Source organism: Macrobrachium nipponense, chromosome 36 (assembly GCF_015104395.2).
Source record: "Macrobrachium nipponense isolate FS-2020 chromosome 36, ASM1510439v2, whole genome shotgun sequence".
Lineage (NCBI taxonomy): Eukaryota > Metazoa > Arthropoda > Malacostraca > Decapoda > Palaemonidae > Macrobrachium > Macrobrachium nipponense.
In genome coordinates, this window is record NC_087220.1 from 46,028,550 (window position 1) to 46,089,029 (window position 60,480).

At 38.3% G+C, this 60,480-nt stretch overlaps 1 protein-coding gene across 1 annotated transcript; it reads right to left on the reverse strand.

Annotated features, from left to right (window-relative positions):
• Positions 1 to 5,941: 5,941 nt before the first annotated feature.
• LOC135203430 (muscle M-line assembly protein unc-89-like) lies at positions 5,942 to 53,683 on the reverse strand. The gene is made up of 8 exons (XM_064233157.1): positions 53,597 to 53,683; positions 53,134 to 53,274; positions 29,260 to 29,442; positions 26,989 to 27,083; positions 26,663 to 26,783; positions 8,561 to 8,743; positions 6,295 to 6,387; positions 5,942 to 6,091 (listed from the first exon to the last, which is right to left on the reverse strand). The coding sequence occupies exons 1-8, from the start codon at positions 53,681 to 53,683 to the stop codon at positions 5,942 to 5,944; spliced, it is 1,053 nt and encodes a 350-aa protein (XP_064089227.1).
• Positions 53,684 to 60,480: the final 6,797 nt, after the last annotated feature.

The following is a 60,480-nucleotide window of genomic DNA, read 5'->3' on the forward strand; positions in this document are numbered from 1 at the left end:
TTTAGGCTCCACTTTATATTAGATGATACATATATATGCAAATGTGTGCAATTTCATGTAAAATACGACAAAAAATAACCCATGGTTGTAGCTTTTATCAGTTTTGAAATATTTTCATATAAAAAAAAACTGTGCCAAAATTTCAACCTTCGGTCAACTTTCACTCAACAGAACGGTTGAAAATGCAATTTATAAACTAAAACTCCTATATTCTAGTAATATTCAATCATTTTACTTCATTTTGCAACAAATTGGAAGTCTGTAGCACAATATTTCAATTTATGGTGAATTTTTGAAAAAATAAAAACATTATCCTTGCGGCCGCACGGTAACTGGTGAAAAAAATCATGATTTCCTTCGTCTGATTGTTGTAATGTTTGCACCGTTTTATATTAGCAGATACATAAGGATTTATATGAAAATATGCACAATTTCATATAGAATACAACAAAAAAATAACCAAAGGTTGTAGCTTTTATCAGTTTTGGAATATTTTCATATACAGGTGGCCCGCGGTTAACGGCGCAATCACTCAACGGCGAATTGGTTTTACGGCGGTCGTCAAAAATATTCATTAAAAAAATAAGGCATTTAAAAGGTATCTTTACGGCACAAATTTCAGTTAACAGCGCCGCTGGCGTCGTTGTCTAACGAGTTCATACATATGTAGAAATGCCGTTCAGCCCATAAAGGTTACGCAAATTATATTAACAAAATTTTATGGAGAGTTATTACGTAGGTATTAGGGTAAAATATATGCCTCTGACGCTGCTCTATGCCGAAAATATAGTTACATAGGTGCAAATTTAGCTATGGATGTGTCGATTCATGAATGTTCATGCTTTTGTTTAAAATGTGTATGAAAATGTATTACGTGAAAAGGCATTTTTTATTTCTGTACAGAAATATGATACAAAGGCAGCTTTTAAAACTGCCCTTCACGTTATCAAATACGATGTTTTTCATGTTCTTTCTTGTAAGCGCCACCGCCTGCCGCTCTTCCGAAAATATAATTTAAAAAAAGTGCATATTAGCGATCGATGTGATTTTATAAATGATTATGCTTTTATGTTTAAAATGTGTATGAAAATGTATTACGAATAGGGTATTTTTATTTCTGTGCAGAAATATGATAAAAAGGCAGCTTTTGAAACTCCCCTTCAAGTTATCGACTACGATGTTTTTTTCAAGTTCGTTCTTGTATGCCGCCGTCTACCGCTCTCCGAAAATATAAAGTTAAAAAGAGGTGCAAAATTTAGCGATCGATGTGTCGATTTTTCAAATGTTTATGCTTTTATGTTAAAAATGTGTATGAAAATATATTACATAAAGGTATTTTCATTTTTGTACAGAAAATAAAATAAAAATAAGGCAGACTTTGTAACTACGCTCCACGTTGTCAGGGGATGGTTTTTTATGTTCGTTCTTGTCCGCCAGTTCGAAAAAATGCATTGCATTATTTTATTAATTATGCATCTTTTCCATAAATCCTTTAAAAATTTATACATTATTTCACTGTATCCAAGAATATTGTATGTATTCTTATATTATTGTATTCTAAAATACTACGGCAGGCAAACTTAAGCCCGTATTACGCGGAGCGGCCAATGTTGTGGTTTGAAATCAGCTGATGAATACGAGTTTGTTTCACCATAACGCAATTCTGAGCGAATGCTCTTGCTTCTAGTTAGCTCAAACGAATATATATATACTTGACTTATATGAGACAAAGTTATTTTTCCTTATACAGCGTGTTTTTAGGTGGAAATATTTATTGAATATGTCCTCGTTGTGAATGTAAACTATTTTTTTTTTTCGTTAACACGATTACGTTGGCGGCATGTTTACTGCGTAAAAAAATTATTGTGATTCCGTTCGCAATAATCCTTTATATCATCGTAATACGAATTTACGTTCTTATATCGCGTGAAACCAACAGTAAAATGTGTTCTTTGAAGCACAGTAGTTTTGATTAAAATGATTTTATCACAATTTTATCTACAGTTGTGTGTGATGGCAGACGTTTAACTGCAGTTTTATCCTTATTGCCGATGTACGATAATAGTCATTAGCAGCTTGAACAGTTTTCTCAGCTTCAGTTATAACTAGGTTTAAATTTAACGGTATATTTCCCGATTGATCTTTAATCTATATTTACCTCTGATCTATAGCGAATAAAGTTACTACATTATCTCAGTTCTATTCTATACATAACGCCATTTATAACAAATACGGTAATGTTGCACTGTAGTACGATGATCGAAATACAAGCCAAACAGATGTTATCCAGTTCGGTTGTACTTAGAAGGGGGGAGGGGAAAAAAAAAAAAAAAAAAAAAAAAAAACTAGTCTTTTTCTCGTTCGGTTGTTCATGGCTGTACACGTTCATGCAACGAGTATAAACGTTAAAACCATACTTCCATCATTCTCTTTTGCTGTATTGGAACTTATGTAACTAGAAGATGTATAAAGTTAGGCCATTGTAATTTGAATCTCTCATAGAATCGAACTATCGTAAGACTAATGATCGTAACCTGAACACTACAGCTACCTGTACACTGTATAAACTTTATTATATCTTTACATACTCTAGACACCCACATGTACTGTGCAGTAAATTCTTTTGTGGAATATACTGCATAAATATAATTTTAATTATTGCGCCGTTGTGGGAGTACGGCGCCTTTGACTGGTCTAGGGTTTCGAAAGGTGTGCGGCGGCCGTAGGCTTTAAAATCGCTCAGCGTAGAAAATCGCTTGGCGTCGGTGGCCAGGAATGGAACCCCTGCTGCTAACGAGGGCCGCCTGTAAATAACAATAAGTGCCAAATTTTCAACCTTCAGTCAATTTTTGACTCGACCCAAATGGTCAAAATACGATATTGTAAGCTAAAACTCTTTCATTCTAGTAATATTCAATCATTTAACTTTATTTTACAACAAATTGGAAGTCTCTAGCACAATATTTTGATTTATGGTGAATATTTGTAAAAAAAAAAAACTTTTTTCCTTACGCCAGCACGAAAACTCTTCCAAAAAAATCAGAAATTCTTTTGTCGGATTGTCGTAATGTTTTGCACAGTTTTATATTAGCCGTTACATAAAGTTATATACGAAAATGTGCGCAATTACGCGTAAAATACAACAAAAAATAACCCATGGTTGAGCTTTTATCAGTTTTGACATTTTTTCATATAAATAATGATAAGTGCCAAATTTAAACCTTGGGTCATTTCTGACTCGAACGAAATGGTTCGAAAAACGCAATGTAAGCTAAAATTCTATATTCTAGTAATATTCAATCATTTAACTTCATTTTGCAACAAACTGGAAGTCTCTAGCACAATATTTTGATTTATGGTGATATTTGTAAAAAAAAAAAAAAAAAAAAAAAAAAAAAAAAACTTTTTCCTTACGCCAGCACGAAAACTCTTCCGAAAAAATCAGAAATTTTTTCATCCGATTGTCATAATGTTTGCACCAATTTATATTAACTGTTATATAAGTTTTATATAAGAAAATGTGCACAATTTCATGTAGAATACAACAAAAAAATATCTCATGGTTATAGCTTTTATCAGTTTTGAAATATTTTTCATTTAAATAAGTAAATATAAAAAAATTCTACCTTCGGCCACGTTTAACTCGACCGAAATGGTTGAAAACTGCAATTGTAAGCTACAACACTTACAGTCTAGTAATGGTCAATCAATTACCTTCATTTTGCAACAAAAGGTAAGTCTCGCACAATATTTCAATTTATGGTGAATATTTGAAAACAATTTTTTTTTTTTTTTTTTTACATTAGTGCGTTACGAATTCATGCATCATATTGTGATAATATTTGTTAGATACCAAAAACATAGCAATTTAGTGAACAATACATCGACAAAATAATTAACTCATTAGCTTTAACCATTTTGCTCACAGCACGATTTGTATTCAATTATATATGAAATTTTTTTTGCGCTGTCATATATTCCAATATTTATAAATATTTTTTTTTTATTTTTTTTTTTCATTTCTGATGGTTGCATACTAAACTTCAGACAATGACAAAAAAAAGAAGACAAAAATGAACTCTTAATCTTGAAAACTAATCGTACTATGATTTTTATTTTTTTTAAACTTTCCGCTTCGGGGCTCACTCCTGAATGCCGCCGGCATATGGGAGACACTTTCGGAAATACCGGCTCGGCGTTTAAGGGTTAAACCTGGAGTCACACCATCTAGGTTATTGACACCAAAATAATTTTAAATGGAACAAAATAAAATTTTAAATAAATTTTATATAAAAATATCTAAACAAATATAAATTCTCACATAATCTATGTATAATCTAAATTTTGTTGAGGCGGCGCATCTCCCACATAGATACATAACTGATCTATATTAATATCTTTTCTCACAATTGTAGCTAGAACAAAATTACCTTCTCTATCACATCCACAAAATAGGAACCTATGTCTCAAATTCCTAAGTCTGAGACATTCAATCAGCAAATGTCTCACAGTTCCCACAAAATGGAGGATTTTCATGGGACATCTAAAACTCATGAGTGAATCTTGTACATCCAATCCTCAATCTGCACAACATCGTTTCCTATCTACTTGGCAGATAGGTATATGACCAAGGGGAGACTGATGATACAATACTGCGCATTTCTAGATTGGTTAAAATATCCTCCCACTAAGACTGCCAACATTTTTTTTATCGTGGCCTACTACAGAATATAAAGCCCAATATGGTAGTTAGCATCTTGTGGGTTTCTCAGGAGCAGATTGCCAACTTTGCAAGTTGGTATTTTAGAGACTGCTGTCTCTCTCTTCAGGTAAGTAACGAATAAGAAAAGTTCCACAATAGGCAGTATTTAAACCAAGAGAAATCCACAGGTAGCCATTTTAGTACTAGGTCACCTCTGCTGATAATTTCTCTTTAACCTTCTTTAGCATTGCTGGAAGAGAGATTTTATCTATGATATATGAATCCCAGGTGCCCTTTGAGATGTTCATTATTACCTGTCTTTCTTTATTCAATGTTGCGCTGACCTATCATCAGGCTTTGGCACCAACATTTGCTGCCATAAATATATGTCAAAAATTCCAGTTTATTTTGTAAAGATGCAATACTTTGCCAGAGCACTTAGTCACTTTAACGACCCTAATCAGATTTTTTTTCATAAGTTGCAACTTGTATTCTTTGCAATAGTAAAGAAACAAACTCGGTGGTTCGTCTCGCTTAAACACTCCTCAGAGACTGATATTACCAATCCAGAACTACAAATTTATCCACATAAAACATAGAAACAGATTGCAGAACGAATCATCTAGAAGAGAAAAGCAGGTAAGAGAACATACACATGAACACTCTACAAGTCTTATAACAATATCACTGCATTGGTCTTTTCTGGAAAGGATGTACATGTACCCTTTTCATTTCAAATATGACATGAGAAGGTACTTCAGTCTACAAATTGTTAAAAATGACCATGTTGGCAAACCCACTTGATGGACTTGAGAGTATTACAAGAATACAATCACTTCCACCCTAATCACATTATGGGTATGCCTCGAGTACTATACCCAGAACCGTTATCCCCCTGGAATCCATGATCCAGTCCTGCAGAATAGTTCCACCCAAAAACTCAGATCCAAACATTATCGGGCAGTTGATGGTCCCACTATTTAACTTCAGATTTAAACCCATTCCCGGCTATATCTTTTCCTATTTGTCAGGTCAGATAAATTTTACAATAAGTGGAAAATTGCAAAATAATACTCCCAAATAAATACATCAAAATATATATGACACTCTTGGACTCAAACATGGCAACTAATTCTCGGCTTCAAGGGCCCACCCCTAACCCTGTCAAGGTGGTCCCACAACGAGGGGGGATTGAGGATTAGAATCAAGGTAGAGTACTTTTATTTGGAAAAATTCATTTTAATACGTGACCAAGGTTAAGGTTACCTTTTCAGAGTCCTTAAATGCAGATTTATCAGGTTCTCCTTCCTCATGGGATGGAGGATTTGCATCCAGCAAACCCTTACTAACATCAACACGCCTCAGGGATTTTCTTGTTTCTGGGCCACTCTGAAACAAAATAAAATCAGAGATTGTCAATAATACCTACTCATAAAAGTACGTAGTAAGTACAAAAATCTTCAATTAACTCACTTCTTGTAACAAATGTTTGTCACGACATAACATAAATATAGGAAAGTCCCTACTTCCAAGGAAGGACACTGAAGTTATCATAACGAAAACAAAAAAAAATGTGACCAAAAGAAGTTTACCTTATCAGGCTTGTTATTTACAGATTTGTCAGGTTGTCCTTCCTGATGGGGTGGAGAGTTTCCATCATCACTAGGGCTCTTTTCTGGAGCACTCTGAAACAGAATCAAATCAAAGTTAACAATAAAACCCAATCATAAAAGTATGTAGTAAGTCATAAAATCTTTACTTCACTAGCTTCTTGTGACAAATGTCACTCATGGTGTAACTTAAGTTTTTACTTCAAAAAATGACAAAGTTTTATACCAATTTGTATTTTTCATAGCTAACAAACCTGAGGTCTTAACAAAGGATATTTTCCAAGCGGCAGATGGTAACTGGGTTAAAACACTCTCCGACTGTAAAGCAGTCTGTGAGATCTGGCAACGCCTGTGAGAAACAAGGTGAAAGTTATCAGAAACCACACATTCAACCACCTCATGACACAGTCTTTCCTAACCGTCTTGGGGAGTAGATGCTTAGGCTTTCCTCTCCTCCCAAGCCCATTTTTTCTGCCTCTGTTCTGTTTTTTTCAGTGTTGAGAATGTGTATTTGTTGGTATGGCTTCACTCGAGTCTTCAAAGCCTCATCAATGCATGTGTATTCCAGAGGTCCAGTGCTCTAGGTTTTTGCAGTCGTCAACTACAGATCCCTACACAACTTGCAGTACGTGCAGAGCTCATCTTTGTACGTTGATGAATCCCTGCCAGGAATGTCGGGCTCAGCCTAAGTCGTAATGGAGGTCGTTTTGTAAGAAGAGGGAACATCGCAAAGTTTCCACTCTTTCCTCTTGGGAGAAGGTTTTTTCACCTCATCTGTACTTATAATTGCCAAGTTTGTAAAAACTTTAGCTCTAATAAATAAAGCAAAGGTATTTTCTTCATCAGCATTTCATTCTTTATTTTTTATCGTTTTTTTACCTCTTGGTTTCTTATGGAGGGGTGGAATTTTAGAGAAAAATGAAAAGGGGCAAGAAGGAGGTTGAGAATTCATGGAGGGAGAGATGAAGTGAAAAACGTTGGGAACCACTGAGCTGGGCACAGGAGTGAATGGTATAATATTAGGTGGACTGATGATAGGGGACAAGGCTACAGCAGGGGAAGATAGAATGACACGATTATCTACTACACTATAAAGGTAGTACCAGGTTATTGCCACTATTATCAACTACACTATAAAGGTAGTACTCGGGTTATTGCCACGATTACCTATTACACTATAAAGGTAGTACCCAGTTATTGCCAGAGTCGGTTAATGACAATCCGTTTTATGGCAATTGTCTAAAATCTGTGATTTTCAGTGCCATAAACCAGACTTCTGGTTATTGGCAATCATAATAGTTATGGCACTAATACATACTTAACACACACACCATTTAACTGGTTATCAGCACCAAAATCCAGTTATTGGCGCCATAAATCATAAGTGTTTTATTTAATGTCTATTTTCGCTTATCATGAAGCCCATCGGAATGGAAACCCCTGCTGATAACTAGGGACTGCCTGTATTTAAGAGTGGGTTCTAAACTACGAGCTCTAATTCAGACTCTAGAGGAAGCCTTCCTTTTATTAGCTATCTAGTTTTTCTAAGTGAGATTACCATAACTTTCACCAACATTTGTCCCAATCTTTCATACAAACTTGTCCCCTACAATTTGCGCAGATAGTACGAGTCAGAAGTGGCTTTGGTCAACCTGGTTTTACACTCCTCCCTACAATACCTAATGCTGGAGGTACTTTGTCCAACATGACTGTCAAAATGGTATTTATTTAAAAAAAAAAAACTATCTTCTCTAAGATTTAAGGCTACACGAAAACTGAATACTTCACCAACTACTCAAAGGCTGGCCCAAAATCACGATGTAATAAGACAAACACAGATGCTCCAAACATTCCATGTACCATCAAAACCCAGCAGAAAACAAGTGGTCTTTTGCTCTGTTGTTTCTATTGTACTCAAAACAGTCAGCGGGTTAGTCACCCACCCAAAATCAATAGAAGTGATACAGCAATTTTCACATTTAAGCTGCCACACAAGTGGAAAATACAGCTATGAAATTACTTAGTGAGTTACATAAATAAAACTGAATTACATGATAAAAATGTAAAGGAAACTTAGTTTTAATTCCTTGCTTTGCCAGCAAAAAGTAAGTGCAAACATCAGAATTACTTAAGAAGATACAAATCTTATGAAACTGAAACTTTTAATTCTTTGCTATGACAGTAAAATGTAAGTGCAAAAATCAGAATATCATATGTCCTTATGAAACAAACATTTACAGTACAGTACCTTTCCTGCTACTCGAATCCTTTTCCTGGTAGGCGACAAATTAACACACGATATACCAGAGTTCTCATCTGCCTCTCTAACACGCTTATTTACCATAAGGCCCCGCTTTCCCAATATTTTACCCCCAAAGTTGTCATCAGTGATGTTCTGTGCAGGTGCGATGTCTGCTCTTCCACCCGATACCTGACATAAGACAAGCTAATTAATATGTGAAGATGTGGTTTCATGAGAGACAGAGAGAAAAAAAATAGCAAACAAAAGCTATTCCCTTTACAATATGTTAGATTATAAGAATGAAGATGCAACTCAAAAACTATTTTACAAGACAAATTGAATTGTAAAATGTGACCAAAGGTTACCTTCTCAAAGCTTTCAAATAAAAACACTCAACATCAATGATGTTCCAGAACCTTATTGCTCTGTAAGCAACATGAAACAGAATCAAATAAGAGAATCTGTCTTCAAGAAAATACCTCTGACCTAGTTAGACATCATGAGTCTTGACTTATTCACTTAAAGTCAACATTATGAGTCCCTCATTTGAGGGATAGATATCAATGTTATTGAAATTACCAAAAAATAAATCAATAAATAAAATAACAATACTTGGGGAGTAGTTTCTGACATCAGATGTACAATAGGGCCTCGATAACCGCGGGGGATAGGGTCCAGAACCCCCGTGATAAGTAAATACCAGTGTTATCATGGTACCCCCCTTAAAAATCACTTTAAACTGCCTACTTTAATAATTAACCCACCCAAGACCACTATTTCAATGTTTATAACTGCCTACTTTAGTTCAAGCTCCAAATATGTCTTCAACTATCACCTTAAACTAAATTCAAGACATTTTCAAAAGTTATTATTTCCTATCTTCAATTTCCCCTTCATCAGATCAGCAAGCAAAAGCATATTACCTAACAATTCCTTTCTATTTTCATGATTTGGCTGCTGCACCAAACTAAAAGTACATAGTATATATCTATTTTGTGAATGAACATATTTATGATAAAAAAAACATTATTTACTGTAAAGATTACTCCACCCAACTATAATACTAATGTATAAACAGCAAAATACAGCAATAAAAACCTAGTTTTGTCTTTTGTTTACGTTTAGAATCAGCTGATGGACGTTTATTACCGAAAGAATTATTTTGGAAAACAATTTAGTTGCTAAAAGAAACTAATTTATTATGGAATTATTATTATTTTTAAACTTTGTACATAATAGTTTATGATATTATGATACAGTAATTCCTATTTCATGAGAGAGAGAGAGAGAGAGAGAGAGAGAGAGAGAGAGAGAGAGAGAGAGAGAGAGAGAGAGCGCAGCTTGGGATGAGAGTAACTGTTGAATAGCTTGAGAGAGCAGCTTAGGACGAGCGTACGGTTACTAGCTTAGCTCGAGAAAAACATAATGAAATTTGTATTTTAAATACTTTTTATGGTGATAGGAAATGAACGCATAGTGATATTTTCTTGTATACTGTTATAATGATAATCATTGAGTCAACTTTAAAAGTTGTATTGAAGCAGTTCCGTAAATCACAAAGAATAAAAGATTATTTTGTTCTTTTATTTAATATTTCTGAGAGAGAGAGAGAGAGAGAGAGAGAGAGAGAGAGAGAGAGAGAGAGAGAGAGAGAGAGAATTTTGCTATTTACATTCATAGTACTTGAACATTGTAAATGAGTGTATCCTAAAAATGCATTTAGTCATGAAAAGAAGAAGAAAACACAATAATTAGTGAATCTTGCTTTATGATAAAATTCGTGATTTCGCTAATTTTCCGTGATATACGTAGTATTTGGGCTCCACAAAAAAAGTAAGTAAAGTGATTTATGACAGAATTTAGAGGATACTTACATAAAATACATCGGTAGTTTGTAGAACGGTGTAACCACTATTACACTGTGTAAAGATAGTACGTACGAACGAGACTAGGTTTGGTGACGACATGGTGGTCATACGTATTTTTTTCGTGAATGAATATACATTTATGATAAAAAAAAATAGTTACTGTACTGCTTAGAGTACCATACTGTAATATTAATGTAATCACCTCAAAATAATCGTTGCATGCTGTAAACATGTAGTGTGTATTTTTGTCTTTTGAAAAATGCATTCCCCAAGGAATTATTCCTTGAAGAGGCTTTTTATTATGAAGATATGCCAATAATATATAAGATATGCGTCTTATTATGAATATATATGACAATAATATATAAGGTAAAAATGGTTTTACTACGTTTAAGCTTCGTCGCCGATCGCAAACAGCAATACAATAATCAATGACAATTATCGTTTGTATGACTGCAGTGTTCAGAGAAGTTGATTGCGTTATACCAAAACAATAATGAAGTTCGAATTGAAAATTAATGTTTTCCTAAATGTTATTGCTACTGTAATTACACTACTACTATCAACATTTCTAAAAGGTTAAGAATGACAAAGGTGCTGTTAAGTGTAACTCGATGTTTACATTTCTGCTGGCCGCTCAACTACAAGTTGATGTCAATGATGTGGGATTATTCCATGAATAGGCTATATATTATTAAGATATGCCAATAATATATAAGGTGAGAATGGTTTTATTACCTTTACTGTCAGTTAATATCATTATGTGAATCTGTTTATGCATTTGTTGCTGATCCACGACTAAGCGAGGGCCCACTATACTTCAAGATACAAAATAAACTATTCTGTTCAATAAATATAAACAAAATTGCACTTTATGATTTAATTTAGGCAAACTATCAAATAAGAGGCAAATGATTCTTTCCAAATTTCCAATTACCCTTTCATTCAATCTGAGATTGCCATTATAATAGGACTGACGCCTGTTAACTGACTTACATTAACTATTATGGCTATATAGTTGACTGTATTTGCTTTCTTCAGATTCGCACTCTCGTGGATTTTTTGGGGGGAACTAATCTGAAAAATTATTTGAGGGGGGACTAGCTCACTCGCACACTGTTCTGTGAATAAACATTCACTAACTAGTGTGTTTTGATGTTGTTTTCATGACTAAATACATTCTTATGATACAGAAATGTAACTTTCAAATATTAAAACTGATTAATATTGTATTAAACTTTAATAAAATTAAATATCAAATAATAAAAAATAATAATTCTCTCCCTCCCTCTTTCTCTCTTACTGATATGCATATTTTTGTATGGTAGAAAAGTGATTTATTAATTTTCAAACAATATCAATGTACCCTTTACAATTATTTGCAAATTAATTGGCAAATTTTGCGTGGGGATGGTAGGTGTGAATTTTATGCAAAATAAAGATACCAGAGGTCTAATTACTGTTCATTTGTTATATTGTAAATTTCAAGGGATTTTTTTTTTAGAAAAAGTCTGGGTGCAAATATCAGCCTTCTAACTGTCAAGGTTTTGTATAGATAAATTGATTGATTGTGTCTATTAACCCTAAAACGCCTATTAAGACTTATTAACCATCGAATAAAATTGTCTGTTAGGTGCTTAATTGACATATGATACGTAGACAAAATCATTTTTTTTTATTGCGGAAAAAAAAGTTATAGGCTTACTGGGCAAAACTTTTGAATCACATTTTGAGGGATTCTGGGAGTTCACGGTTCAGCTTGTTGTTTTGTTTAAAAGCGTTACCCAGGCGCAAATTTCTTTCTTCTTCCACCAAAAAGCATCAGCGACACATCTCAGAAATCATTTCGTCACTTTAACATAATTTAGGCTCCACTTTATATTAGATGATACATAGAGTTTTATATATGCAAATGTGTGCAATTTCAGGTAAAATACAACAAAAAATAACCCATGGTTGTAGCTTTTATCAGTTTTGAAATATTTTCATATAAAAACAATATGTGCAAAAATTTCAACCTTCGGTCAACTTTCAATGCAATTGTAAGCTAAAACTCCTATATTCTAGTAATATTCAATCATTTTACTTCATTTTGCAACAAATTGGAAGTCTGTAGCACAATATTTCAATTTATGGTGAATTTTTGAAAAAATAAAAACATTATCCTTGCGGCCGCACGGTAACTGGCGAAAAAAATCATGATTTCCTTCGTCTGATTGTTGTAATGTTTGCACCGTTTTATATTAGCAGATACATAAGGATTTATATGAAAATATGTGCAATTTCATATAGAATACAACAAAAAAAATAACCAAAGGTTGTAGCTTTTATCAGTTTTGAAATATTTTCATATACAGGCGGCCCGCGGTTAACGGCGCAATCACTCAACGGCGAATTGGTTTTACGGCGGTCGTCAAAAATATTCATTAAAAAAATAAGGCATTTAAAAGGTATCTTTACGGCACAAATTTCAGTTAACAGCGCCGCTAGCGCCGTTGTCTAACGAGTTCATACATATGTAGAAATGCCGTTCAGACCATAAAGGTTACGCAAATTATATTAACAAAATTTTATGGAGAGTTATTACGTAGGTATTAGGGTAAAATATATGCCTCTGACGCTGTTCTATGCCGAAAATATCGAGTTACATAAGTGCAAATTTAGCTATGGATGTGTCGATTCATAAATGTTCATGCTTTTGTTTAAATGTGTATGAAAATGTATTACCTGAAAGGCATTTTTATTTCTGTACAGAAATATGATACAAAGGCAGCTTTTAAAACTGCCCTTCACGTTATCAAATACGATGTTTTTTCATGTTCTTTCTTGTGAGCCACCGCCTGCCGCTCTTCCGAAAATATAATTAAAAAAAGTGCAAATTAGCGATCGATGTGTCTATTTTATAAATGTTTATGCTTTTATGTTTTAAAATGTGTATGAAAATGTATTACGAATAGGGTATTTTTATTTCTGTGCAGCAATATGATAAAAAGGCAGCTTTTGAAACTCCCCTTCAAGTTATCGACTACGATGTTTTTTTCAAGTTCGTTCTTGTATGCCGCCGTCTACCGCTCTTCCGAAAATATCAAGTTAAAAAGAGTGCAAATTTAGCGATCGATGTGTCGATTTTTCAAATGTTTATGCTTTTATGTTTAAAATGTGTATGAAAATATATTACGTAAAGGTATTTTCATTTTTGTACAGAAATAAAATAAAAATAAAGGCAGACTTTGTAACTACGCTCCACGTTGTCAGGGATGGTTTTTTATGTTCGTTCTTGTCCGCCAGTTCCGAAAAATGCATTGCATTATTTTATTAACCCTCTTACGCCGATTGGACGTATTAAACGTTCGAGTCAAAATGTCTCCCGTATGCCGATTGGACGTTATCATACGTCGGCTCAAAAAAGTTTTTTTAAAAATTCGCGGAAAATACTTATAGGCCTACCAGCCGAAAACTTTTGTATCACGCGCCTTGGGGGATGCTGGGAGTTCACGGATCAGGCGTTGTTTTGTTTACAATCGCTACGCAGGCGCGCAAGCGCGAATTTCTTTCTTATCGCACTAAAAAGTATCAGTGACACATCTCGGAAATTATTTCGTCACTTTGACATAATTATTGCACCATTTTTAAATTATCCTTTACATGAAGTATTATATATGAAAATGTGCGCAATTTCATGCACAATACAACTAAATATACTCATGATTGTAGCTTTTATCAGTTTTGAAATATTTTCATATAAATAACGATAAGTGCAAAAAATTTCAACCTTCGGTCAACTTTGACTCTACAGAAATGGTCGAGAAACGCAATTGTAAGCTAAAACTCTTACATTTATAGTAATATTCAATCATTTGCCTCATTTTGCAACAAATTGGACGTCTCTAGCACTATTCGATTTATGGTGAATTTATGAAAAAACTTTTTCCTTACGTTCGTGCGATAACTCTTCCGATAAATTTTTTCGTGCGATTGTCCTAATGTTGCACCCTTTTAAATTTGCTGTTACATAAAGTTTTATATATGGAAATGTGCGCAATTTCATGCACAATACAACAACAACCATGGTTGTAGCTTTTATCAGTTTTGAAATATTTTCATATAAATAACGTTAAGTGCAAAAATTTCAACTTTCGGTCAACTTGACTCTACCGAAATGGTCGAAAAACGCATTGTAAAGCTAAAACTCTTATATTCTAGTAATATTCAATCATTTACCTTCATTTTGCAACGACTTGGAAGTCTCTAGCACAATATTTCGATTTATGGTGAATTTATGAAAAAAAAAAAACATTACGTTCGCGCGGTAACTTCCGAAAAAATCAGAATTTTTTTTGTGCGATTGTCGAAATGTTTGCACCATTTAAAATTAGCTGTTACATAAAGTTTTATATATGAAAATGTGCGTAATTTCATGTAGAATACATTTAAAAATGATTGAAGGTTGTAGCTTTTCTCTTTTTTCGAAATATTTGCATATAAATCACGATAAATAGAAAAAAACACGTTCTTCGGTCAAATTTGACTCTACCGAAATAGTTGAAAAACGCAATTGTAAGCATAAAACTCTTACGGCCTAGTAATATTCTGTCATTTTTCTTCATTTTGAAACAAATTTGAAGTCTCTAAAACAATATTGTGATTTATGGTGAAATTTTGAAAAAATATATTTACCTTCACTCCGCGCGCCGATTCGCGGCCGCAAGTCTCCGAAATACGTACATGGCATTATCCTAATATTTGCTCCTTTTTCATATTAGCCTTTTTATAGAGTTTCATATATCAAAATGTGCGCAAATTCATGAAAAATACAATAGAAAATAATTGAAGGTTGTAGCTTTTTCATCTTCGAAATATGTCCATATAAAAAAATATATATATTAAAAATTTCGACATTTCGGTCAAATTTAACTCGTCCGAAATGGTCGAAATCTGCAATTCTAATCTAAAACTCTTACAGTATCGTAATATTCAATCATTTGTCTTAATTTTGAAACAAATTGGAAGTCTCTAGAACATTATTTAGAATTACGGTGAATTTTTGAAAATAACATTTTTTACGTCCGCTCGTTACGAATTCGTACATCATTTTGTGATAATATTTTTTCCGGTGTTGCTTTTATTGTTTTACAATGTATATATATCAAAATGATCGCAATTTAGTGTACAATACAACGCAAAAAAAAGTAACTGGTTAGCTTTGACCGTTTTCTGCACAGCGTGATTTGAATACAATTATGTATGAATTTTTTTTTGTTTTTTTTTTCGCTACCATATATCGCATTATTTACATATGATAATGATATTATTTTTCATTTCTGATGGTTGCATTCTAAACTTCAGGCAATGACAAAAAAAAGGAGCCAAAAATGAACTCTTAATCTTCAAAAGTACGCGCGCTGTAATTTTTTGAAAAAATTATTTTTTCCACTTCCGCGCTCACTCCAAACCACCGGCCCGCATACGGGAGACGTTTTGATTTTTAGGGCTCCGGCGTAAGAGGGTTAATTAGGCATCTTTTCCATAAATCCTTTAAAAATTTATACATTATTTCACTGTATCCAAGAATATTGTATGTATTCTTATATTATTGTATTCTAAAATACTAAGGCAGGCAAACTTAAGCCCGTATTACGCAGAGCGCCCAATGTTGTGGTTTGAAATCAGCTGATGAATACGAGTTTGTTTCACCATAACGCAATTCTGAGCGAATGCTCTTGCTTCTAGTTAGCATAAACGAATATATATATACTTGACTTATATGAGACAAAGTTATTTTTCCTTATACAGCGTGTTTTTAGGTGGAAATATTTATGAATATGTCGTTGTTGAATGTAAACTACTTTTTTTTTTCGTTAACAGATTACGTTGGCGGCATGTTTACTGCGTAAAAAATTATGTGATTCCGTTCGCAATAATCCTTTATATCATCGTAATACGAATTTACGTTATTTGTCTTATATCGGCGTGAAACCAACAGTAAAATGTGTTCTTTCAAGCACAGTAGTTTTGATTAAAATGATTTAATCACAATTTTATCTACAGTTGTGTGTGATGGCAGACGTTTACTGCAGTTTTATCCTTATTGCCGATGTACGATAATAGTCATTAGCAGCTTGAACAGTTTTCTCAGCTTCAGTTATAACTAGGTTTAAATTTAACGGTATATTTCCCGATTGATCTTTAAATCTATATTTACCTCTGATCTATAGCGAATAAAGTTATTACATTAAGATATCTCAGTTCTATTCTATACATAACGCCATTTATAACAAATACGGTAATGTTGCACTGTAGTACGATGATCGAAATACAAGCCAAACAGATGTTATCCAGTTCGGTTGTACTTAGAGGGAGGAGGAGGAGAGAGAGAGAGAGAGAGATAAATAAAAAATAAAAAATAAAAAAAATAAAAAAAAATAAAAAAAAAAGTCTTTTCTCGTTCGGTTGTTTATGGCTGTCGGTTGTTCATGGCTGTACACGTTCATGCAACGAGTATAAAGTTAAACCATACTTCCATCATTCTCTTTTGCTGTTAATTGAACTTTATGTAACTAGCAGATGTATAAAGTTAGGCCATTGTAATTTGATCTCTCATAAAATCGAACTATCGTAAGACTAATGATCGTAACCTGAACACTACAGCTACCTGAACACTGTATAAACTTTATTATATCTTTACATACTCTAGACACCCACATGTACTGTGCAGTAAATTCTATTGTACTATACTGCATAAAATGTTATTGTTATGATACAATAAAGTTTGTTCATACTTACCTGGCAGATATATATATAGCTGTATTCTCCGACGTCCGACAGAATTTCAAAACTCCCGGCACACGCAGTGGGCGGCCAGGTGGTTAGTACCCATTCCCGCCGCTGGGAGGCGGATATCAGGAATCATCCCATTTTCTATTCAGATTTTTCATACCACTGTCCCCTGAGGGGAGGTGGTGGTGGGTACTTTAATTATATATATCTGCCAGGTAAGTATGAACAACTTTATTGTATCATAACAATAACATTTTGTTCATGAAACTTACCTGTCAGATATATATATACTGAATCCCACCATTGGAGGTGGGAAGGGACAGAATAGAAGGATTTAGGAAACACCTCAAGTGCAGATGATTGACATCTTGATTCCTTACCTGTTAGCATAGCTGACTTCTTGATTACTGTCACCGAAGTCTGCTTTTGCTTTACTAGAGTTGCCAACAAGGTAGTGACCTGTGTAGTTTGGTGCGCTCTAGATGATCTGTCAACGGGGGCGTGACCACAATGTGACTAGACCATATTGACCATACTGTGAGGGGCAACGAAGCTAAAACCACCACCTGACCTACCAACCTATCGAAGTTAGTCCCATAACTTCTAGGCTAACGAAAGGGAAAGCGCCTCAAGCGACCAACCCTTCAAAGTTAAAAGCACACCTATCCCTTTTTCTATAGGATAGGATTCGTGCTGCTTCCTGCCTCCAATAATATTTCTACGGATATGTATGGTCCTAGCGACTCGCAGATCTCATATGTCGTCTTCACATCCCGTCGGGAGTGTGAAGCGAACACAGAGTTGCTTCGCTCAAACGTGGCACTCAGGATATTACTGAGTGTCATGCTCTGTTGAAATGCTTCCGAGGCCGCGCCCTCACCTCGTGAGCACTTACTTTAAAAGGTTTCAAATCTTTGTTCAAACATGACGAATGAGCCTCTTAGAAAAGACTCCTTAAAATAACGCCAGGGCGTTCTTCGACATGGGCAAGTCTGGTCTTTTTACGGAACAACCGCAGATTGTCCGAATGACCTTGACTTTCTTTAGTTTTATCAAGATAAAACTTGAGAGCCCCGACAGGGCACAGGACTCTCTGTGGCTCTTGCCCAATAATTTGTGCCATCCCCTTGATCTCCAGGCCTCTGGGCCAAGGGTTAGACGGGTTTTCGTTCTTAGCAAGAACGGAAGGCTTAGAGGACACCGAATTATGTCCTCTAAAGCCAAAACCTCTGATGATGGCTCAAAACCTCACTAACCCTCATTGCCGTAGCTAGATGTGGTTAGAAAATTAGCCTTTCTGGTCACGTGTATTAAGTTTACAGAAAGGAGAGGTTCGAAATGCTTTGACATCAGAACTTCAGACTACGTCTAAGTTCCATCAAGATTTCCGCAGACCTCAAAGATCGTGAAGGGCTTTGTTGTTTGACAGATCCGAATCTCTGAGCCTAGAGGCCGTCAACAACATATTTCCGTATTCTACAATCGTTGGGACTGTTAGCTTATCCCATACTTCAGAACGGAATGGGAAGGCTGGTAAGTCATTCACAGAGGTCAGAGGTAGAGGAACAGTCATTCTTCCTGCCCTATGTCCAGAAACGGCCCACTCCGATTGGTACACTGCAAGATATGCAGCACTGCTTTGCTTTGGCAATGAGACTTGCAATTAATCTTGAAGATCCTCTCGCTTCTGACAGTCTGAACGCATTCAGACTCAGAGCGGAGAGATTTTAGGTACCTCTCGAAGTGAGGCTGTTAGAGTAGACCGATTCTCTCGGGAAGGGTCCTTGGAAAGTGCTCTCTGAAGGACGTGACCTCTGTGAATCCAGCCTCTCGAAGGCCAACATGGGGCGATCAGCGTCTTTCTCACTCCCTCTGACGCCAGCGATTATCTTATTACATTTCCTAAGCTTTTGAATAGGGGAAAAGGGCTAACCAACTATCCCATTCCATACTATAGGATGGCGTCTATTGCTACCGCTCTCGGATCGAGAATAAGGGCGCAACGTAGAGGAAGCTTCTTCGTCTTCAATATTGCAAAATCTACGAAAGGACGTCCCAAAGTCTCCACAACTCTCGACATACTTCTAAGCGAGGATTACTCAAAAGTCAAAAGTCAGTAGTTGCTGCCGTCGATCGAGAAGATCCGCACGGACGTGCAATCGTGTAACGAACCTCTTACAGATCGTTACGTTCCGTGCCTATGCCGATAACCATCTCTCTTTTCTTGGGATATGAGAGAGCTGCGGAATTATCTGAGATGATTTGGACCACTCGACCAAAACCTCACTCTTCGAGGAACTGGAGAGCCAACCAAATTGCTTCCAATTCTTTTAGATTATGTGCCAGGACCTCTGTCCGGAGCCTGGCTCCCTCTCATTATCACTGAGGTGATCCTTAAACCCATTGAGAGACGTTTAGAATTATCTCTAGATCTTTGATGTTATTTCAGTTCTCCTGTAGGAAAAACTGTAGAGGTCTGAATTGCAGTCTATTCAGGGAAACAAGCTTCTCCAGCGAGGAAATGGTCCCCAGCAGACTCATCCATTCCCTCACTAAGCATGCTTCCTTCCCTAATAAGGCTGCGCTTTGCATAAGCGGAGAGCATTATTATAGTGCTATGCTGCGGTAGACTCGTACAGAATTCTGTTACAGTGCGGTAAGCAGCGCCGAACATGTCTAAGAGATATCTCTGTTGAAAATTTCTTAGCAAAAGGAAGTCGTTTATTCATGATTACCAGAAATCCCCTCAACCCGAGGCAAAGTCATGATTGTAGGGCAGAGATACGGTTCGTAAATCAATCCCGCGGGAGAGAGAGACGTAACCGACTGAGCAGTACAACGAGCTACCTAACACTGAGTTGGTGACAGTTACAGGCAGCAGCTTATGTTCACCTTCTCGCAGTCTTATGCCGAGTTGCCAGCTATTCTATTCATCTAAGGAATAGATTTTCCATTATTTGAACAGAAACTCTCAAGTTGGCATATCTAAGCGAAACAGAATTCGCTAATACAGAAGCTGATTTTGTGTTTGTCGTAACATTACGCTTAATTAACCAAATGTTAAATCGGAAACTCCTGGAAAGTTGCCGGGAGTACCGTTAAATATACTGCGTCATCCACAATGACAGCAACTCTCGTTTCGCACTATTCTGCCTGAGTTACCAGCTACTCTCTTCTACGAAGGAAATAGGTTCGTTACTATTATCGATCATAAGAAAATTCTCAGCAGGCATTTAAGCGAAACATAATTCGCTACATGCAGAAGCTGAGTTGGTGTTGTTGTAACAATACCTTCAAGCATTGTCCTTACACCGGAAACTCCTGGAAGTTTGCAGGAAGGACCGATTAAATACACTTAAAATAAGAGTCCTTTCGGTTGCCATCTGTAGAGGTAACCACGATATGCGTATATGACTTGAACTTTACATTAGTAATATGACGCGAAGATAAAATACCTAAGTATTGCAGTCACTTGAACATCTAATTCTCTACTACATTCTTTCCTCGACGAGGAAGAGAGAGAGAATGGAAATCGACTGTCTTCATTCTCTTTGCCAAGAAAAGGAATAATATTATTCAAATGGAAATCCTCAAGTGAGAACCGAAGATCGAAAAGGAAAGTTCAAGCTTCTTATGATATTTGACATAAGACTTCATGGACGTAGTATAAGTCTTTTTCCTGGATGAGCCTCTGACTAATGATGAGAGCTCTTTCGAAATTTTGTTACTTATCCGCTTATGCGATAAAATGTTATTAAGAACTTTGTCAATGAGAACTAACCCAATTGCATGACGGAAAGTAATCCAGGAATTCGAGCATATAGCCTTCCCGATTCCCGCAGAAATCGAGGAAGGGGCAGGATTCCTGATTAGAGACTGGGCTTACGACAGGAATGACCTTAATGTTCCCCTTCGGCAGCGCAATCCCGAAAGCAGACGAGGCGTTTATGACACCGAAATCTGCTTACAGTTTTATTTTTCCTGGAATTCATCAAGTGATGGATTCTCTTGAACGCTCCCTTCGTAGAAAGAGAAGTAGACATCTTGACGAGACCAAACTCCTTCCTCTACTTCGACGACGCTCTCTTGAAGAGCGTTCTTGCAGGAATCCTGCCGAACGTCTTGATGCGTAGGACGCCTATCGTTCTGAAGAACGTCCTGGCAAGTGCTCATACCGAGCGTCATGACGTGTAGGATGCCGAGCGTCTTCAAAAGCGTCCTCGCTAGCGTCCTGGCGAGCGTCCTCGCTAGCGTCCTGGCGAGCGTCCAGATGTGTAAGACATCGAGCGTCTTCCAAAAAAGCTTATCAATGTTTTATGACGTCGAGCGTCTTCTGAAAGGCCACCCGAAAAGCGTCCGAGAGCCGCACACTGCTTAAGCATAAGTACGGTGATCGTCATCAGGACGAGTCTTCAGACGTTCGCCACTCTTGACAAAAACGACGGCCGGCTGTGCGACATCTTGCGTCTTTGTCACGGTCATCGACACTGCAGAAGGGCATTTAAAAGGACGCTGTGTGTTCTTGGGTATGAGGAATCTTTGCCCTTCTCTGTCGAAAACTAGGATAGTCTGTCCAGTGTCATCTCTGTCGCTGACAGAGCGTCCCTTAGGGACGAGTAAGATGCGTCTTGGCGAGCTATTTGACTATGCAAATCAGCTTGCCGGACGTCAATCTTATGAGCTTGAAACAATATCCCGTTTCGTAGTAAAGCGAACGTCACATAACGTATACATAACGCCATGAGGGGAGGAGGAAAACCTTAGCCGATGACAAATAAGACCTCCTTGGAGCGTCCACCAAATTGGCGAATCTCCTTGAGACGAAGACGGTGCTTTCAATCCTGCTTCTTCTTCTCCTGTTTCGTACCAGATCCCAGCTCTCCCTTTCAGTCTAGATGGAGGAAGTGCAAACGAAGTCTTCCTCTCGATAGAGCATTGAATGTCTCGAAAGGCGTCCTTGTGAGGGTCCTGCCTTAAGGACATTTTTAATCTCTTGACCAAGACGACAGCCGCCTGTGCGACATTTTGCGTCTTTGTCACGCTTATCGATATTAAGTCAAGCCGAAGGGACGCCAGATCGATGTGGTTCCCCGTAACCCTCCTTCGGCTTTCGACATGCCCTCTCCCTATCCTGGGAGTCCCGACAGAGGTCCAGGCCTAGAGGCGTTATGGGGCGGATCTGACGTTCCCTCCTGACGAGAGAGAGGACGTGAAGCGTCCTCTTCTCTAAAGCTTCTTAGAGGGCGCGAGTCCTTCCAAGAGCTCCAACCTTGCGGGGAGGACGCCTCGGAGGACGAGAAGCAATCTTTCATGATTCGTGCACGTGCACGATCTTTGGCAGCCTTATCCTGCCAGAAGGGACGCCAGATCGGTGGGGGGGTTCCCGTAACCCTCCTTCGGTTTTTCAACTTGCCCCTCCCTGGTCCTGGGAGTCCGACAGAGGTTTAGACCTAGAGGCGTTATAGGACGATCTGACGCCCCCTCCACAACACTAGGGGCAAAATCAACATCACTACACTCACAACACTGATTGGAGAGCGAGCACTTTTTCAAGCTTACTTGATGTATCCACAATAATAGAAAAGGGCATTACTTCTCACAGAACTTCCTCTAGGCCCGTAAGCCATACCACAGGGTTAGGCAAAATAAAGTCTACTGGTACTGTGGAGGAAACCTCCTGATTCTATCACGCTCTAATTTGCGTACTACGAATCATACGTCTCTTTCGGAATCAGTCAACATTACACTAGTTACATTGATCTCTCAACAAAGAAAACATGTATACTAAACGAGTGTCTACCGAAGGTTTCGGTAGCCTCCCCTTACCCGTTGCAGACAACAAAATCTGAAACTAGGCTAACTAGATTCAGACATCATATGCAATAAAAAATTTTTAATTAATTTATGATAGCGTATGCCTAGCCACAAAATCCAAGTCAATCATTCAAAAAAATTAGTAGGATACTTAAGCGGCTAATGAAGTTTCAAAATCCTAGGCGGAGGTAGTGGAAACAGGTGTTTTCACTACCGCGACGAGAAAAATCTGAATAGAAAATGGGAATGATTCCTGATATCCGCCTCCCAGCGGCGGGAATGGGTACTAACCACCTGGCCGCCCACTGCTGTGCCGGGAGTTTTGAAATTCTGTCGGACGTCGGAGAATACAGCTATATATATATCTGACAGGTAAGTTTCATGAACAAATATAATTTTACTTATTGCGCCGTTGTGGGATTACGGCGCCTTTGACTGGTCTAGGGTTTCGAAAGAAGGTGTGCGGCGGCCGTAGGCTTTAAAATTGCTCAGCGTCGAAAATCGCTTAGCGTCGGTGGCCAGGAACGGAACCCCTGCCGCTAACCGAGGGCCGCCTGTAAATAACAATAAGTGCCAAATTTTCAACCTTCAGTCAATTTTGACTCGACCCAAATGGTCAAAATACGATATTGTAAGCTAAAACTCTTTCATTCTAGTAATATTCAATCATTTAACTTTATTTTACAACAAATTGGAAGTCTCTAGCACAATATTTTGATTTATGGTGAATATTTGTAAAAAAAAAAACTTTTTCCTTACGCCAGCACGAAAACTCTTCCAAAAAAATCAGAAATTCTTTTGTCGGATTGTCGTAATGTTTTGCACAGTTTTATATTAGCCGTTACATAAAGTTTTATATATGAAAATGTGCGCAATTACGTGTAAAATACAACAAAAGACAACCCATGGTTGTAGCTTTTATCAGTTTTGACATTTTTTCATATAAATAATGATAAGTGCCAAATTTAAACCTTGGGTCATTTCTGACTCGAACGAAATGGTCGAAAAACGCAATTGTAAGCTAAAATTCTTATATTCTAGTAATATTCAATCATTTAACTTCATTTTGCAACAAACTGGAAGTCTCTAGCACAATATTTTGATTTATGGTGAATATTTGTAAAAAAAAAAAAAAAAAAAAACTTTCCTTACGCCAGCACGAAAACTCTTCCGAAAAAATCAGAAATTTTTTCGTCCGATTGTCATAATATTTGCACCAATTTATATTAACTGTTATATAAGTTTTATATAAGAAAATGTGCACAATTTCATGTAGAATACAACAAAAAAAAATATCTCATGGTTATAGCTTTTATCAGTTTTGACATATTTTCATATAAATAAGTAAATAAAAAAAAATTCTACCTTCAGCCACGTTTAACTCGGACCGAAATGGTTGAAAACTGCAATTGTAAGCTACAACACTTACAGTCTAGTAATGGTCAATCAATTACCTTCATTTTGCAACAAAAGGTAAGTCTCGCACAATATTTCAATTTATGGTGAATATTTGAAAACAATTTTTTTTTTTTTTTTACATTAGTGCGTTACGAATTCATGCATCATATTGTGATAATATTTGTTAGATACCAAAAACATAGCAATTTAGTGAACAATACATCGACAAAATAATTAAATCATTAGCTTTAACCATTTTGCTCACAGCACGATTTGTATTCAATTATATATGAAATTTTTTTTCGCGGTCATATATTCCAATATTTATAAATATTTTTTTTTCATTTCTGATGGTTGCATACTAAACTTCAGACAATGACAAAAAAAGGAGACAAAAATGAACTCTTAATCTTGAAAACTAATCGTACTATGATTTTATTTTTTTTAAACTTTCCGCTTCGGGGCTCACTCCTGAATGCCGCCGGCATATGGGAGACACTTTCGGAAATACCGGCTCGGAGTTTAAGGGTTAAACCTGGAGTCACACCAAAATCATTTTAAATGGAACAAAATAAAATTTAAAATAAATTTTATATAAAAATATCTAACCAAATATAAATTCTCACATAATCTATGTATAATCTAAATTTTGTTGAGGCGGCGCATCTCCCACATAGATACATAACTGATCTATATTATATCTTTCTCACAATTGTAGCTAGAACAAAATTACCTTCCCTGTCACATCCACAAAATAGGAACCTATGTCTCAAATTCCTAAGTCTGAGACATTCAATCAGCAAATGTCTCACAGTTCCCACAAAATGGAGGATTTTCATGGGACATCTAAAACTCATGAGTGAATCTTGTACAGCCAATCCTCAATCTGCACAACATCGTTTCCTATCTACTTGGCAGATAGGTATATGACCAAGGGGAGACTGATGATACAATACTGCGCATTTCTAGATTGGTTAAAATATCCTCCCACAAAGACTGCCAACATTTTTTTTTATCGTGGCCTACTACAGAATATAAATCCCAATATGGTAGTTAGCATCTTGTGGGTTCTCAGGAGCAGATTGCCAACTTTTAGAGACTGCTGTCTCTCTCTTCAGGTAAGTAACGAATAAGAAAGTTCCACAATAGGCAGTATTTAAACCAAGAGAAATCCACAGGTAGCCATTTTAGTACTAGGTCACCTCTGCTGATAATTTCTCTTTAACCTTCTTTAGCATTGCTGGAAGAGAGATTTTATCTATGATATATGAATCCCAGGTGCCCTTTGAGATGTTCATTATTACCTGTCTTTCTTTATTCAATGTTGCGCTGACCTATCATCAGGCTTTGGCACCAACATTTGCTGCCATAAATATATGTCAAAAATTCCAGTTTATTTTGTAAAGATGCAATACTTTGCCAGAGCACTTAGTCATTTTAACGATCCTAATCAGATTTTTTTTCATAAGTTGCAACTTGTATTCTTTGCAATAGTAAAGAAACAAACTCGGTGGTTCGTCTCGCTTAAACACTCCTCAGAGACTGATATTACCAATCCAGAACTACAAATTTATCCACATAAAACATAGAAACAGATTGCAGAACGAATCATCTAGAAGAGAAAAGCAGGTAAGAGAACATACACATGAACACTCTACAAGTCTTATAACAATATCACTGCATTGGTCTTTTCTGGAAAGGATGTACAAGTACCCTTTCATTTTCAAATATGACATGAGAAGGTACTTCAGTCTACAAAGGTTAAAATGACCATGTTGGCAAACCCACTTGATGGGACTTGAGAGTATTACAAGAATACAATCACTTCAACACTAATCACATTATGGGTATGCCTCGAGTACTATACCAGAACCGTTATCCCCCTGGAATCCATGATCCAGTCCTGCAGAATAGTTCCACCCAAAACTCAGATCCAAACATTATCGGGCAATTGATGGTCCACTATTTAACTTCAGATTTAGACCCATTCCCAGCTATATCTTTTCCTATTTGTCAGGTCAGATAAATTTTACAATAAGTGGAAAATTGCAAAATAATACTCCCAAATAAATACATCAAAATATATATGACACTCTTGGACTCAAACATGGCAACTAATTCTCGGCTTCAAGGGCCCACTAACCCTGTCAAGGTGGTCCCACAACGAGGGGGGATTGAGGATTAGAATCAAGGTAGGAGTACTTTTTATTTGGAAAAATTCATTTTAATACGTGACAAAGGTTAAGGTTACCTTTTCAGAGTCCTTAAATGCAGATTTATCAGGTTCTCCTTCCTCATGGGATGGAGGATTTGCATCCAGCAAACCCTTACTAACATCAACACGCCTCAGGGATTTTCTTGTTTCTGGGCCACTCTGAAACAAAAGATATCAGAGATTGTCAATAACACCTACTCATAAAAGTAACGTAGTAAGTACAAAAATCTTCACTTTAACTCACTTCTTGTAACAAATGTTTGTCACGACATAACAATAAATATAGGGAAAGTCCCTACTTCCAAGGAAAGACACTGAAGTTATCATAACGAAAACAATAAAAAATATGACAAGAAGTTTACCTTATCTTAGGCTTGTTATTTACAGATTTGTCAGGTTGTCCTTCCTGATGGGGTGGAGAGTTTCCATCATCACTAGGGCTCTTTTCTGGAGCACTCTGAAACAGAATCAAATCAAAGTTAACAATAAAACCCAGTCATAAAAGTATGTAGTAAGTCATAAAATCTTTACTTCACTAGCTTCTTGTGACAAATGTCACTCATGGTGTAACTTAAGTTTTTACTTCAAAAAATGACAAAGTTTTATACCAATTTGTATTTTTCATAGCTAACAAACCTGAGGTCTTAACAATAGGATATTTTCCAAGCGGCAGATGGTAACTGGTTTAAACAATCTCTGACTGTAAAGCAGTCTGAGAGATCTGGCGACGCCTGTGAGAATGAGGTGAAAGTTAGTCAGAAACCACACATTCAAACCTCATGACACACCACTCTTTTCCTAACCGTCTTGGGGAGTAGATGCTTAGGCTTTCCTCTCCTCCCAAGCCCATTTTTTCTGCCTCTGTTCTGTTTTTTTCAGTGTTGAGAATGTGTATTTGTTGGTATGGCTTCCCTCGAGTCTTCACAGCCTCGTCAATGCATGTGTATTCCAGAGGTCCAGTGCTCTAGGTTTTTGCAGTCGTCAACTACAGATCCCTACACAACTTGCAGTACGTGCAGAGCTCATCTTTGTACGTTGATGAATCCCTGCCAGGAATGTCGGGCTCGGCCTAAGTCGTAGTGGAGGTCGTTTTGTAAGAAGAGGGAACATTGCAAAGTTTCCACTCTTTCCTCTTGGGAGGAGGTTTTTTTCACCTCATCTGGACTTATAATTGCCAAGTTTGTAAAAACTTTAGCTCTAATAAATAAAGCAAAGGTATTTTCTTCATCAGCATTTCATTTTTTTTTTTTTTTTATCCTTTTTTTACCTCTTGGTTTTTTTATGGAGGGGTGGAATTTTAGAGAAAAATGAAAAGGGGCAAGAAGAAGGTTGAGAATTCATGGAGGGAGAGATGAAGTGAAAAACGTTGGGAACCACTGAGCTGGGCACAGGAGTGAATGGTATAATATTAGGTGGACTGATGATAGGGGACAAGGCTACAGCAGGGGAAGATAGAATGACACGATTATCTACTACACTATAAAGGTAGTACCAGGTTATTGCCACTATTATCAACTACACTATAAAGGTAGTACTCGGGTTATTGCACGATTACCTATTACACTATAAAGGTAGTACCCAGTTATTGCAGAGTCGGTTAATGATAATCCGTTTTTATGGCAATTTGTCTAAAATCTGTGATTTTCAGTGCCATAAACCAGACTTCTGGTTATTGGCAATCATAATAGTTATGGGCACTAATACATACTTAACACACACACCATTAACTGGTTATCAGCACCAAAATCCAGTTATTGGCGCCATAAATCATAAGTGTTTTATTTAATGTATTTTCGCTTATCATGAAGCCCATCGGAATGGAAACCCCTGCTGATATCTAGGGACTGCCTGTATTTAAGAGTGGGTTCTAAACTACGAGCTCTAATTCAGACTCTAGAGGAAGCCTTCCTTTTATTAGCTATCTAGTTTTTCTAAGTGAGATTACCATAACTTTCACCAACATTTGTCCCAATCTTTCATACAAACTTGTCCCCTACAATTTGCGCAGATAGTACGAGTCAGAAGTGGCTTTGGTCAACCTGGTTTTACACTCCTCCCTACAATACCTAATGCTGGAGGTACTTTGTCCAACATGACTGTCAAATGGTATTTATTTAAAAAAAAAAAAACTATCTTCTCTAAGATTTAAGGCTACACGAAAACTGAATACTTCACCAACTACTCAAAGGCTGGCCCAAAATCACGATGTAATAAGACAAACACAGATGCTCCAAACATTCCATGTACCATCAAAACCCAGCAGTAAACAAGTGGTCTTTTGCTCTGTTGTTTCTATTGTACTCAAAACAGTCAGCGGGTTAGTCACCACCAAAATCAATAGAAGTGATACAGCAATTTTCACATTTAAGCTGCCACACAAGTGGAAAATACAGCTATGAAATTACTTAGTGAGTTACATAAATAAAACAACTGAATTACATGATAAAAATGTAAAGGAAACTTAGTTTTAATTCCTTGCTTTGCCAGCAAAAAGTAAGTGCAAACATCAGAATTACTTAAGATACAAATCTAATGAATCTGAAACTTTTAATTCTTTGCTATGGCAGTAAAATGTAAGTGCAAAAATCAGAATATCATATGTCCTTATGAAACAAACATTTACAGTACAGTACCTTTCCTGCTACTCGAATCCTTTTCCTGGTAGGCGACAAATTAACACACGATATACCAGAGTTCTCATCTGCCTCTCTAACACGCTTATTTACCATAAGGCCCCGTTTTCCCAATATTTTACCCGCAAAGTTGTCATCAGAGATGTTCTGTGCAGGTGCGATGTCTGCTCTTCCACCCGATACCTGACATAAGACAAGCTAATTAATATGTGAAGATGTGGTTTCATGAGAGACAGAGAGAAAAAAAATAGCAAACAAAAGCTATTCCCTTTACAATATGTTAGATTATTAGAATGAAGATGCAACTCAAAAACTATTTTACAAGACAAATTGAATTGTAAAATGTGACCAAAGGTTACCTCCTCAAAGCTTTCAAATAAAAAACACTCAACATCAATGATGCTTCCAGAACCTTATTGCTCTTGTAAAGCAACATGAAACAGAATCAAATAAGAGAATCTGTCTTCAAGAAAATAAAAACCTCTGAACTAGTTATGACATCCATGAGTCTTGAACTTATTGCACTTAAAGTCAACATTATGAGTCCCTCTAATTTGAGGGATAGATATCCAAATGTTATTGAAATTGTTACCAAAAAAATAAAAGTCAATAAATAAAACAATACTTGGGGAGTAGTTTCTGACATCAGGAAGTTACAATAGGGCCTCGATAACCGCGGGGGATAGGGTCCAGAAACCAAAAAACCCCGTGATAAGTAAATACGCCCGTGTTATCCATGGTACCCCCCTTAAAAATCACTTTTAAACTGACCATACCTTTAATAATTAACCCAACCCCAAGACCACATATTTCAATGTTTATAAACTGCCTACTTTAGTTGCCAAGCTCCAAATATGTCTTTCAACTAATTTCACCTTTAAAACTAAATTCAAAGACATTTTCAAAAAGGGATTTTGACGAAGGAAAAATCTATTTCAGGCTGATTGGCTCGTCGTCGCCCCTATGAAAAGTACCTTAATTAAATCATTCTTTTCTTTTAGGTATAATTAGCCTAAAAAGTACCAGAGAAAAACAAAAAATTAAGAAAACTACAGTAACAAAAACTTGACTCGCCTAACTCTTAAAAAAGGAAGTGTTCGTATGGAAATATGGGGCGAGTGTGGAACAACTACCTACCCGGAGCCAAACACCAATTAGAACTTCCCCTACCAGAAATACCCCCCCAAGAAGAGAAGCTGATACCAACGGGCGATGCAGCTTTCTACTACTACTTACTTAGAGGCACGCCACGGACAGCAGGCGCCCCTAGCGGACATACCTTAATTAAAACAAAAAATAAATAAAACAAATTATTGGTCCTGCAAGGGGGGGAAAACAAACCATAAAAAACGGGGGGTTTTCATAGGGCGACCGAGCCAATCCCCATCCCCAGAAATAGATTTTTTTTCCTTCGTCAAAATCCCTTTTCTGGCGGCTCAGCTCGGTGTTCGGCCTATGAAAGAGTACTCCAGAAGAAAACAGAAACAAGACAAAAGATGGAAAAGGAAATAATGAAAAATAGTTTAAAATGATTCGGGATATAAATATAAGTAAATCAAAATCACAGCATACAAATTTAAGCCACTTAAACTAACTTATTTATAAAAATAAATTTTTAAAAAAAAAAACAAAAACGAATGGTTAGTAAACTAAAAGTACTGAAGTTTTTAAAATAAATAAAAATTACAGAATAGCATGTAAAAAGTAAGGTAAAATCTTTGGGATTTACTTAAATAGAAACTATAAATAAATTACAAAAATTATATACATACAACGTCTGGGGGGGGGGTCCCTATCCATAGCATAAAACAAGAAGGATAGGTACACTCCAAAATCAATCATTAATACAATTAATTCCAAACATATACAAAAACACATTGTAAACTGAAGATCATCCACAAACAACAAAAATGTGAATATACAAAACATAATGGTGTCCTAACCTAGTCATAAAAAATTAAGGGTAGGAAACACTGGAGCACAATCAGTACAAGGGTCAAGGGGGGTTCGGGGGGGGGGGTTTTCCCCTAGGGCAAAAAAAAATAAGGGACAATCCACGATAATGATACAACGGCTTAAGGCTATGATGTTGAGTAAGCCTGACGATTAGGTTGAGGCATGTTGGTTGAAGTAGGTAGGAAAGGAGACCTGGATCAAATACTACAACTACTAAACCAGGTAATCAAGGGGCAAACTATGTTTACCGCTTGCTACTGCTGAAAAACTTTAAAGATTCCAAGGGACTTTAAATAATTGCCGTTTAAAGGACTGTCGGGGATTTCCATCCAGTTATAACTTCCTAAGATCCTCCAAAGTTCATATGTTGGAAAACAATTAATTGAGGATGGCTAACTCACCCTGATATCATGCGCTTTTGGAATGACTCAGGGAGGCTTGTTTTTTAATGAAATGAAAGGATTTGCTGTTAATAATGCCTTTAAACGATAAAGTACACCTTTTTCTCTCATGAAGAGAGCACCTGAGGATCTAGAAGAAGTACGAGATAGAAAGGCTCTTAAGAGTTGATACTGGGCAGAGAGAAGGATCCATGTGGAAGTGGGGGATTAACCTTCCAAGGCGGGCCCACCCCCCCCCCCCAAATTGCAAAGAGGATCTTCATTTTTGGCTAAAAAGGCTACGATCCGGAAGCAAGTAGAACTTCTCCTAGATGGGAGGCAATTCCCACATGACCCGCATCCCTGGGATAGAGCCGACAGTTCTGAAATTCTAGCTCCTGAGGCTAGGCCTAATAAGAATAATGGTCTTCCTCAAGGAGCATTATGAATGTACAAGATGAGTCATTGTCAGTATCTGAAGATAGGTTTGAGGACCTCATTAAGAACATGAAAACTGTAGTAGGCCTATTGGGAATGGTCCTAAGGTTCGAGCACAGGCTTTTAGGGATAGATGTGAAAATAAGATTCACGTCAAATCTATCTGAAAACCTACATTGAAAGATTTTCTTCATAAAGCCGATTCTATTTGAGTGGTAATCGTGCTAGCTGCTAAACCCTTTCAAATAAGGATCTCCCCGAAAAAGGATATAGCCAAATTAACTGTCATGGTTGTAGTGTTCGATTGCTCTCAAGAAAGATGAAATTTTTTTAACAAGCAGAAGGTCATATTGTCTAATGGTTGACTCTTCTCTTATATGGATTCTAGGAAGAGAATATTCTGTGGGGATCAATGTCAGCATTCGTTTATTAGCCAGTGTGCAAACTTCATGAAGTGCCATAAAGTTAGGTCTGGAGAGTTCTTGAGGAAGCGAACAACCCAGTCCTCATTTGTACTGATTCCGTGGGGACGTTGGGATTGGGATCCGTTGAGCGTCGGAGAACCCAATTCCAAAAGAAGAAGGGAATACCAGTTGATCTTGGGCCAATCCGGTTTTGCAATCAGAGCTACGTATGACCCTTTGGGAACGACCTTCCCAGTCTTTGTCCAGCCCGGACCACCTTCAAGAGAAGATTCCACTGGACGGAAACAACACAAAAACATAGACTTCTTCCTCCATGATTCCAATCCAACGACAGGGGTCCGTGGCATAAAGCCCACCAGAGGGTCCAGGTTGGGGGCCAACATAGCAAGGGAGCTTGTGGTTAGATTGTGAGGCGAAGAGATCCAACTTGGAGACCTGGGACTCTTCCGGCTTACCCACTGGAATGACCCCGACGTCCAGAGACCACTCTGATTCCAGAGGAAACTGGACCGGAGGGACAGAGGGCGTTCTGCTATCACATTTCTTACTCCTGCCAGTGGTGAGTGGCAGACAGATGCCATTTTGGTTTTTTTTGTTTTTTTTTGTTTGCTAATGCAAAAGATGGCTATCATGACATGGTTTCACATGCTTGGATTGGACCCTCCCTCCTTGTTGATGCAGTGAACTACTAACTGCACCTGTCCAAAACTAGCCGTTCAGATGAGACTTCTTCGGGGAAGGCAGTCTCTTCAGAGTAAGGAATACTGCCATTGCTTCCAAAACCAAAACGTTTATGTGGAGCTGGCGAAATTGAACTGACCAAGTCCCCTGAACCTAGTTTGAAACTGAGAGTATCCTCCCCACCCGGACAGGGGAAGCATTGCCGTGTGAATGGTTAAACACTGGTGGGAGGGGATTATTGAAGGGGTACCTCTTTTGGATAAGTTCTTTACTTTTGACCAAGGGCCAGTAGTTGGTTTGCGGAGGATCTGTCGTGGGAATAATTACTGACAAACTTGTCTCGATATTTGGATTGTTGACTTGCTTTGACCGCAAATTCCGATTTAATATTTACAAGCCGTGCTTCCAGGAAGGATATCTGTCACCCGAAAGCAAAAACTGAAGAGACCCTAGGATTCTCTCCTGGGTTTCTTCTTTGATGTCTGTTTGCATTTGAGGAATGCCTGACAGATTTGCTATTTCCTTCCGTTTTGGCCACTGGGCAATTGAAGATGTGGGAAGACAAATCCCATTGGGGATCCTAGGCCAACGAAACTCCCATTGATTCCGGAAAAGGAAATAAGAAAAAACATAAAAGAAAAAATCAAAAAAAGAAATTAACCGTAATAAGTTCTAATTATTCCTGGATTTCGTTTTGTTTATCTGGCAACCCCAGATGTTCCCAGAAAGTGAACTACCTTTTTGGTAAGCTTCGAGACATCCCTTCGACTGTTGCATGCCAGATCAACCAATTGAGCGAGGTATATGCCGCTACATGATTCCTGAGCTCTCAATTGTTGTACAACCAACTTCTTTGCTATCTTTGTGAATACCCTGGGGGCTATATTTCAGACCGAAGCGGGCAATCACTTTGAATGAGAATGTCTTGATTTCCTAGCCTGAATCCGTAGGATAATGGGGACGGAAATGTGCCTGGCTATAGGGATATGATAGTATGCGTCTGTAAGATCGATGGAGCATGTGACGGCTCCACGCGGAAGCAGGGTCCTTACTTGAGAGAGGGTAAGCCCCCCATCTTGACAACTTGTCGCAGCGAATAATGAAAGAAAGGTTTAGCTTTGACAAGTCTAAGATTTACCCTTCTTTTTGTTGAGCCCTTTCTTTGGCACGCTGAAAATAAGCGCCCCTTGAAAATTTTTAGATGTTTGACTCTTCGCAATAGTAATAACTCCTTTCTGAAGGAGTTCTTCCGCGTAATCTATCAATTCCTTTTGTACGGTACCTGATGAAATGATTTGATTGGAGGGGGGATCCCTTGATCCAAACTCCAGCCATAGTCCTTTGGACACGTATGGCTCTGGTGCCAATTGCTGAACCCCCACTGTGGCGGGAAAGAGGAAAAACAGACTCCCTACCCTACCTGGGGAGCCTCATTGCTGGATGGGAGGGGGGTTGGCCACCCACGCCCTCCTCTTGAAACTGCTTAACTCATTGTTGGCCCCTTCCTGACGCCACCACGGTAACGGAAAGTAACCATCTCGCACCCTTACCCCTCGGATGAGAGTACGCCTTGAGTCTTCATAAGCAGGGTTAAAGGCCGGCGAGATAGCGTAGGAAGTAGAAGGTTGAGATTTGTTGCTGGGGCCACCAGGAGGGAAAGGCTCGGGTACTGTTTAGATGCTGGCAGGTTGTCCCTGTTGGGTAACATGGGAGAATTGCAAAAAAGGCATATTACCATAACAATTCCTTTCTATTTTCATGATTTGGGCTGACTCACACCAAACTATAAGTAAACATGTACGCCTTATATATCTAGAAGTTTGTGATCCCAATGAACATAATTTTATGATAAAAAAAAAAACAGTTATTTACTGTAAAGATTACTCCACCCAACTATAATATTAATGTATAAACAGCAACAAAAATTACAGCAATAAAAAACCTAGTTTGGTCTGTTTTGTTTACGGTTTAGAATCAGCTGATGAGGACGTTTATTACCGAAAGAATCAATTAATTTTGGAAAAACCAATTTGCAGTTGCTAAAAGGAAACTTAGTTTATTTATGGAATTAATTTATTATTTTTAACTTTGTAATCATAATAGTTTATTGATATTATGATACAGTAATTTCATATTTCATTTAGGAGAGGAGGAGAGGAGAGAGAGAGAGAGGGGAGAGATCGGAGGACGGAGAGAGAGAGAGAGGCAGCTTGGTTGGGATGGAGAGTAATTGTTGAATAGCTTGAGAGCTCAACTTAGGGAAAGAGCGGTACTGTTACTAGCTTTAGCTCAAAGGAATATAAACATAATGAAAATTTCGTATTCTAAATACTTCTTTTATGGTTGATAAGAAATGAAAACGCATAGTGATATTTTTCTTGTATACTGTTATTAATTTGGAGAATCATTGAGTCAGAACTTTAAAAGGTTGTATTGAAGCAGTTTCGTAAAATCACAAAGAATAAAACGATCATTTTGTTCTTTTGATTATGATAATAATAAAGATCATTATTTCAGTTTGTTTTTTTGACGAGAGGAGAGAGAGAGAGAAATGTGCACAAATTCGTTTAGAATACAACAACAAAAGGACCAAAAACCCTATGGTTGTAGATTTTATCAGTTTTGACATTTTTTCAAATAAATTAATGATAAGTGCCAAATTTCAACATTGGGTCATTTCATGACTCGCAATTGTATTTTCTTTTCTCTCTCTCCTTCTCTCTTCTCTCTCTCTAAGTTTCATACCTAACCTGTCCATATGAGGGGCCCCCCCCCCTAAAAAAACAAAAAAAACGGATGGGCGGGCTTCGTTAATAGTAAACCACCGAGGTAAGTTATAATGTGAAAAAACTGTATTTATTATTTAAAAATGTCATTTTCAACTTATATCAAACTTACCCGGTGGTTACATATAGCTGATTGACACATGTTTAGGTGGTGGGACAATGGCAGCTAAAAATTAAAAAGGAACTGTTTGGAATTATCTGAAGATATAGGTCCCTTACCTTTAAAGACCGCTGACTCGGTGGGTTACTGCCTCTGTAGTCTGCCTCGGACCTTTATTGTACCGAAAGGATAATGGATACCGCTGCGGGGGGTTTCCCTGGACACAATAATAAGTAACTTGCTGTTGAGGGACGTGACCTTTAGGACAAGGGGACTATAACTGACCCTGCTCAGGGCGCCAGGTACAACTCACCACAAAATACAATGAAAAACGGAGGGATCACCACCAAACCGTTTAAGAAATACACCAAAGACATTAAAAGTACCTGAAAGATACTCAAAAAAAACTCCCCCCTGTATCTTCAGACAAACCTTAAAAAATACCAAAAAACATAATCAAGGAGAAAAGTTAAGTGGAGGGGGGATGGGACAAATCCTTCTCTCCCTACCAATCCAACTGTGTCAGTCACCCAATGAATGGGCCCCAACCAAGGTACTGCAAATTTTTCATATCTGGGTTTGCAAAATCTGTCAGATACGAGATTGCGTAAGACAGAATTGCCTTCTCCAATATGTTAGATTTAAAAATGTCTTTCAAAGACATTATTACGTCTTTAAGGACCATAGACGTAGACACTGCTCTAATTTCATGAGCTTTGACTTTAAAACACTTTGATATCTGGAGTCCTGGAAAATTGGTTCGTGTGCCTCAGAAATCAAAGTTCCGTAAAAAAGAAGGAGAGCGCATTTTAGACAAAGCGGGCACGAGAAAGGATCTTTCACTGAAACAACCACCAAAGGTTATCACTCTTACCTATTATTACCTTGGTCCTTTGAAACAACATAATTGTCTAATGGGCTGCTTCACTGGACAAAGAGCAAGACATTCAGGGCTCATTAGGGCCCCACTAACTCCCGAAATGTTCTTTAATAGTAGAAAGAAACAAGGGACCAAGGATGTGAGGGGATTTTCATATTCCCCTTAGCCAAAAACCCCAGCCATTGATGAGCAAATGGCAATTGCCCTCCCTTAGCGAATCCAAATCTCCTTATCAATAGCATGCAGCTCACTGATTCTTCTAGCTGATGCTAAAGCACAAAAGCAAAAAGTGGTCTTCCATAGTCAGATCTCTAAAAGAAAACTAGAGGAGATTCCGGTTCGAATCTTATCTGACAATCCAGCCATTTAAGGAACTACATCCAGGTTCCAAGCTACTGTTCATTGACTCCCTTTGTCTTGCGTCGTATTCAAAGGAAACGAATCAGGTACTGAGAGGTCTTGATTATTAGAAAGTCTTAATCCTCGATGTCTGAACAACAGAAGACCAACATTAAGGCTCTATAACCCCTAATCGTCTGGGTAGAAAGCTTCTTATTTCTCACGAAGAAAAAAGGAAGGAAGTTAAGCTAACTGAGGCTAGAGCAGGTCTTAGGAAGACTGGAAAATTCCTTCTTCTTTGCACCAAGATCTGAAATTGGACCCACTTAACGCTTGGTACACTCGATCAGAGGATTCTCCTTCTGGGGATCTAAGCAATAAAGCCTTGAAGCTCTCTTTGAAAAATCCTCTCTTACTGAGGAGATGCTCGACAGGTCTTCACAAGGCAACTAGTCGAAGAGCGGACAAGTTGAGTGAGGAACTCCCCAAGAAAGTGGGGCTGTATGGAGTAGATCCTTCCTTGAACGGTAACTCCTCCGTCGGAAAGTCCAGTCAACAGCAGTAGTCAGGATCCGGAGGAGAGCATTCCCTGGTCCGGCCAAAAGGGGGGCATCAAGAGTTCATCCTGACGTTCTTATTTGACCTCTGAAGCTTTGCCAGAAACTAATCTTGGCATTTTGAAAGCGTGGAAAGGCCTATACCAGAATCCAGATTTGACCAGTCCAGAAGCATGGCATCCACTGTAAAGCCGCCCTCGTCTGGAAAATGGGAGCAATTACAGTGGTAGACGAGCGGTATTGTTTCTTGGCGGGGAAGAGATCCAACTGAGGACATCCCCAAAATCCCCCAAAGATTCTTGCAGATTTGAGGATTGTAACGTCCACTCTGTGGACGGAGGATTTGTCCTCTCCTGCGGTGAGAATGGTCTGCCTTTACATTCTTCGAGGCCTTGAATTAATATTGTGCTCAAGGACAACCTTGTTCTCTTTCGCCCAAATGGAGTAGGTCTCTCGCCGCCTCGCACAGAGAGGAACGAGCGGTGTCCCCCCCTGTTTCTTTTTTGATGTAAGAGAGAGCCGTTGGTGTTGTATGGCTTGAACCAGCCAACTACCTTCCCTCTTACCTCTGTCTTGAAAGTGCATTAGAGCCAAATGAATCGCCTTCAACTCCTTTTAGATTTTATGTGCCAGCTTCTTCTTGATGAATCTGCCAAAGTCCCGACACTTCCATTCTCCCCAGAGTTAGCTACCCCACCCTTTGGTCCGATGCGTCTTGGACAAAAACGCGTAAGGTTGGGGCTCCCAAACTGGGCTTAGAGAACAAGCCTTCCTCTAGCCTTCCTTCTGATTTCCACCAAAGGAGGTCCTGTTTGATTCCTTCCGAGATGGGGTAACACGAAGGAGTCTGGGAACTTTCTTCTTTGCCACTTCTGCTTCACAAGTAACAAAAATTGAACGTGTCTCATGGTGAGCCATGCCCAGACTTAACAAAATTGCTCATGAAGACAAGGGTTATAAAAAGGCTCAACCACCGATTCGCCGAGCAAGTTTGTCTGACGAGAAATTCGTTCTTATTTTGGTTCAGGCAAGAGTCGATCCTTTGGGAGGAGACTGGAAAAGCCTGAAAAAGAAAACTGAATTCAGCTAGCTCCATAAATAAACTATCTCTGATGAAAGGGGTGAGGGGGGACATTGACTTCCTTGTTTACTATCAAACCTAGGCTTTTCCGTCAGCCTTAAAAAGTCTTTTGTATGGTTTCCTCCACACACTTTCTGTCTGACCTTGCCCTGAGAAGCCAATCGTTAGAGAACATGGAGATTCGTATCCCTGTCCAAGTGAAGCCCACTTTTTTGCTACTGACGAACAGAACTCTGAGGTGAACACTTGTGGCATGCTGTCGACAGGACCGAAGCAGAGGGCCCTAAACTGATAAATTGAGGCCCTGGAACACGGAATCTCAAGGAATCTTTGCTCGATTCCGAATGAATTCGGAAATATGAAAATAGGCGTCCTTTTTGGCGGTTTTTCCCCCCACCCACCGAAGGTATATGGAAACGATCCAATCTCCAGGGATGAAGAGCTGCTAACTAACCCCAGATTGGGCTAGTTTCCATAGAAACAACTTCGGTCTTCAGGGACAAACGACGTTCTGGGCACTGACGTTCCAACACCGGGTTCTTCCAACCCCCCGTTGGGCCTTCTTTACCAGGAAAAGGCGATTGTAAAATCCTGGTTCCTGCCGGAGAGTTCACTAAACTCTATGGCCCTCTTTGCCCAGTAATGCGAGAACGTTCTTGATAAGGAGGGCGGCCAAAATTTTCGGAGTTCTCCGAGTAAGATGACAAATTCACAGGGAAATTCTGTGAGAGGGGGGGTGCTTGATGAACGGGAATGGTGTATCATCCATCAGGACCTGGGAACCGTCCCAAGGATCCGCTCCGAGATGAAAACCAGGTCTGCCAGAAAAGGTGTAATCTTGCGGATCCTACTGCTGTGTGGAGGACTACGGGCCTTACTTACTTGATGGAAGAGGGGAGTGGGTTTTTACAAGAAAGGGCTTTAACCCTCTCCCACGAAACCTGGAGAAAGATCGAACAGGAGCTTCCCCCTTCAAAATGGTTTAGGAGCTTCGTGGGAGGGAGCACTCCGAGGAAGCAGATAAAGAACCGGAAAGACTATCTTCCTGGGCCGTTCTTCAACGGACTGTGATAATAAAGATCCTGGGTCGCTTTCTAGTGTTAAAGATTGAGCGATAACTCGCTCACAATCTCTTGCGGGAACAAAAATGGTGTTTCTTGATCCAAACAGGAGAAAGAGCAAGGGCAGACCTTCTTTAGGTCGATGAGACCCCTGTTCGACAAGGAGCACCAAAGCTGTCTCTTCTTCAACACTCCAGAGGCGGGAAAATGGCAGCTGAGCTCCGAAGCTCCATCACAAGATGGCCTTTATCGATACAATCCAGAGTACCGAGGCAAAATCCTTCAAACTACTCCTCCGAAAGTCCCCAAATGACTTGACTTCTTTCCTGCGGCCAAACGAAGCAATGGGCCCAATCCCAGGAACGCTAACAAAACTTCAAAAACACGGAAAACACTCTTGCAAAGATGCTCCAGTCATTTGCTGAAAAGAAAATCTTAGCAGTATTAAGGGGATGCTCCTTGCGGGAAGAGTACTACGAGGACTAGAAAAGTCTCCCCCTGAGCGGAGGCACAGTCACAACCCATGGGAAAAAAACTTCTTTCCCAGTGTCATACCAGGGACACGGCTCCTTGACAGAAAGTCTCGAAGGTGGATCCTCAACCAATTCCCCTTCTCGGTGTTTGAACAGAATGAATGCCAAGTTAGGCAGTAGTCTTGGAAACTTTTTTGGCAAGACCAAAAAACATTTTTTAACCCGTTCCCTCCCTTTCTCCAAAAAGCCAAGCGTTAAACTTTCTTGATAGTTTCTTTTAGGCCGAAATCGAGAGCGGACGACGACCGAGAACGAGGACGTAGGAGTCAGGCTTACTGTCTCCTCTTTCCACTGACGAACTAGGGAGAAACTGGAAACCGGAAGCGCCCAACAAAAGAATCTCCAAAGTTTGCTCAACGAAGGATCGTAAAAAAAGCGAAGTTTTATACACCCCGAACAAAATGCTTGTCTTTTTCTGTAAGTTACTTCTCCTTCTTCCTCCAAATCCGAAGCTTCCTTCGACGAAACTGGCGAACATTCCATCGTTAGAGGAATCCTGTTTGGCGAAGTCACACCCTGATGCGTCCGAGGAGGGTGTGAGAAAGCAGGAGAAGACGTCTGAGCCTGTACTGAGACGAATCCGGGCGGCTGAGCTGGCGGCTGCGTTGGCGGCCGAGGTGGCACTCGAGCGAGAGCCTGACGTGGCGCCATAGACGTTGTCAGGAAAGGAGTCCGACCAGGCGCCTGAAGTGGCGTCTGAAGAGGAGTCACATGGAGAGTGAGCCTGAAGAGGCGACTGAAAAGGAGCCTGCGAAGAGGACTGCACAGTAGTCTGTGGAAGATGTAAGGCGGTCGGGAGCGCATTCGGGGACGAAACACTTGCCAAAAAGCTCCAAGATACTGCCTAACTTGGCATTCACCTGTTCAAACACCGAAGGTTGAGGATCCACCGACGTAGAAGGCGCGGGAGGAGTAGAAGGATGATCCACAAACACGTCTGGAGCCGCAGGAGTTATCGCTTGAGGAGGCTCTGGAGAACGCTCCGAAGGAGTGTGCGTGTTCGGCTTCTCCACTTCTATGAGAGAAGACCGATAAATCGAAACTGCCGGAGAAAAAGCTTCAGGCTCCTCCCAAAAACTACAAGAAGGTTCGGCAGCCGCCACATTCTTGGGAACCGCAGCAGGCGAAACATCGCGAGACCTTTTCAGCGGTCTAGAAGTCTTATTACGCCAACCTCTATAAGAGGAAACACCTGAACTAGAGTCGCTTGACGAAAAACACTTCCTCGCAACACCTTTCCAATGGTGAGCGACAGCATCCTGGGATACGGCTACAGGATTGCTTGAGGGGGCGGCTGCTCGGGAGCAGATCCCGCTCGCCTCCCTTCGGTTTTCGGCATGCCTCCTCCCAGGATCTGGGGAGTTTGATAGGGGCCTAGACCTAGGAGAACGAACGGGCCGAACAACCACCTCCTCCACTACACTTGCACTAAGTAATTTATCACACTTAACTACCACTTCCTGCACTGTCTCACCCATTTTCTGCATAGTGGTGAGGAAAGAGACAAATTTCAAGTCCATATCGGCTCGTAATACTGACACGGGATCGGGATCGGGAGATACAGATTCGAGGGCAGGAGCAACCACTATGGGGTTAATAGGAACAGGATTAAAAACAGAATTCAGAGGAATATCCTGGCTACTCACTGACTTAGAAGAAGATCTCTCTGAAGGCCTTTCTGATCCTATCTTTTTTCTAACGTTCTCATATACTTTCCCAGTGCCTTCCACTCCTGAGATGTTAGAGACTTACATTCTTCACACATTCTCAAAAGAACATTCACGTCCCCTACAACTAACACAAGTAGAATGAGGATCAAGTGAAGCTTTAAGAAGACTAGTCTTACACCCACTACTACACACCCTATACTGAATAAAGCCGGTGTCAGACATCGTGAAGAATTCAAAATAATTCCTAAAAAGGACAACAATATCAAAACCAAAATAGGTATAGCGCTAGCAAAAAGATCAGTAAAACTCAGGTACATCACCAAAAGGAGAAAACTCCACGATGATCAAATCCAAATTCCAACCAGCAGAGGAACCGTGTTCCGGTTCCGACGGCAGGAAACTTCTGATTTATTGTTGGAATGGTTCCCGGTACAAGCTGAGGCAGGAGTAGAGGGATCACCTGTCAACCATTAGCGCTACCGCGAATTTCAAATTGCTGCCTGACGTCAGGAGACGACAGCTATATGTAACCACCGGGAAAGTTATATAAGTGAAATGCACTTTTAGTGATAAAAATATTAAAATAACCATGTATGAACATTTTTAGTGGTTTTTCCTAAGATTTAACTAACAAAATAGGCTTTTTTAGCGTTTTTATAGGGGTTCCAAACATTCGCGGATTCTAACTATTCGCTGGGGGGTCTGGTATGCATCATCGCGAATATGGGGGGACCACTGTATACTATGTACTTTTAGTTTGGTGCAGCAGCCAAATCATGAAAATAGAAAGGAATTATTAGGTAATATGCTTTTGCTTGCTGATCGATGAAGGGGAAATTGAAGATAGGAAATACAGGTATTCTCCTACTTACGATGGGGTTAGGTTCCGAAAAACCCATCGTAAGTTGAGAAAATCGTATCTCAGATATAGCCTAGCCTACACTAAGTTAATCAGTACCATATAGGCTAGGCTATATACACATATATGGAAGATTAGCCTACACTACACAGTATACCTATACATATAAGGTATAGTAATTATTAATATCAGCTAGTTCGGGTGTTTCAATGCAGATGACTTATGATAATTAAGTATAAAAAAAGAAACTTAATAAGAACAAGGATCAGACTGTAGCATAAAGGGTACTCACCAAGATTCGGTCCGTTGTCGGCATACGTGATCGGTGTCAGGCTGTTCATGGCTACTATAACTAAAGATCGGAAGAGGAGGATGATGATAAAGCAGCAGGATCATCAATTCGCTCTTCCTCAGATAAAATTTCTTCTTCTGTAAGTTCAGGTGTCTCGAGGAAACAACTGTTCCGAGACGTACAGGATCGAGTCTCAAGTGAGGGGGTAGGGCTGGGGGAAGCGGAATGCACTGGAGTCATTCTCTTGAAGAAAAAATCCATTGTAGGTTGCACAGTGCGTTTTTTTTCGTTCTTCATAAATTAATCGGTAACATGCAACACTGTCTTGATGAGCCCTCTGAACTTTGGCAAACCGTTCCTCGTCCCCATCCATTTCACTTAAAAGTTTCAGTCCTTGATCAAATAAAGCAAACGCCTCTGCCAGTTTTTTAGTCGTAAACGTTCGCTCCCGGCTCTTTTATTTCTTCTTCCTCTTCTGCTTTTTTTTTCTCTTCTGCAAGTGCAATTAAATCCTCTGCCGTTAGCTCTACATCTTGCACATCTATAAGTTCTTGGATATCTTCCTCGTCAATTTCTAAATCTAAACTTTTCCCAAGTATCAAGATCTTTTTATTGATTTCCACTTCTTCTTCATTTGTTCTGATCGAAACCTTTACGAGTTCACATACACTTTCAGCAGATTTTTCCAGACCCCATTCATACACTCTTTCTTTACCTCCTTCCACGCCCTTCCAATGTTCATAATGGAGTTAAGAACACTAAATTCTTTCCAGAAAGTTCTGAGATCTTTCTCCTCGTTATCCATAGCCCTGAACAGCCTGCACAAACGTGTTCCGAAGATAATACGCCTTGAACGTAGCAGCACCCTGAATCCATGGGTTGTATGAGAGAAGTTGTGTTTGGTGTGGCAGAAACACAACTTTTACATTCTCGTTAATACTATCTCCGATGTGCTGAGGGTGGCCAGGAGCATTGTCGAGAATCAGAAGAATTTAGAAGGGGATGTTATTTTTTCTACAATAATCTTTCACTTCCGGAATGAAGCAATGAACGAACCAGTCCTCGAACAATATTGCAGTCATCCAAGCTTTTTTATTATGACGGTAATGCACAGGAAGTGTCTGCTTGTCGATGTTTTTTAAAGCCCTTGGATTTTCTGAGTGATAAATCATAAAGGGCTTAAGTTTATACCCAGCCACATTTCCCCCAAGCAGAAGAGTCAATCGATCCTTGTATGCCTTAAAACCCGGGCATCACCGTTGCTTCTTTGTGGATGTAGGACCGTTGTGGCATACGTTTCCAATAAAGTCCGGTTTCGTCAACATTAAAGATTTGCTCTGGCAAGTAGCCTTCATTAACGACGATCTCGTTTAAAACATCCTTAAATTTAGCGGCTCCGTCGGCATCAGCGCTTGCTGCTTCACCGCTAATTTTCACACTGTGAAAATTATGGCGGTTCTTGAAACGACGAAACCATCCAGCACTTGCTGCAAAACGTTTTGTTGTGGTTATCATCATAATTCTTCTTCAGCTCTTCAAAAAGCATGCGCGCCTTTGTCTGAATGGTTAAGAGGGTGAGCGGCATACGCTTTTGTATTTGATCCTCCATCCACGTGACCAGTAATTGCTCCATTTCTTCCAAAGGCCCTATCCTCTTCTTTGATATAACCGTTGAATGAACTGAAGCAGATGCCTTTACAGCATCCATTACGTGTTTCTTGTCCTTGAGGATGGTGGATACCGTCGATTGCGATAAACGTTCGTCATGTGCGATAACACGACTGCCTTTCCCGCTTCACGCTGGTTTATTATTTTCAGTTTTTCTGCTCCAAAGTGATGGATTGCGTCTTCTTTTTTGCACTACCAGCAGGACACCTATTTGGTTGTTGGCAGACATAGTTTTTTTGTTTTAATTTTCGGTACTTAAAAAAACTCTCAAATCACAAACGAACACCGACCTAATGTTTCTTGGTTCAAACGAGCGCAAGTGAGGTCGAACTCATTGCCGCTGTACCTACGCCAGCCTCTCGCTCTCGGGCCAACATATCGTACAGCGTAGTACGCTGCTGCCAGCGCTCGCTGTGCGCGAAATTTAAAAATACGCATTTTTCAACTTTTTTTTTTTTTTTTTTTTTTTTTTTTAGTATTAATTGCTAACCCCATCGTAACATCGGATATAGTAAAACGAATATCGTAACTCGAGCACTACCTGTAATAACTTTTGAAAATGTCTTGAATTTAGTTTAAGGTGATAGTTGAAGACATATTTGGAGCTGGAACTAAAATAGGCAGTTATAAACATTGAAATAGTGGTCTTAGGTGGGTTAATTATCAAAGTAGGAAGTTTAAAGCAATTTTTAGGGGGGTTACCAGGATAACACGGGTATTTACTTACACGGGGGGTTTCTGGGCCCTACCCTTCGCGATTATCGAGGCCCTACTGTTTATCTTAATTTCTATAATTACTACACCATCATGTACCAGCATTTCTGAGTTTAATATCAGGCTTACCTCTTCTTTACAAGGACGCTTACAAACCAAGCATACAGATTGCGTTAGTTACCGTGCATATGTTACATATGTAAACTGGTGTCACTACCAAATCTCTTACGTAAACATCGACATTTTTACAGTAGACATGAAAGAATAGTTTTAATTTCTATAACTACTACGTATACCATAGCGGCTTCTCTGATTTAAGCTAAGGCTAACCTCCCCTTTACCAGCAAGCTTAACCCTCTTACGCCGATTGGACGTACTAAACATAGAGTCAAAATGTCTCCCGTATGCCGATTGGACGTATCATACGTCGGCTCAAAAGTTTTTTTAAAAATTCGCAGAAAAATACTTATAGGCCTACCAGCCGAAAACTTTTGAATAACGCGCCTTGGGGGATGCTGGGAGTTCACGGATCAAGGCGTTGTTTTGTTTACAATTGCTACGCAGGCGCGCAAGCGCGAATTTCTTTCTTATCGCACTAAAAAGTATCAGTGACATCTCAAAAATTATTTTGTCACTAACATAATTTTTGTACCATTTTCAATTATCCTTTACATGAAGTATTATATATGAAAATGTGCGCAATTTCATGTAAAATACAACAAAAAAATACTCATGAATGTACCTTTTTTCAGTTTTGAAATATTTTCATATAAATAACGATAAGTGCAAAAATTTCAACCTTCGGTCAACTTTGACTCTACCGAAATGGTCGGGAAACGCAATTGTAAGCTAAAATTCTTATATTATAGTATTATTCAATCATTTGCCTTCATTTTGCAACAAATTGGACGTCTCTAGCACAATATTTCGATTTATGGTGAATTTATGAAAAAAAATTTTCTTCCGTTCGTGCGATAACACTTCCGATAAAATTTTTCGTGCGATTGTCCTAATGTTTGCACCCTTTTAAATTTGCCGTTACATAAAGTTTTATATATGGAAATGTGTGCAATTTCATGCACAATACAACAAAAAAACAACCCATGGTTGTAGCTTTTATCAGTTTCAAAATATTTTCATATAAATAACGTAAAGTGCAAAAATTTCAACTTTCGGTCAACTATGACTCTACAGAAATGGTCGAAAAAAGCAATTGTAAGCTAAAACTCTTATATTCTAGTAATATTCAATCATTTACCTTCATTTTGCAACGACTTGGAAGTCTCTAGCACAATATTTTGATTTATGGCGAATTTATGAAAAAAAAAAAAAAAAAAAGCATTTTCCTTACGTTCGCGCGGTAACTCTTCCGAAAAAATCAAATTTTTTTTGTGCGATTGTCTAAATGTTTGCACCATTTAAAATTAGCTGTTACATAAAGTTTTATATATGAAAATGTGCGCAATTTCATGTAGAATACAACTAAAAATGATTGAAGGTTGTAGCTTTTCTCTTTTTTCGAAATATTTGCATATAAATCACGATAAATAGAAAAAAAATCATGTTCAGTCAAATTTGACTACCGAAATAGTTGAAAAACGCAATTGTAAGCTAAACTCTTACGGACTATTAAAATTCTGTCATTTTCTCTTCATTTTGAAACAAATTTGAAGTCTCTAGAACAATATTGTGATTTATGGTGAATTTTTGAAAAATATATTTACCTTCACTCCGCGCGCTGATTTGCGGCCGCAAGTCTCCGAAATACGTACATCGCATTCTCCTAATATTTGCACCTTTCATATTAGCCGTTTTATAGAGTTTCATATATCAAAATGTGTGCAAATTCATGAAGAATACAATAAGATATAAGTGAAGGTTGTAGCGTTTTCCATCTACGAAATATGTGCATATAAAAAAAAATATATATAAAAATTTCGACATTCGGTCAAATTTAACTCGTCCGTAATGGTCAAAATCTGCAATTCTAATCTAAAACTCTTACAGTATCGTAATATTAAATCATTTGTCTTCATTTTGAAACAAATTGGAAGTCTCTAGAACAATATTTAGAATTACGGTGAATTTTTGAAAATAACATTTTTTTATGTACGCGCATTACGAATTCGTACATAATTTTGTGATAATATTTTTCCGGTGTTGCGTTTATTGTTTTACTATGTATTATATATCAAAATGATTGCAATTTAGTGTACAATACAACGAAAAAAAAGTAACTCGTTAGCTTTGACCGTTTTTTGCACAGCGTGATTTGAATACAATTATCTATGAATTTTTTTTTTTTCGCTACCATATCTCGCATTATTTACATATGATAATGATATTATTTTTCATTTCTGATTGTTGCATACTAAACTTCAGGCAATGACAAAATAATGAGCCAAAAATGAACTCTTAATCTTTAAAACTAAGCGCGCTTTGATTTTTTGAAAAAATTATTTTTTCCGCTTCCGCGCTCACTCCAAACCGGCGCCGGTATACAAGAGGTGTTTTGATTTTTAGGGCTTCGGCGTAAGAGGGTTAACAAAGCTTAAAGATTGCGTTCGCTACCGACCCGCACAAGTTACGTATATAACAAGTGGTTTCACTACCAAATCTCACACGTAAACAGATGTATTTTTATGGTAGACATAAAAGAATCTACTTAATTTCTATAATTACTATGTATACCATAGAGGCTTCCGAGTTAAGCTAAGGCTAACCTCTTCTTTACCGGCAAGCTTAAAAAGCTTAGATTGCGTTGCTACTGACCCGCACGTTACGTATGCAACAATGGTTTCACTACCAAATCTCACATGTAAACATTGATGTACAGGTATTCTCCTACTTACGATGGGGTTAGGTTCCGAAAAACCCATCGTAAGTTGAGAAAATCGTATCTCGGATATAGCCTAGCCTACACTAAGTTAATCAGTACCATATAGGCTAGGCTATATACACATATATGGAAGATTAGCCTACACTACACAGTATACCTATACATATAAGGTATAGTAATTATTAATATCAGCTAGTTCGGGTGTTTCAATGCAGATTGACTTATGATAATTAAGTATAAAAAGAAACTTAATAATAAGAACAAGGATCAGACTGTAGCGTAAAGGGTACTCACCAAGATTCGGTCCGTTGTCGGCATACGTGATCGGTGTCAGGCTGTTCATGGCTACTATAACTAAAGATCGGAAGAGGAGGATGATGATAAAGCAGCAGGATCATCAATTCGCTCTTCCTCAGATAGAATTTCTTCTTCTGTTAGTTCAGGTGTCTCGAGGAAACAACTGTTCCGAGACGTACAGGATCGAGTCTCAAGTGAGGGGGTAGGGCTGGGGGAAGCGGAATGCACTGGAGTCGTTCTCTTGAAGAAAAAATCCATTGTAGGTTGCACAGTGCGTTTTTTTCGTTCTTCATAAATTAATCGGTAACATGCAACACTGTCTTGATGAGCCCTCTGAACTTTGGCAAACCGTTCCTCGTCCCCATCCATTTCACTTAAAAGTTTCAGTCCTTGATCAAATAAAGCAAACGCCTCTGCCAGTTTTTTAGTCGTAAACGTTCGCTCCGGCTTTTTATTTCTTCCTCTCTTCTGCTTTTTTTTTCTCTTCTGCAAGTGCAATTAAATCCTCTGCCGTTAGCTCTACATCTTGCACATCTATAAGTTCTTGGATATCTTCCTCGTCAATTTCTAAATCTAAACTTTTCCCAAGTATCAAGATCTTTTTATTGATTTCCACTTCTTCTTCATTCTGATCGAAACCTTTAAACGAGTTTCACATACACTTTCAGCAGATTTTTCCAGACCCCATTCATACACTCTTTCTTTACCTCCTTCCACGCCCTTCCAATGTTCATAATGGAGTTAAGAACACTAAAATTCTTTCCAGAAAGTTCTGAGATCTTTCTCCTCGTTATCCGTAGCCTGAACAGCCTGCGCAAACGTGTTCCGAAGATAATACGCCTTGAACGTAGCCACAGCACCCTGATCCATGGGTTGTATGAGAGAAGTTGTGTTTGGTGGCAGAAACACAACTTTTACATTCTCGTTAATATCTCCGATGTGCTGAGGGTGGCCAGGAGCATTGTCGAGAATCAGAAGAATTTAGAAGGGGATGTTATTTTTCCTACAATGATCTTTCACTTCCGGAATGAAGCAATGAACGAACCAGTCCTCGAACAATATTGCAGTCATCCAAGCTTTTTTTATTATGACGGTAATGCACAGGAAGTGTCTGCTTGTCGAGTTTTTAAAGCCCTTGGATTTTCTGAGTGATAAATCATAAAGGGCTTAAGTTTATACCCAGCCACATTTCCCCCAAGCAGAAGAGTCAATCGATCCTTGTATGCCTTAAACCCGGGCATCACCGTTGCTTCTTTGTGGATGTAGGACCGTTGTGGCATACGTTTCCAATAAAGTCCGGTTTCGTCAACATTAAAGATTTGCTCTGGCAAGTAGCCTCATTAACGACGATCTCGTGTAAAACATCCTTAAAATTTAGCGGCTCCGTCGGCATCAGCGCTTGCTGCTTCACCGCTAATTTTCACACTGTGAAATTATGGCGGTTCTTGAAACGACGAAACCATCCAGCACTTGCTGCACAAAAACTTTTTGTTGTTGGTTATCATCATAATTCTTCTTCAGTTCTTCAAAAAGCATGCGCGCCTTTGTCTGAATGGTTAAGAGAGGGTGAGCGGCATACGCTTTTGTATTTGATCCTCCATCCACGTGACCAGTAACTGCTCCATTTCTTCCAAAGGCCCTATCCTCTTCTTTGATATAACCGTTGAATGAACTGAAGCAGATGCCTTTACAGCATCCATTACGTGTTTCTTGTCCTTGAGGATGGTGGATACCGTCGATTGCGATAAACGTTCGTCACGTGCGATAACCATGACTGCCTTTCCCGCTTCACGCTGGGTTTTTTTTTTTCAGTTTCTGCTCCAAAGTGATGGATTGCCTCTTCATTTTGCACTACCAGCAGGACACCTATTTGGTTGTTTGGCAGACATAGTTTTTTGTTTTAATTTTCGGTACTTAAAAAAACACATCAAAAATCACAAACGAACACAGACCTAATGTTACTTGGTTCAAAACGAGCAGTGAAAGTGTCGCACTCATTGCCGCTGTACCTACGCCAGCCTCTCGCTCTCGGGCCAACATATCGTACAGCGTAGTACGCGTGCTGCCAGCGCTCGCTGTGCGCAAAATTTAAAAATATGCATTTTCAACTTTTTTTTTTTTTTTTTTTTTTTTTTTTTTTTTTTTTTTTTTTTTAAATTGCTAACCCCATCGTAACATCGGATTATCGTAAAACGGATTATCGTAACTCGAGCACTACCTGTATTACAGTAGACATAAAAGAATAATCTTAATTTCTTAATTACTACACACATATATACCATAGTGGCTTCTCTGATTTAAGCTATGGCTACCCTCTTCTTTACCAGCTAGCTTAACAAAGCTTAAAGATTGCATTCGCTACCGAACCGTACATGTAACCTACGTATGTAACATTGCCTTCACTCCAAACCTAATACATACTTAGATACGTACTGCATTTGCTACTGAAACGCATGCCTCATGTGTGAGCATTGTTTTTAGACTAGGTCTACGACTAAAAAAGCAAGCAAAGGTGCTTGACAAAATATTTTTTTCGCTCATCACTTTCATATAGAGATGATAGACGAAACTTAAGGTTTATTTTGGAGTTGGGAATGGTGGAAACATTTTGAAGAAGGAAAACGTGAGATGCCATGTAAACACATTTCCATTATTTCAGAGATTAACAATATCCAATTGTTTGAACATAGATAGTCGGCAGTAGTGTTTTTTGTCTCATGATACAACTGGCAGCAATGAACAACCTCCGCTACGGTTTGTTTTGCTCTAAATCCTTCAAAGCGCATTCTTAGCGTTCTTTGTGCACTGTATCTCGTACTTTGCATTTAAAAAGACGTAAAGAAGTGTAGGAGTTTTGAGGGAGAGAGGAAGCTTGAATTGGGCACTCAGTTCCTAGCACCAGCCCTGGACAACATTAACAGGATTAATGTCGTAGCCTACATACACAATTAATAAATACATGAAAAATGTGTGAAAATTACTTCAAATATAACAATCTTCATATCTAGTGAAAAATTAAAACTGAAAAAAAAGGGGAAAACAAAAAAAACAGCTTCTACAAGAAAAACATACATACTTATTACTGGTCATTATCATACCACTGAAACACCATTTTTCTTTAACAAATCACATACACAATTAATAAATACTTGAAAATTGTGTGAAAACTTCAGACATAATTAAAATTGTGATAACTACTGAAAAAAATAAAACTAAAAAAAAAGAAAAAAATATGACTTTACTCATGAAGAAAAAACATTATTCACACTTTACTGACCGTTTGTCATGCCACTGTGGGTATTTATATTCACAAAATTTAACATTCCTTAGTTGTGTTCAAACTTAGCAATCATCTCATTTGTTAAGTGCTGCTTTTGAGGCAATTTCACTATGAATATATATACTCACTATAGCTGTGTATGAAATTGAGGAATTTTCTGCATTTTATTTAAAATTTTGGTGAAAATACATTCTAAAATTGTACTAGAACATTAAGTATAATAGAATTTATGCTAAGCTCTAATTCTTAGGTCAAATTATGCTAAAAAACATTAAATTATGCTACATTTGGTAACACTGGATGACGCTGGCGGAAACAGTTTTGTTTACAAACATCATATGGTCTGGGGGTCGGAATATGGTTTTTTGGCCGAATACAGATAAAGTTTAAAGGAATTTGTAAATGGCGAAATCGGATTTAGTAGAGTTGTAATACAGTCGTGAGCCGGGCCTCTACTATACTTCAAATCTATAGCGCTCCACACACACTCCGCTCCTTTTATTATTTTACTTTATGCTAGTCTCATTTATATTTTTTCTGGATTTTGTAATTTCATCTTTGGCATTATTGTCATTACATAAATTGTTGAAAAACAATAAAACTAATAATCACCATTTTTTTTTTTTAAATATATTTTTTATTGAAATTCTTCTATACTGGCAACTTTCCCTTTTTCAAGTTCCTCAAAGAATAGAGTTTAAAGATAGCAAATAGTTGCTCTATTATGACTATCTTTTTTCTCTCTCCATGAAGCTCTTCAAACATGAATGTATATGAGTTACTATAGAGGGACTTTCTCCAGTGTAATTGTTTTCCTTCTTGGGATATTAAATTCAGAATCTCAAACTTTCACTACTTCCATTTCAATATTAGTCCAACATGAGGACAAAACTTCATGGGACAAAAATAAGTAAAATGAGTGGCCATCACAAAAGCAAAATCACTTCCTCTCTTTCAGAAGATGGATGGCGATTAGAATTACAGGTAAGTCTACTACTCTACAAACCAAAATTCATTATATCATGTGATCAAGGTTACCTTGTCTGGGTTTTCACACAGAGAATTGCCATCTTTTGTTCCCTGACAGGGTGGAGGATCTGGATTCATCAAAACCATATAATCATCATCATCATAATCATCATCATCATCATCATCATCATCACTGAAGAACATTTCAAACTGAAAGAGAATAAAATAATAAGTCAAAAATCCAGTCATCAAAGTATGTACTAGTATGTCATGAAATCTCCACTTCCACTAAACTACCTGTGACAAATGTTAATCATAGCAAATTTGACTTGGTTTTTAATTCATAGGCAATAACTGTAAGGCAAGTCCCCTTCCAAGGAGGGACACTGAAGTCATTCGAATGAAAACCATAATAAATCGGTTCTTTTTATATTATTTCTTAATGAAAAATTACTGCTCTGTCTGTTAAATTAACAAAGTCTCAATTTACTAATTACTAATTTTCCATTATTCAAAATGAGATTGCCATTACAGGTTGCCCTTGATTATATTTATCAGCCTTATCCAACACTAACTTTATACGACACAACTGAACCCACAAGGGACCAAAGATATACATAGGGCCAAATTAGTCTTGGTTTTGGAATTTTTGGATTTCAGAACTGTGAGGTCAAGCATAACCACTCATCACTATTGCCAGAAAGGCATTTTTTCCCTTTTATTTCATGTTTCTCATTTTAGTTATTTTTTCACTAAGATTTATTATTATTTATGATATATGTATTGCTATTAAATCAATGTGAGATCATTAGGATCATAAATAATAAAATAGTTGGACAATTAACCCTCTTACGCCGAATGGACGTATTAAACGTCGAGTCAAAATGTCTCCCGTATGCCGAATGGACATATCATACGTCGACTCAAAGAAGTTTTTTTAAAAATTTGCGGAATAATTCTTATAGGCCTACCAGCCGAAAACTTTTGAATCACACGCCTTGGGGGATGCTGGGAGTTCACGGATCAAGGCGTTGTTTTGTTTACAATCGCTACGCAGGCGCGCAAGCACGAATATCTTTCTTATCGCACTAAAAAGTATCAGTGACATCTCAGAAATTATTTCGTCACTGACATAATTTTTGCACCATATTAAATTATCCTTTACAAGAGGTATTATAAATGAAAATGTGCGCAATTTCATGTGCAATACAACAAAAAAATACACATTATTGTAGCTTTTATCAGTTATGAAATATTTTCATATAAATAACGATAAGTGCAAAAATTTCAACCTTCGGTCAACTTTGACTCTACCGAAATGGTCGAGAAACGCAATTGTAAGCTAAAAATCTTATTTAATAGTAATATTCAATCATTTGCCTTCATTTTGCAACAAATTGGACGTCTCTAGCACAATATTTCGATTAATGGTGAATTTATGAAAAAACCTTTTCCTTACGTTCGCGCGGTAACTCTTCCGATAAATTTTTTCGTGCGATTGTCCTAATGTTTACACCATTTTAAATTTGCCGTTACATAAAGTTTTATATATGGAAATGTGTGCAATGTCATGCACAATACAACTAAAAACCCATGGTTGTAGCTTTTATCAGTTTTGAAATATTTTCATATAAATAACGTAAAGTGCAAAAATTTCAACTTTCGGTCAACTTTGACTACCGAAATGGTTGAAAAAAGCAATTGTAAGCCAAAACTCTTATACTCTAGTAATATTCAATCATTTACCTTCATTTTGCAACGACTTGGAAGTCTCTAGCACAATATTTTGATTTATGGTGAATTTATGAAAAAAAAAAAAACTTTTTCCTTACGTCCGCACGGTAACTCTTCCGAAAAAATCAGTGTTTTTTTTTGTGCGATTGTCGAAATGTTTGCACCAATTAAAATTAGCTGTTACATAAAGTTTTATATATGAAAATGTGTGCAATTTCATGTAGAATACAACTAAAAATGAAAATGTGTGCAATTTCATGTAGAATACAACTAAAAATGATTAAAGGTTGTAGCTTTTCTCTTTTTTCGAAATATTTGCATATAAATCACGATAAATAGAAAAAAAACCATGTTCGGTCAAATTTGACTCTACCGAAATAGTTGAAAAACGCAATTGTAAGCTAAAACTCTTACGGCCTAGTAATATTCTGTCATTTATCTTCATTTTGAAACAAATTTGAAGTCTCTAGAACAATATTGTGATTTTTGGTGAATTTTTGAAAAATATATTTAACTTCCCTCCGCGTGCCGATTCGTGGCCACAAGTCTCCGAAATGTGTACATCGCATTATCCTAATATTTGCTCCTTTTCATATTAGTCTTTTTATAGTTTTATATATCAAAATGTGCGCAAATTCATGAAGAATACAATAAATATTAATTGAAGGTTGTAGCATTTCCCATCTCCGAAATGTCTGCATATAAAAAAATATATATATAAAAATTTTGACATTCGGTCAACTTTAACTCGTTTGAAATGGTCAAAATCTGCAATTCTAATCTAAAACTCTTACAGTATCGTAATATTCAATCATTTGTCTTCATTTTGAAACAAATTGAAAGTCTCTAGAACAATATTTAGATTTTCGGTGAATTTTTGAAAAAAAAAAAAAAAATTTAACATCCGCGCGTTACGAATTCGTACATCATTTTGTGATAATATTTTTCCAGTGTTGCTTTTATTGTTTTACAATGTATTATATATCAAAATGAATGCAATTTAGTGTACAATACAACGGAAAAAAAAGTAACTCGTTAGCTTTGACCGTTTTTTGCACAGCGTGATTTGAATACAATAATGTATGAATTTTCTTTTTTCGCTACCATATATCGCATTATTTACATATGATAATGATATTATTTTTCATTTCTGATGGTTTTATACTAAACTTCAGGCAATGACAAAAAAAGGAGCCAAAAATGAACTCTTAATCTTCAAAACTAAGCACGCTGTGATTTTTTGAAAAACATTTTTTCCGCTTCCGCGCTCACTCCAAACCGGCCCCGGCATACGGGAGAGGTTTTAATTTTTAGGGCTTCGGCGTAAGAGGGTCAAGACTACATTGTTTTTTTTTTTTCACATAAAACGTTTTTTTCAACAAAAAAAAATATAAAACCCAAAAATACACACGATCAAAAGAAGTGTAATTCAACAATTTAATTTTAATTATATATGACTATAAAATACATTTCACCATATAGACCTTGGAGAGGGTTGTTCTTTATTGTTACTAGTCATCATCACTTTGCAGTTGTGCATTTGAGGTCAGTCTGGGAACAAGATTTGCAAGTGATGACACATCACTACAACAGACTGGGTGGAATTTTTCATACCACTATATTATAAAGTTAAAATCATTAAATTCTTTTCATTAAAAAAAATTATAAAAAGCAAAGTATTGAGTTAGTTTTGCCATCAGCAGTCAAATAATCATGATCATGGCAATTCAACCACAGTGCTGAACACAAAATTTGTGATTGTAAGGTCTATAACTAGAACAGAAGTAGAGAGCTGTCATTGCTTAACAGACGACCATGGCAAACCAGCCACCAACCAATCATGTTTTAGCTGTATTTTGTATGAGGAAGAAGCTTTTGCTTACATGAGGCTGATGATGTAAAGTGTGTGTTTTAAGTAAAATACATAATTTTTGATAGTGTATGTATTTCACTGATTACACGATGAATCGAATTAATTTCTTCTCATTACTTTGAGTGCAAAATTGTTGGATTAGACTACCTACAAAAAAAAAAAAAAAAAAAAAAAAAAAAAAAAAAAAAACTCTTAAATCTCTTTAAGACAGAATTAAGTTAGAGCTATACTTCTATCTAGCATAAATTAATCTCTAGAAACTCTATGCATATGTGACATGGTTATTCTTTCATATAAAGATTGACTTAAATATGTGAACTTAAATTAGTTACTTTCTTCACTAATAGTTGGCGTTTTTTTCTGGTTATCGGTATATACTATACATAAGTGCAAAGTTCCCCTCATAAAATACCAATATAACAAACTATGCATGTTTTTTACTGGCCCTTAAATTTCAAAGTTATGCTTTACTTCACTGAATCCAATAATACTGGATGTAGTCTCATATTACTATTTTGGTTTGGAAAAATCAGCACATAGGATTATTTCGCCCTATTCAACTCAATTCTGATATTTTCTTGTTTCTGTTCAGCATCACAGATCTCTAGAAACTATTTATATATGGGACAAAGTTACTTTTTTTTAATTAAAGTGCTTTTAACCCTTAATTGACAGGTAAATGTATCGATATGCAGCTACTCAGGCCAGGTAAACTTTGAGTTGACAATTTATGGAAAAAATCACAAATTCTTGGTAATTTGTATTTTTCCTAGCTATACTTACTTTGAACTACTTTAATTAGAGAATCCTGGATTATATCAATTCGGTACCGACCAAAAAATCCGGTTACCCCTTCCACACCTAACCAGGTATATGCCCCGAGGGTCAAGGCCATGTGACCCACAACCTCGGTGCTTTTCTCTCCACACAGTTCCTGCCCTAAGGTACTCGGGGACGGTAGGGAGGGTCTGAAACCTAAGTAGTTCGAGGTAAGTATAGCTGGGAAAAAAACAAATTACCAAGAATTTGTAATTTGTTCCTAGACTCTGTCCAACTGATCGGAGTGGGATACAGCAGGATCAGCGGCCAGACATCTAGACCAATTCATAAGAGGGAGGCATGTGTACCTCTAATGAATAGCAAGCAAGAACTTCAAACCATAAGTAAGAGACCAAATATAAAGCATTGGGTTTGTATCTTCCTGCTTGTCCGCTTCCCCCTCTGTTACAGAAGGGAAGGATAAATGCTTCTATCCCTAACTAGAGAGATAGAATGGAGCTCAGTTATGTAGCCTACCTGCAACGTTGTCCTCTCCAGCATGTGATGACCGCTACCCTCTGCCCGCAAGATGAAAGAAGAAAAGAGAAGCAAGAGAAGCCAGTCCCACTCATTCATTCTCCATTCACACAATATCACAAGGATGAGATGCAACCTTCTCCTGTTAAAGGAGCTGGGTAAGTTACACAACTTGAACAGCCACCACAGGTCCCAAGGAAAAAAAGTGTCCAAGACCTATGGGCAATATCCCAAAGGTAAAAGGAGGTGAAGGTGGTCTGGTCAAAATACACCCCTGCCTTCAGCACCTGTGCAACTGACAACTTCTTGCGGAATGCAAGGGTTGGACCAATATCTCTAACTTCGTGGGCTCTCAGACGAAAAGTACTGGTGTCGGCACTCCTCTCGGAGTCGTAAACTTTCCTGATTACCTCATGAAGCCAGAAAAAATAAGTGTTCTTGGACACTTCTTTCTTGGTCACTTCGGTGCTAACGAAAAGGCGTTGACACTCAGGTCTGAGATGTCGAGCTTTCTTTAGATAGCGATGTAGCTCTCTTAACAGGACAAAGTATCATCTCTTCCATATCATTACAGTAGTCTTCTAGGGAGGGGACCGTGAAGGACTTGAACCTGAAGTCAGGGAACCAACCGGGTTCTGATTCTTCGCTACAAAATCAGGGAAGAAATAGAGAATAACGGATCCCCATCCCCTCGAGTGTTTGATATCGAAGGAAAGACCATGAAGTTCTACTCTCAAGACAAGCGTCACATACCACTCAAGCACCACATACGACTCCTCAAGACAAGGATCACATACCACTCAGGGGGGCCCGAGTTCCCTGGGTGGGCAAGACCTCTCAAAAATCCTCATTAGGAGAGCTATTTCCATGGAGGAGGAAATATCAACTCCTCGCAGCTCAAGGACTAGAGCCAGGAGGCTCTCTATCCTTTAACTGCAGATACAGAGAAGAGCTTCTCTCAGTGAGGAAAAACCAAGAAATCCGCTACCTGCTGAAACAGACCACTTTCCCTGGTATACAGCTACAAAGGACTGTCCGAGATATCCATCCATCTCTGTTGCTGCTCGGCAAGAAAACCCTCTCGCACACAACAGATGGTGGATAACAACCAGCCTTGAAGACACAGGAAATGTACTGCCTGGTGGTGCTGTTCCACATGCAGTTGACACAGCAGGTTGTGCCACGAGGGAATCTCTCGCGAAGCCTCCGACAGAAGTGCCAGTAGGTCCGGATACCAAATGGCCTGAGGCCATTTGGGTGCCACCAAAATCATCCGAAGATTGCTGGGGGAAAGGCGTACACTACGAGGTTGTCCCACAGATGTTGGAACGCAACCTCTGCAGCTGCCCATGGGTCCAGCACAACATAGAAGAAAACCGTTAGTTTTGTTGTGCCGGGTGGCAGTCAGGGTGTAGAGACAATTCAGTCCCAATCACCTAATTCTGGCAGCTGAGCTTGTCTGCCACTACATTCCTCTTTCCAGGAATGTACCTGGCTGACAGCTATACTGAGTGAGCTACTGCCCACTCATGCAACTGCATCGTCAACTGGTGTAACGGGACCGTGGCATTATCGCTCATCAACACCACCGAGTGTCCCATCACCCATTCCCAGAATTCTTGGAGCACGAGAAACGCCATCAAATTCCAGAACATTGATGTGAAGGTGCTTGTCGTGTTGGTTCCACACTCCTGCAACCAGCAACTCTTCAAGGTGTGTGCCCCAACCCTCAGTCAATGATTCTGAGAACAGAAGCATCTCTGGAGGGGTGCGCAGGGGGCATTCTTAATAAGAGATTCCTGTCGTTTAGCTATCAGTTATTAAATCTCCCTTACTTCCTTCATAAGAGGAACCAGGAAGGACTGCTGAAAAAAAAAACCACCCCCGCGCCTGTGACCAGCAATCCTTTACTTTAGCCTTTAGTCTCCATTGCAGAGACCGCAGGTGAAGATGCCTGTGAAATGACTAGCTTCTCAAGTGACCACAGGGCCGTTACCTCTTGCTGCGAGAACCAGAGGTTCTCTAACAGCAGGTGTTGAAGAGGCACTCCCGGAATTAGGCGAGGTAACTCCAGGTCAACCTCCTTGGTTAAAAACGTGTCTGTCAAAGGCACATAGAATCGCTGCTGACGAGGCAGAGGAGGAAGCATTCAGCTCCGGACATGCTGGCCTTAAGTGAAGCTTCCTGTCTGGAGACAAGAGCGTTCACTTGGTCCAGCACTCTGTCAGCCAAGGAAGACCAGGGTAGCCCAACAGATGCTCTAGGTTCCTACTTAGGCCCCCACAATGACTCCAACCTCGATGGACGGTCAGAGGGATCAACCATCGATCCCTCCACGAGATGGTTGTGCTGACGTATCAGCGCAATGACCTCTGCAAAAAACCTCTGTATTTCAGGGATGACTGTGTCCTGAGGCGATGGACCGTCAGATCGATCCAGGCCGAGTATCTCCCGAGATAACTCCTCTAATCACTTGAGCATGTATGTCCGGTCCCAAAACCGAACCAGGCTCA

Coding starts and splice junctions, on each gene's coding strand:
- LOC135203430 (XM_064233157.1), bottom strand. CDS start 53,683: ATGTATATCTTTGGTCCCTTGTGGGTTCAGTTGTGTCGTATAAAGTTA. Junction 27,084..29,259: donor GGATTCGAGTAGCAGGAAAG/GTACTGTACTGT, acceptor ATTCTGTTTCAG/AGTGCTCCAGAAAAGAGCCC. Junction 6,388..8,560: donor GGATTCGAGTAGCAGGAAAG/GTACTGTACTGT, acceptor ATTCTGTTTCAG/AGTGCTCCAGAAAAGAGCCC.